The sequence below is a fragment of the Hyperolius riggenbachi genome, chromosome 12 (assembly GCF_040937935.1).
Source record: "Hyperolius riggenbachi isolate aHypRig1 chromosome 12, aHypRig1.pri, whole genome shotgun sequence".
Classification (NCBI taxonomy): Eukaryota; Metazoa; Chordata; class Amphibia; order Anura; family Hyperoliidae; genus Hyperolius; species Hyperolius riggenbachi.
The window spans coordinates 101,862,607-101,923,554 of NC_090657.1; the positions used below are offsets into that span (position 1 = coordinate 101,862,607).

General features: G+C 42.7%; 1 protein-coding gene across 2 annotated transcripts; it reads right to left on the bottom strand.

Annotated features, from left to right (window-relative positions):
* Window positions 1-4,177: 4,177 nt before the first annotated feature.
* Window positions 4,178-59,052, bottom strand: PNMT (phenylethanolamine N-methyltransferase). Of its 2 annotated transcripts, none has more exons than XM_068262239.1 (3): window positions 58,513-59,052; window positions 13,084-13,291; window positions 4,178-5,275 (listed from the first exon to the last, which is right to left on the bottom strand). In XM_068262239.1, exons 1-3 carry the CDS (start codon window positions 58,847-58,849, stop codon window positions 4,840-4,842), a joined length of 981 nt encoding a protein of 326 aa, XP_068118340.1. In that variant the 5' UTR covers window positions 58,850-59,052; the 3' UTR covers window positions 4,178-4,839. The 2 variants fall into 2 exon arrangements, with proteins under 2 accessions (XP_068118340.1, XP_068118341.1); XM_068262240.1 differs by lacking the exon at window positions 58,513-59,052 and adding an exon at window positions 28,376-28,633.
* Window positions 59,053-60,948: the final 1,896 nt, after the last annotated feature.

The following is a 60,948-nucleotide window of genomic DNA, read 5'->3' on the forward strand; positions in this document are numbered from 1 at the left end:
TCTTTAAAAGGTGAATCTAATATCTGAAATTGGAACCCTTTGCAGTTGTTTTGGATTAATTATCTGATTAGAGTCTGACACTTTGAGCCCAGAATATTGAACATTTTCACAATATTCTAGTGGTCTGAGATTTTGATTTTGGGGTTCTCATAAGCTGTTAGCCATAATCATCAAAATGATAAAAAATAAAGCCTTGAAATATCTCACTTTGCATGTAATGGGTCTATTTCGTATATTAGTTTTCTTTTAAGTTGTAGTATTGAACTATACTATTAGTTTACCTTTAACTCTAACCTCCAAGGGACACCGAGGAGTGCCCGAATTTAAAAGAATTACCGGTGTCACCCAGCGACACCCGGGCAGGCTCTTCCTGGTTAATGACACATTGCGTCATCATGCCGGCCGCTTCGTGTCATCACGGCTCCCGGCGTGACAGGTCTGAGCATGCGCGGGTTTTCGACGCAAGGCGGTCGGCGTGATGAAGAAGAGCCGGCCTAGAAGCTGAAGGAGAGGAGCCAGGAGGACGTCGGGGGACCTCACCGCCTACGGTGAGCTGGAAGAAGTCCCAGGTAAGTGTATTCTTTTAAATTCGGGCACTCCTCCGTGTCCCTTTAAGTTGTACTACTGAAATAAATGTACTTTTGCATGATATTCTAATTTTTCGAGTTTCACCTTTACAGTAATTATTTAACTAGTTTTGTACTCACTAGTCCATCTTGTCATATGAGTTCACACTTATGTCCACAGAAAATGCCCATGGTTTTCCACAGGCAATTTTCCAGTTTGAATGTGCGTTTCCATCAGCAGCTAACTGTTTGATATGGGAATTGCAGGCAATGTGCTAAATTATGCTGTAGGCAGCAAGTTATCCCTGCATGCGGGAACCGTATCAGAGGTGAAGAAACCCACTGATTATTATTAACAGATGTGACAACATCTGGTGGGCGACTGCATGCAGGAAAACCACATGCGATACCCTCAAGTGTGAACACTGCCTCGAAAGGTACTTGCCCTATAAGGAGATAAACTTGTCAAAAAAAAGTCAATATCGTTGCTGAAGAAATTCATTTCTCAGTGTTCTATTTGTTTATGCAGATTAACTTGTACTTAGTTTTAACTAATTCGTTTTTATTAGCAACTGTGAATAAACTACTACAGTATATGGAGAGCTGCCTAGGCAGAGCTCTCCTGCAAACACTGAGGCTTAACCCTTTCAGTGCCTTCTGCAAACCCGAAACCAATTAAAACTTCAAGGTTTTTTAGAATTTCCATAATTTGTAATGAAGAATTTTCCCCCCAATAAAAAGTTATCAAGCTGTTATGTCCTAAAAGCTCTACGCAAGCAGGGTAGCAAACTTCACTGTGGGACGTACAACCAGCTTTAGCAAGCGGAATCCTGCAGCCTCCGTGCTCACACAGACAAGGTGACCATCACCGGGGATAATAGCACTGGTGAGTATGCAGGTAAGTACTCCACAAACCTTTACTGTAATAACACAAATATGCTGTGGCTAATCTTTTTGAGCAGAGAGGAAGTTCTGAGTTTAGTTACACTCAAAGCATTCTTGTGCTGAGGGTCATTGATACTGTAGTGAAAGTGTGAAAAATACAGCATGTCCCTCCATACTGAAAAAGACACCTACAGGCACATTGGCCTACTATCTGTAGGAGACAGCACAGCATAGAGGGAGAATGGTAGCCTATATCCCTAAAGCAACTACTGGCTCACTGGGGAGTCAGTACATATGGTAGTGTTATGTCCCATATGGTGGTGTTATGCCCAGAGGGCTGACGTGCGGTGATCACTTGGTGAAAGACAACAGAACCCTGAATTGTGTGAACTGTTCTCTGCAATTGTTGCAGAATCCATCCCCACTAATTGATATCCAGAGACCCTATACTTGTAAGGCATCTTTCACAGTAAGACGTTAAAGTCGCATGTTATAAAAAATTATAACGCAGACTAATGCACAGCAATACAAAGTCTGTGCGAAATTCACAGTGCACACGTTGCGTTGTGTGTAACGTGTAGCAATATTTAGAGTATAAGTGCTGCATGCTGTGCGTTTAGCAATACATTTGCTGAGTTATGTGTGTTGCACATGCTCAGTAATGTTTTGGGGTTTTTTTGTAACGCATGCGCCGTTTAGTTCCATCAGTATGCAATAAAAATGGCGCACCAAGAGACACATAACGCACTGCAAAATAATGTCCAATTTCATAACCTACGTGTGCTGCATTAGGGGCACGTTGTGCGACTTTCAAACGCAACGTCCCACTGTGAAAGAGGCTTAAAGAGACACTGAAGCGAAAAAAAAAATGATGATATTATGATTTGTATGTGTAGCACAGCTAAGAAATAAAACATTAAGATCAGATACATCAGTGTAATTGTTTCCAGTACAGGAAGAGTTGAGAAACTCCAGTTGTTATCTCTATGCAAACAAGCCATTAAGCTCTCCGACTAAGTTAGTCGTGGAGAGGGCTGTTATCTGACTTTTATTATCTCAACTGTTCCTGGACTATTTACTTTTTCTCTGCTAGAGGAGAGGTCATTACTTCACAGACTGCTCTGAAAGACTCATTTTGAATGCTGAGTGTTGTGTAATGTGCACATATTATAGATAGATGCAATGTTAGAAAAAACACTATATACCTGAAAATAAAAGTATGAGAATATTTTCTTTGCTGCTAATCTTCTAGTAATTATTCATAGTACACAACCAATTCACTATATCATATTTTTTTTTCCGCTTCAGTGTCTCTTTAAGGTTTCTTTTCCAAGGACTATTGATAGGCAGTGAAATGCCTCTCAAACTCTTACAACTGCTCACTGCTGCCTGGTAACTGCTTTTGCTGCCTGGTAGTTGCTCACTGCTGCCTGGTAACTGCTTGCTGAGCACACAGCTCAACAGTCTGTGGAAAAGAGGCTTAAGTGTGAATATTGTAGATTGGACTTTATTCTGGTAGAGGGTCAATAGCATAACTAAGGTGCCAGGGATCCCAGTGCAAGTTTTAGATGGGGCTCCAAGCAATTTATTGGTATGAAGCCTCAAAACTATCCAAATACATTTTCAGTGTCAGAGGTGCAATCAGAGGATGGAAACCATTTGTTAATGATACCACTATTCAATGTACATATAGAGGTGATTATTAACAGCATAGAACCAATGAAAAGCTAATAAGATGGATGAAGGAGGGCTCCTAGTGGGCCCCTCTGGCTCAGGGGCCCTGGTGCAGTTGCAGCCTCTGTATCACCTATTGCTACGCCACTGTGGAGGGTACTTCACTTAATTTAGAGAATACAGAGGATTTATGGTGTAGTGAATGTTTAGTGTAAGCACAACCCCGCTCTAACAAACTTTAATCACAGTGTAGCAACCCACACAGGGATTTGCTGCATACAGCACTCCTAATTATTAGTTTACTTATCACAGATGCCACTTAGTATTTTTGCACAACCATCCGGCAGCTGTATTGCCATTCGGCATAAGCCTAAAACAAGGTATTTCATTCACAGTGAGTGCAGGTTTCTTCACTTTTATATTCATCATTTTATGCAGTGTTCAATGTAAGTAACCCTTGATTATGTATTATATTATGTTATCAGTTTATAGACCTCCTCCGGTTTAAAGGATTGTACGTATTACGGTCGTTTTGTTATGCTTTGTCCTTTGGTTACTACCATTTTATTTTTGTAAAGTTTTATACTTGATTTTATTTTTTTTCAAGCTTTACAGAAGATTGCAAAGAAAGAAACTTTTTATTGTAGTTTATCAACCAGATCGTCATTTCCTGGAGGACCAGCGCCAGACTTGCAATGTTTGCCATAAAGGTGAGTGATCCTGAGATGGCAACATAGTGTTAACTGTTTATGTGCAGGAGCGGTCAATGGGATACACATAAATCTGAGTTGGTGCAGGATTATGCAGATTGTATGTAAATCCCTCCTTGGCTTTCTTTGTTTATTTCTTTTCAAGTTGCATATATTTGCATGCAAATTTGCATAATCCTCCAGTTTGGATTTGCATCTCATTGGCCAACAGAAAATTCAGATTCAGAAGATTGATAGCAGTTTTGTATAATGTAGTATTTGTGAACCGACACATGAATAGGGGTTATTCATGTGTTGGTTCACAAATACTACATTATACAAAACTGCTATCAATCTTCTGAATCTGAATTTTCTGTTATGAGATTTTTCAACCAAGCAGATTCTTACTGGATCATGTTTCAAAGATGCCTGATAGGCAGAGGTGTGTGCTGTCTATGGCAACCAAACATTTTTGTACATTTGCTGATCTTCCCGGAAAATGCTTGATGGCTTCTGAATGGTTGCTAGAGGAAGCTCAGATGTATTTGTTACAGATTGTTATGCTACTTTATGCCAAGTATCTTATTTCTTAACTTTTTAGATTGGTTAGAATAAATACCAAACAATCTGGGTTTGTTTGTATAATGGCATTTTATATATACTCTATATATGTACCATTGGGCATTATTGTGTTCTGGGTTCCCCCATACTGTGGAATGGGCACCAATGGTAGTGACTGCCACTGTGGCAAATACAAACGTGAGCATAATGAAGTTGTTCTGTGGACTATTCTGGGCTCCAGAGGGTAGCCTGGAAGAGACAACTTCTTGTCTGTAGGTTGGTAGTATAGCTTTCTAATAGCCTAGGCAGCACGTAGCCACAGCCAAGATTGTTGGTGGCACAATATTGACCAAGGTTTGGGAGACTCTTCTCTTAGGCGATAGAGCAGAATATAGAAAAGAATCACAGGTAAAGGGGCTAGAATCTTTAAGGGTCATATCCTCGGGGCGCTAGCACTGGTATTATTAGCACGCTTCTTTCTGAGCCCAGACAAAGAAAATGCCACTGACGTCATCCACTCCAACTTTCATAGAAGGAGACATTGAGTAGGTACGGAATTCCCTAATAATGCACTTAGCCATGCCCAAAGCCTTTCTCACCATCTCTTCTGTGACTGGCACTACAGTCAATCGAGCTTCTCCTGCCAAGTAATAAGACTCTTCTAAAGCTCCGATCCATAGAAAATGCCCATGTGGTTTAAGGAGCCCAACAACATGCTCAAGGGCCTTCTGAAAGGCTTCGAGGTGTGGGCTGCATGCCTCAAGGCAGAATGAAGACACCAGACAGTCCACCGAGCCATTGGAGAGTTCCTGTCCTAGAGGGCATGGCTGATGCACATCCACGGGTATCACTCGAGCTACCCGCTCCCGCAAACGTTTTTCTTTGTTTTGCCATGGCTCCCTGTGGATGAAAAAGTACAATTATTTTCAATGTTCTTGTTGAATATTTGATTTGTTATTTTTAGTATTTATAAAGCACCAACATCTTCTGCAGCGCTGTAGAGTATATTGTCTTGTCACTTAACTATCCCTCAGAGGGGCTTGTAATCGAATCCCTACCTTAGTCATTTGTCATTAGAGAAGGCTCGAACAGTTCGCCGGCGGGCAGTATTCTGCGGACATCAACCGTTCGCATTCACAGCGAACATTTGGCGTGTTCTATTCGCCCCTTATACATCATCATTGAGCTAAACTTTGACCCCCTACCTCACACACATGGCAGCCAATCAGCTAACACCTCTTCTTGTACCCCCCACCCCCCTATCAAAAAGCAGTTGCAGTGGCCATATTGGATCAATTCTCTGCTGGCTGCTGACTGTTAGTGAGAGCAGGGTCAGACTTGCTGCAGATAGGTAGGGAAAGTATTAGCTAGGCCTGTGTTCTTGTTCCTTAACCGTTGTAAAAGCAATTCAAACAGCACTTTTGAGGGCTAGCACATCATTTTTTTAGTGTGTGACACTCCACAGCCTACAACTGACACCCAGAGCTGTGTGCACACTACTGCTGTTGCCTTATTAACCTCCCTGGTGGTCGATTAAATCCGCCAGGGAGGCAGCGCTGCACTATTTTTTAAAAAAAATGTTTTTAGCCTAGCACTAGCTACATGATAGCCGCAGAGCAGCGACATCAGCCCATCAGGAATTCCCGTTCTGAACGTGATTTCCATGAGGGCTTCTCCCGTCGCCATGGCGCCGGGCGCGATGACATCACCGACGTCATCGACCTCGTGACGTCAGAGGGAGTCCCGATCCACCCCTCAGCGCTGCCTGGCACTGATTTGCCAGGCAGCGCACGGGGTCTCGGGGGGGGGGCACCCTCTGATGCGGCGGGTAGCGGTGAATCGGCGGAGAGAACAGCGGCGATCGAAGGTAACACACAGCTAGCAAAGTGCTAGCTGCGTGTATATAAGGAAAAAATTATTCAGATCGGCCCAGTGGGGCCAGAGCAATCGGCTTACCCTGTGTCCAGAACAGGGTTACCGCTAAGGAGGTTAAAGTGGACCCAAATTAAAAAATACAAGACTTCAGAAATAAAATCTATTTTCTAAATTATAATAATAAATAGCAGCCTTTTTTCAGCTGCATGATGACAAATATAAAATATTTTACATTTATTGGAGGAACCCCTCCCTTCCTTTCATATTAAACAGAATCCGGCAAACTGGTGGAGTAGGTGGTGTCCAGCAAAGGAGGAATTGCTAATGGCTGCCACCTGTATAACCCTAGTTATGAAAAGAAAAGGGTGAAAAGCATGCACTGAAATGCTCATAGGCTTGAAGGAGTGTTTATTTATCTTTATATGTGTCAGAGTGGTTCAACTAAATATTTTGAATTAAAATAATGTTTGGTTTGGGTCCGCTTTAAGTTGCAAGCACAGAACCACTCCAATGCATTATTATTTCACTGTATTCTGTACTATTATATCTCTCTGTGTGAGCCCGCTGGCATCTAGAACTGTGCATAATGTGATTTCTGCCCATTCGGGTTTAAAATCCGACTTTGCGTCAACTCTGTAATTTTTGGTGGGACTATTGGCATGGATCTTCCTCCCGCATGCCCCTATCCTGGTGTTAGACCCCTTGAAACAACGTTTTCATCACTTTTGTAGCCAGAAACTGTCTTTGTAGGTTTTAAAATTCGCCTCCCCATTGAAGTCTATGGCGGTTCGCCAGATTCGCCTGTTCGCGAAGATTTTGTGGAAGTTTGCGTTCGCCGTTCACAAAGGGAAAATTCTATGTTCACGACATCTCAATTTGTCATATGCATATATCATGTAGTATATGTATCGTAGTCTAGGGCTAATTTGGGGAAAGCCAATTAACTTATCTGTATGATGTGGCAGGATACCTACGCAGGCATAGGGAGTACATACAGACTCCATGCAGATAGTGCCCTGGCTGGGTTTCGGGCTGCAAGGAAAGAGTGTTAAACATTACGCCACCATGTCTGCCCATATTTTTCCTATTCCTCCAAGATTTAGGGTGCTTTCACATCAACACATTGTAACCACACTTGCTGGGGGCTGAGAAGTGCTCAGTACATGCAGTTGGGAAGCGTTTGTCTCACGGAGTCACATCTGAGCATGGCTGCAGCCACATTCAAACATCTTTTCTGCTGTGTAACCACTGAGATGCATGGGGTTAATAACGCTGCCATTTGGCAGCATTTAAGTTGACTTTACATGATGGGTGCGAATGAGAATTCAAGCGGACGTGGTACTTTGCGTGGAGTCGTCAGGGATCTTAAATATCCAATCCGCCTTGAAGGTCATTGTGACGCTCACACTGTTCCCAATTAAACAGTGTGTGCGCCATTCACATGGCAAACGCAAATTCCATTGCAAAATAGTAGAAATGTAATTTTCTGTTTTAAATCCACTTTTTTTTCTCTCCCTCCTGGCTCTGCTGGCAAGCACTGGCAGTTTTGTGTGAAATTTGTCTCTAGCATTTCTGGGATGTTATATAGCTCATCCATCAGATGAAGATTAGATATCAGCTTGACAGAGCCAATTTAAAGCATCCTTCTCCAGACTGATCGGCCCTGATCTCAGCAGGGAATCTGACACTTATGCTGGGAATACACGTTTCATTTTTGCCTTCGTTTTAGCCTTCGATTCGTTTGGTAAACGAATCGAGTGTTGAAAACGTATGTGAAAATAGTCATAATCTCATTATAGTTTCGATTAATAGACCCCAAAAACGAACGACTAGTGATCGAACATGTTTGATATTATCTCTCTTTATCCATCTAATCGAACCATTGGTAGGCTTGATGGCTGTTCAGATCGACTATATATTCGTTTATGCCGTCCGTCCCTGTACTACGTTTAGTTTCTTTGCAGCCTTCGATCATTGGAAAAACAAAACAATCAGAATCGAGAAAAAAAAACGAAACCGTGGGTGGTGATATTAACCGTACGATCGATTATTTCGGGATCGAAAAGGACAAAAGGCACAATCGAAACGAAGGCTAAAACGAAGGCAAAAACGAAACGTGTATTCCCAGCATTAGCCCTGCTGTCCGAGCTTCAAAGACTTCCAGCTGAGTTTGTCTACTCTCCCTGGAAGTAGTTGACCTACTTGTGACCCAGGAATCCCCAATATCCATATTTCTCTCACATTTTCTTCATAATTCATGGCATAGAAAGTTACTAGGCCACTGAAAAGTGCACAAGTTCTGAGGTTCAACTTGGTACCGGTGCTGAGAGAGTTTGGACAAGCTAGATGCTTCTGAACCCAGGCTACAAATGGAAGAAGTAAAAAACTGTGTTATGAGTCATATCTGATCCTCGTGTTTGGTATTAGCAGATTCACACAATTACGCTGATTATGAATATTCATTTGGATTCTTGATGTGACCTACGGGCACGGAGAGAGCGGACAAAACATGAATTGGGCCAAAATCTCTTATGGGGGCACTGCCTTATTCAAATTGCACAAGGCTGGACTTTGATGTGTCATGATCCCTCCCATCTACAGTGAGGTTAAAACTCCAATGACACAAAGGTCCAGCGTCCTGCAGCCATCTGAGCATGGCTGCAGCCACATTCAAACATCTTTTCTGCTGTGTAACCACTGAGATGCATGGGGTTAATAACGCTGCCATTTGGCAGCATTTAAGTTGACTTTACATGATGGGTGCGAATGAGAATTCAAGCGGATGTGGTACTTTGCATGGAGTCGTCAGGGATCTTAAATATCCAATCCGCCTTGAAGGTCATTGTGACGCTCACACTGTTCCCAATTAAACAGTGTGTGCGCCATTCAAATGGCAAACGCAAATTCCATTGCAAAATAGTAGAAATGTAATTTTCTGTTTTAAATCCACTTTTTTTTCTCTCCCTCCTGGCTCTGCTGGCAAGCACTGGCAGTTTTGTGTGTAATCTGTCTCTAGCATTTCTGGGATGTTATATAGCTCATCCATCAGATGAAGATTAGATATCAGCTTGACAGAGCCAATTTAAAGCATCCTTCTCCAGACTGATCGGCCCTGATCTCAGCAGGGAATCTGACACTTATGCTGGGAATACACGTTTCATTTTTGCCTTCGTTTTAGCCTTCGATTTGTTTGGTAAACGAATCGAGTGTTGAAAACGTATGTGAAAATAGTCATAATCTCATTATAGTTTCGATTAATAGACCCCAAAAACGAACGACTAGTGATCGAACATGTTTGATATTATCTCTCTTTATCCATCTAATCGAACCATTGGTAGGCTTGATGGCTGTTTAGATCGATTATATATTCGTTTATGCCGTCCGTCCCTGTACTACGTTTCGTTTCTTTGCAGCCTTCGATCGTTGGAAAAACGAAACAATCAGAATCGAAAAAAAAACCGAAACCGTGGGTGGTGATATTAACCGTACGATCGATTATTTCGGGATCGAAAAGGACAAAAGGCACAATCGAAACGAAGGCTAAAACGAAGGCAAAAACGAAGCGTGTATTCCCAGCATTAGCCCTGCTGTCCGAGCTTCAAAGACTTCCAGCTGAGTTTGTCTACTCTCCCTGGAAGTAGTTGACCTACTTGTGACCCAGGAATCCCCAATATCCATATTTCTCTCACATTTTCTTCATAATTCATGGCATAGAAAGTTACTAGGCCACTGAAAAGTGCACAAGTTCTGAGGTTCAACTTGGTACCGGTGCTGAGAGAGTTTGGACAAGCTAGATGCTTCTGAACCCAGGCTACAAATGGAAGAAGTAAAAAACTGTGTTATGAGTCATATCTGATCCTCGTGTTTGGTATTAGGAGATTCACACAATTACGCTGATTATGAATATTCATTTGGATTCTTGATGTGACCTACGGGCACGGAGAGAGCGGACAAAACATGAATTGGGCCAAAATCTCTTATGGGGGCACTGCCTTATTCAAATTGCACAAAGCTGGACTTTGATGTGTCATGATCCCTCCCATCTACAGTGAGGTTAAAACTCCAATGACACAAAGGTCCAGCGTCCTTCACCTTTAGTCTGACGTCGAATTAACATCAATCGACCAGCCCGCAAGGACACGGGCCAAATCCTCCATCTTGGATTATTTCTCACAAAGGCCTCAGGCCGCATGGCAATCGGACATTCTGGACGTTTTTATCGTTCAGTCTTGTGCCTGTTCTAGTTATCTGATTGTTGCTACAACAAATCTGCCCTCTGAAGAGTCAGTCATACTACCGCATTGTTTTATTATTTTCTTATAAATGGTTGATAACTTTAGTTTCTCGATTGGACATACAATCCAGATTGCATCATATATGGACCCAGTAACCTTTCTTTATACGTCACATTGCTCACAGTCTTTAACCCTTCGGAATTGACTATTCCCCGAACGGTGACTGGAGCATGTCGAGCGTGATTGGGCTGGCTACCATATTATGATAGCTGGATCCTCTTCCCTCCTTACCGAACTGGAAGAGTGGTGGCAGTGAATTTACCCGATTTCCAGCACGAAATCGATATTTTTAGTTTACCGATTGTAAGTACAATCGGGATTGTACATGTATGGGCACCTCCAACCAATCTTAACCGTTTACTACGCACACAATGAATTTGCCTCCAGAAGTCTCTAGTGCATGAGACCTGCATGGCAACAGTGGCCTAGTAATATGGGATTGGTGAGTGATTGTCACATTACATATTGTCGGCAGCTGCGCGATCAATCTTTATTGTCAGTCTGCTCACCGTACTACTTGCGTATGCTAACGGGAGCAGATTAGATGGGATCGCGGGGCTGGATTGTCACAGTCATTAATAAGCGCGTCGTTAAATGTTGTTAGCGTGCCTGTACTCACGTCACGAGATCGGGGATACTGTCACTCCAAAAATCGCTGCTTATCGGGAAAATGGTGTGTATGGGCTTTTTAAGTGTCAAAACACAAAGTGCAGCACAACTTCCTGAATGTGCAGCTGTGTAGCAGCAAATCAGAGTGTCCAGCTTTACCCCGGGACACAAATCTTTTTTTCAGCACTGTCACTACAGACAGGTTCACCCTACCAACGTTTTTCAAGTGCCAGTGATTTGAAAAGCGTTTACAAATGTAATGCTGTGTGTGATTTTTAAAAAATGACATCACTCAAGTGAGAACATTTAGGCTGGGTGCACACATAGCAAAAACGCTAGTGTTGCGTAAAACGCTGCTTTTTTGTCACCAATGGAAGTCTATGGGCCGCAGGAAAAATCGCATGTTAAAAAAACGCATATGCGTTTTAAATGCGTTTTCAAACTTGCGTTTCTAAAAACGCCGATTTTGTTGCATAATATTGATAGATGCATCAAAAATGCACATAATGAAAGTCAATGGAAACGCAATGGTATGGCTTTTTTTATGCTTTTTCCATGCATTTTTATATGCGTTTTTTTCCCCAATTTTTTTTATGCTGTATTTCCGCTTCCTGTTGTCTTCCTAGTGATTTGCATAAATGGAAATTTAAAAACACATACAAAATGCATATGCGTTTTGTATATGCGAACCACAAACGCATGAAAACACACCAGTAACGCAGTAAAAATGCTATAAAAAACGCACACATTAACATAAAACATGACATAATACGCAGCCTTTTACATTTTGTTATGTTTGCACCCAGCCTCATGGCATTACTTTGGCAAGAGCTTAACAAATCACGAATGCTTAGAAAACAGTAGTGTGAACCAGTCCTACTAGTGGTCAAGGGAGTAAATTATTTTCTCTTTCCCACTTTTTTATTTTAAGGATTTGCCCAGAATGTTAATCTTAATGGCTACATAAACTAACAAATGACTGTGTATGTTTTACCGTGTATGTAAAACATGTATGTAGAGTCCCAAACCTGCATAAAACTAGGCGGTGTTCCTCACTGTAAGAGTTAGAGGAGAACTGTAGTGAGAGACATATGGAGGCTGCATGCTTGCTCAGGGTCTATGGCTGAAAGTATAAGATGCAAAGAATCAGCAGGAAAGCCAAGCAACTGGTATTGCTTAAAAAGGAAATACATATGGTAGCCTCCATAAACCTCTCACTAAAGTTCTCCTTATGATTTCAGGTTTGTATATGACACTTTTAAAAGACTGCTTCATTTAGCTGAGACAGTAAAAAACATTAAACATACACTCTTAGCTTTAAACACAATAACACTGTGGGATTCTACAAAAGTCCTGTTTAGGAGTAGGACTGTAGATACAATTGCTTATCTCAACAATTCATTTTTAGTTTGGGTATGCTTTAAAGCGGATCCGAGATGAAAAACGAAGTAGAACAAGTAAATTGTCTATATATCTTATGTAAAGTTTAGATGGTTTACACAGCAAATCTAGCTGCAAACAGTTTTAATAGAATATGATTATTTATTCCTGTGATACAATGACAGCCGCCATGTTGTTTGTAAACATTACCCAGAGGCAGGCTTATCTGTATCTTGAGCCATCAGCCTAATCCACTCTCCTCCTCCCCTCTGCCTCTGAAATCAATGGCTAGTAACACCTCCCCCTCCTCCTGCCCAGACTGAGCTCCCATGAGCCCTTGCTACTGCCAAGGCTCTCTGAAACCCTGTGGGCGTGGCTTTTTTAGTTTATAGGGAATTAGAGTATTAAAACAAAAACAAAAAAGTATTTGGCTTGAGGATTGCCCTATAAACAATAGGAAAGGAACACAATTATGCAATGTGTAAAAGTTCACCTCGGATCCACTTTAAGAAGTAGCCAGTACATAGTGTTGATTATGAATGAACTTACCCTTTTCCCTCCAGTTTACAGACATGTTCAAAGTATGGGCTCCAGTCAAATTTACCAGGTTCATTCTTCAGCCATTTCTGCAGTTCCTCCCTATTCACCTCCAGATAATCAGTCATTATTACTTCCTTGAAGTGCTCAAAAGCGCTCAGTAGCTGGTAAATTGTGGGGCCTGAGCCAATGTCCACTAGGATTTTCCCCTTTATTTCACCTGAGTACAAAGAATGGAGTTATTGAGTGTCAATGACAATCATCATAAAATTATGTAATTAGTGTGTTCAAGGAATATAACTAGATACATTCATTTGGGTTTGAGTCCTGCTGAATGTACCACTCTCCAGATGCAGCATAATACTACGTACACACTTGTGATAACGATCGTTTACAAGGAACGATAGATACCAGACAAACAATATTGGAACGATTGGAATGCAACGATGGCATGCAGCAATCATCATACACATTTTAACGATCGTTCTCACAGAAAAGAACGATCAGAGGGAAATGTTGCGTACATATTTATATAAAAAAAAACAAAAAAAAACACAAACATGAGGTTACAATAGATACAAATATATGATAGTTAACTTGCAAACAAAGTTTATTTGAAATTTATAATGTACCGGTAACAATCTTTACAGGCCGCACTACACAGGAAGTACAGAAGCTGGCCAAAATCCAACACAGGCGCATTGGCCCTTGTAACCAGTGGCGGCTCCAGGAAATTTTTTTAGGGGGTGCTATGCAGGTGCTGGACCAATTTCTGGGGGAGCTGACGACCTGCGGCGCGTGAAGCGCGCCGCGGCAAAAAATGGGTGTGGCTACAACCTGCAGCGAAAAAATGGGCGTGGTCATGACCGGATGAGGGCGGGGCTAACTGTAATTTAAAGTGAACCCAGGGTAAGAGTGATATGGTGGCTGCCATATTTATTTCCTTTTAAACAATACTAGTTGCCTGGCAGCCCTGCTGATCTATTTGGCTGTAGTAGTGAACTGAATTACACCAGAAACAAGCCATGCAGCTAATCTTGTCAGTTCTGACAATATTGTCAGAAACCCCTGACCTGCTGCATGCTTGTTCAGGGTCTATGGTTGAAAGAATAAGAGGCAGAGGACCAGCACGGCAGCCAGGCAACTGGTATTGCTTAAAGGGAGATAAATATGGCAGCCTCAATATTATTCTCACCTCGGGTTCCCTTTAAAAGTGCAACGCAAAGACAGAGGGCCCAAGTTTTGGTGACCCTTTTCCCAGAAAATTCACATAATTGTGCAGGTTTTCTCAAGAAAATACACGTAATGTGAGCAGATTTTAACAAAAAACACGTCCAATGACCCCAATATGCACAATCGGTAGCAGATATGACCCCAATATGCACAATCGGTAGCAGATATGACCCCAATATGCACAATCGGTAGCAGATATGACCCCAATATGCACAATCGGTAGCAGATATGGCCCCAATATGCACAATCGGTAGCAGATATGGCCCCAATATGCACAATCGGTAGCAGATATGGCCCCAATATGCACAATCGGTAGCAGATATGGCCCCAATATGCACAATCGGTAGCAGATATGGCCCCAATATGCACAATCGGTAGCAGATATGGCCCCAATATGCACAATCGGTGGCAGATATGGCCCCAATATGCACAATCGGTGGCAGATATGGTCCCAATATGCACAATCGGTGGCAGATATGGTCCCAATATGCACAATCGGTGGCAGATATGGTCCCAATATGCACAATCGGTGGCAGATATGGTCCCAATATGCACAATCGGTGGCAGATATGGTCCCAATATGCACAATCGGTGGCAGATATGGTCCCAATATGCACAATCGGTGGCAGATATGGTCCCAATATGCACAATCGGTGGCAGATATGGTCCCAATATGCACAATCGGTGGCAGATATGGTCCCAATATGCACAATCGGTGGCAGATATGGTCCCAATATGCACAATCGGTGGCAGATATGGTCCCAATATGCACAATCGGTGGCAGATATGGTCCCAATATGCACAATCGGTGGCAGATATGGTCCCAATATGCACAATCGGTGGCAGATATGGTCCCAATATGCACAATCGGTGGCAGATATGGTCCCAATATGCACAATCGGTGGCAGATATGGTCCCAATATGCACAATCGGTGGCAGATATGGTCCCAATATGCACAATCGGTGGCAGATATGGTCCCAATATGCACAATCGGTGGCAGATATGGTCCCAATATGCACAATCGGTGGCAGATATGGTCCCAATATGCACAATCGGTAGCAGATATGGTCCCAATATGCACAATCGGTGGCAGATATGGTCCCAATATGCACAATCGGTGGCAGATATGGTCCCAATATGCACAATCGGTGGCAGATATGGTCCCAATATGCACAATCGGTGGCAGATATGGTCCCAATATGCACAATCGGTGGCAGATATGGTCCCAATATGCACAATCGGTGGCAGATATGGTCCCAATATGCACAATCGGTGGCAGATATGGTCCCAATATGCACAATCGGTGGCAGATATGGTCCCAATATGCACAATCGGTAGCAGATATGGTCCCAATATGCACAATCGGTAGCAGATATGGTCCCAATATGCACAATCGGTGGCAGATATGGTCCCAATATTCACAATCGGTGGCAGATATGGTCCCAATATGCACAATCGGTGGCAGATATGGTCCCAATATGCACAATCGGTGGCAGATATGGTCCCAATATGCACAATCGGTGGCAGATATGGTCCCAATATGCACAATCGTTATCAGATATGGCCCCAATATGCACAATCGTTATCAGATATGGCCCCAATATGCACAATCGGTAGCAGATATGACCCCAATATGCACAATCGGTAGCAGATATGACCCCAATATGCACAATCGGTAGCAGATATGACCCCAATATGCACAATCGGTAGCAGATATGACTCCAATATGCACAATCCGTAGCAGATATCACCCCAATATGCACAATCGGTAGCAGAAATGACCCCAATATGCACAATCGGTAGCAGATATGACTCCAATATGCACAATCGGTAGCAGAAATGACCCCAATATGCACAATCGGTAGCAGATATGACCCCAATATGCACAATCCGTAGCAGATATGACCCCAATATGCACAATCGGTAGCAGAAATGACCCCAATATGCACAATCGGTAGCAGAAATGACCCCAATATGCACAATCGGTAGCAGAAATGACCCCAATATGCACAATCGGTAGCAGAAATGACCCCAATATGCACAATCGGTAGGAGAAATGACCCCAATATGCACAATCGGTAGCAGAAATGACCCCAATATGCACAATCGGTAGCAGAAATGACCCCAATATGCACAATCCGTAGCAGATATGACCCCAATATGCACAATCCGTAGCAGATCTGACCCCAATATGCACAATCCGTAGCAGATATGACCCCAATATGCACAATCCGTAGCAGATATGACCCCAATATGCACAATCAGCATCACCTGAAAAAGAAAAGAAAAACCCATTTACTCACCTACAGCCAGAAGACCTTCTTTCCCGACCTCCTGTCCCGAGTCCCGACCTCATTGTGGCGCGCAGCGCCCGCGCACCCACGATCCTCTTCCTTCCCGACGTCACGACGAGACTTCCTGCCTGCATGCAGAGAGCAGGGCTACGGGAAAATGGCCGCCCGAAGCCATGCACTGCAGACTCGAAGTCTGCAGAACAGGGCTCCGGGCGGCCATCTTACCGTAGCCCTGCCTGCTGCTCCGTGCTGCCGCTGTGTGAACTGACTTGGCGTCTTTTAGACGCCTGAAGTCAGTTCACTCCAGGGGGTGCTTTGGGGGTGCTTGGACAATTCTAGGGGGTGCTCGAGCACCCCCTTGCACCCCCCTGGCGCCGCCCCTGCTTGTAACGATCGTTCTCGGCAGATAACGGTACACACTATAGTTTTGTAACGATTGTCGTTCAATATGATCGGTCCTGTTGGATTTTCTCATCGTGCCGATATCGTTCGTTCGTCGTTGTACTTAATGATCGTTTGGTAAAGTTCTTTACCTGATTGTCGGCAGACCGATCATTAAGCTGCTGTTTCAAACGACCATAGTCGCAAGTTTGTATGTACCATAAAAGGAAGCAACAATCCTACCCACAGTTGCAGATTTGTAGATCAGTGCAGTCTTGGGTGCATACACACATCCAATTTTGATTGACCAATCTTTGGCCAATTTTACCACCTCCATGTAGTATACGAACTTACAGATTCTGAATAGATTGTGTCGGTAGGATCTAATACTATAATCCTAACATTTGTATAGTGCTTTTCTCCTGTGTGACTCAAAGTGCTTTAAGAGCTGCAGCCACTGGGACGCACTCAGGAGGCTACCCTGCAGTGTTAGGGAGTCTTGCCTTGAACTCCTTACTGAATAGGTACTGACCCTAGCCAGGATTCAAATCCCAGTCTCCCATGACAGAGCCCATAACCAGTACACTATCCAGCCACGTTTACTAAATGTAAATGGTAAAATTGGCCAATGATTAAACAGCAGCAGACACAGTGTTCAAGGCAGTTAGGGCCAGTTCACAGGGGGCGTTAAATATTCTCAGTTGCAGAAAAGCATCGGCTAAACAAGATGCTGGCAGAAGCCTGTGTGAACCAGCCATGGCCAAAGGTGGCACAACCAAATTGTCAATTTTATTGATGTATTCATTGAAGTTATTGATTGTGTAGAACATCAAATTAAAAACTTTTCATCGATCAACTGATCTTGTATGGTTTTATACAGACATTCAATAAATTCTTAACCAGTCAGACTAAGAAAAAAATACAAACAAACAAAAGTAAAAAAATCCAAACAATCAAAAGATGGATGGCCACTTTTGCAAATACACATAAGCAACGTTTGTCAGTGGGATGCAAATGTCAACTTGCATTCAGATTTCATGTAAAATTGTGTGCAACTGGTAAAGCTGGACCAGTCAAAATAACTCAATTTCAAGCTGCATAAAATGTAGGCGACGTTTGCAAGAATGTCTAAATTTACATCTCATCGACCATCTATTGCACATAAATCATTCCGCATTTTCTTTACATGTTTAAGCCCTTTATTTCCTATTTTACCCCCTTTCCCAGTTCATTTCCTCCACTTTAGTTTTTTATATAGTTTTGTTCTCTATATTTGCAAATTTTTACAAACCTGGATCTCATTTTAAATTTTGGACAATTTTTTTATTCAACAGATATCAGTCAATACTTATCTATGTTCACACTGGGGCGTTCCATCGGAGAATATTGCATTGCTAACACACTGAATTTATAATGGTACATTCCTGTTGTGGCACATTACTGTGTGGTAGAATCCAGAATGTGAGGCATGCTGCGTGGTATCGGACATTGTGCATGTTTACAGGTGCTGGGAAGCATACTCTTCCATTGACTGTATCAGTTGCAGCGCATGCAATTTTCCCTCTCCGTTGCGATCTTGTTCTTACAGGAAAGGAAATGCCCCTGTGTGAACCTAGCCTCAGCCTCATAATTCTGCATGTTAACTCACTGCCCATAAAATTCCATGGACCTGTTCACTGTACTGCTTTGTAACGGATTGCATTATTCTAACTTGCTGCATGCAGCCTTTGTATTAAAGTCTATGTCCAGTCTCCATTGTAGTTCACACTCCTTATAACATGTGCAACATGTAACTTATCACTGTGAACCTAGCCTGCAAAAGAGCCATAACACAACCACTTAAGGACCACGGGCTTAAACCCCCCTAATGACCAGGCCATTTTTTTTACTAATTAGGCCACTGCAGCTTTAAGGCCTCACTGCAGGGCCGCACAACTCGGCACACGTTTCCCCCCCCCCTTTCTGCCCACCAACACAGCTTTCTGTTGGTGAGCTTTGATTGCACCCTCAATGTTTATTTTTATATAAATATTTATTTCTTTATTTTTTAACCAGTTTGCATTCAGTCGTTTTTCACTTTATGCATCCGAGCTATGTTCACCTCCCATTCATTAGCCTATAACTTTATTACTACTTATCACAATGAACTGATCTATATCTTGTTTTTTCCGCCACCAATTAGGCTTTCTTTGGGGGGTACATTTTACTAAGAGCCACTTTACTGTAAATGCATTTTAAAAGGAAGAATAAGAAAAAAACGGAAAAAAATCATTATTTCTCACATTTCGGCAATTATAGTTTTAAAATGATACATGCCTCCATAATTAAAACCCACGTATTGTATATGCCCATTTGTCCCGGTTATTACACCATTTAAATTATGTCCCTATCACAATGTATGGCCACAATACTTTATTTGGAGATAAAAGTGCATCTTTTCCGTTTTGCATTCATCACTATTTACAAGCTTATAATAAAAAAAAAAATAGAAATATTTCATCTTTACATAGATATTTAAAAAGTTTAGACCCTTAGGTAAATATTTGTGTTTTTTTTTTTTTATTGTAATGTTTTTTTTTTTGTTTTTTTTTTAATTAAACATTTTATGTGGGTATTTTTGGGAGGGTGGGATTGAAATTGTATTTTTTTTGTAAATATATGTGTATTTTTATTTTTATTTAACATTTAGATGTAGTTTGCTTTTTGGCCACAAGATGGCAGCCATGAGTTTGTATACAGTGTCACTCTAAGCGTAACACGTACGCTTAGAGCGACGTAGGGGAACGTAGGAAGCAGAAAAAGCATAGCTCCGAGAGAAGCTGTCGCTTTTTCTGCGGGGGAAAGGGATCAGTGATCGGGCACAGTTGCGATCGCCGCTGGGAGACTGATGACGCATAGACGCACGTAATCTCCTGAAAAACATGCCCCCAGGATCGGCGTTAGGCGGTCCTAGGGCTGGCGCCGTGTCCGCTCCAATTGGCGTGGAGTGGTCTTTAAGTAGTTAAAGACTTGGATCTGAAGTATATGCTGTCACACTATAATAAAATATGTAGCACACCAGGCAATTTAGTATGGCAAGTGTGTCCAGTAAAGTGTGCTGGCAGCTGCATTGCAAGTATCTGCATACTTGTTTGGATTGAGAGTGTGGGGAGGCGGCTGAATGGAGTCAGTGTGAGGGCTCAAACCCACTAGCAGCCTTTCCTAACCACTAGTGATTTGAAAAAGCTCTTGCTTATGCAATGCTTGCTATGGGGGATTCTTATAAAATCACATCACTCTAGTGGGATCACACCCTTAGCATTACATTAGCAAGAGCTTTTCAAATCACAAAGCGCTCAGAAAAGCGCTCCTAGTGGGTTCCAGGCCTATAGAGACTTTGAAAAAACACAAAATCCAGGCTCCTTACCTCGAGCTAGGACATTTAAACACTTGTAGATTTAATGGGGAAATGCTGGAAGGGGTGTGGCAAGCAAAACAGCAAAACATCAAACTTCTGCACACTGCAAATCCTCATTGGAATCCACTTACAGAAATCATGCAGCAATCAATGCTGTCCCTACAGCTAAGTTAAAAGCTGGGATCTTCATTACAAGAATAAAGTCTTTTGCGTAGTCACATACACCGCGTAGAGGTAGCCCAGTATCGTATGTGTCCTACCTCTGACCCTGTAACATGCATAGCCCAAACATGCATGCATTCAGCGCATCAAAACCTATCTAAGTATTAGGAGCACATATCCTTAAGTCCTTCCAGGGACAGAGAGTGCATCTAACTAACAGGATTAGTTAGATGTCCCAGGGAGGACGTTAAAGGGGTTCTGTGGGGGTTTCTGAGGCGAAAAACTGCCACTTACCTGGGGCTTTTATCAGCCCCTGCAGCGGTAATGTCCCACGCCGTCCTGCTCCCATCCGCCGTTCCCCGCAGCCGGCACCGGGCTATTATTCGGCTGTCACACAGACGAATAATGCGCGTTGCCGCGCCTCCGCTCGCGTCATCTGAGGCTTACTGCGCAGGCGCAGTACGACGGGTTCTTGTACTGCGCTTGCGCAGTAAGCTTCCGATGACGCAGGCGGAAGCGAGCGGGTGCGCGGCCACTCTAGCGCAGCCGCAGTTGGATCCCATGCCACTTAGACCGGGGCCGGCGGCGGAGAACGGCAGATGGGAGGAGGACGGCGTGGGACATTACTGCTGCACGGGGCTGATAGAAGCCCAAGGTAAGTGTCTGTTTTTCTCCTCCACAACCCCCCACAGAACCCCTTTAAGGATATGTGCTCCTATTCCTTAGATAGGTTTTGATGCGCTGAATGCATGCATTTTTGGGCTATGCATGTTACAGGGCCAGAGTTAGGACACATACGACACTGGACTACCTCTACGCGGTGTATGTGACTACGCAAGAGACTTTATCCTTGTAACGAAGATCCCAGCTTTTAACTTAGCTGTAGGGACAGCACTGATTGCTGCATGATTTTTGTAAGTGGATTCCTATGAGGATTTGCATGAGTGTGCGGAAGTTCCTTTTGATGTTTTGCTAAACAGACTTTGCTAGGAATGGGCATTGATAAGAATCTAAAGCAAAAAGAAAAAAAGTGTAACCACACACAACTACTTCCTGTTAAATATATTGCCACAGGAAGTAGTTTTGGCAAATTCCATATCTGTGTTTAAGAGGGGTTTAGATGCTTTTCTTGCATTGAAAGACATCCATGGCTATTATTACTAGGTCATTTTTGGTGGTGTTGATCCAGGGATTTTTTTCTGATTTGCATCTGGAGTCGGGGAGGATTTTTTCCCCTTTTGGGGCTAATTGGACCATGCCTTGTAAGGGGTTTTCACCTTCCTCTGGATCAACAGGGATATGTGAGGGTGCAGGCTGGTGTTGTACTTTATTACCTGGTTGAACTCAATGAACGTATCTTTTTTTCTACCCAAATAAGTATGTAACATAGCCAAAAGTTATATCAGAGAAACACATGGTGTGGGAGTCTGCTCCTTTTACCCACTGGAAGTCTGCCTTACTACTGAGATAGTGGTTGCAGCCTATACCCATCAGGGACGTTTGAAAAATTATCTCTGGATGTCCCAACATGGGCATACAGATTTGAATTACATAAAATACAAATATACTGGCGATCTCACAGGCACAAGCTAATAGTGACAATATACAGTAATTGACAACGTAAGCAAAACAATGCACTGAAACCCGATAGACTTGTGAATAATGTACGCTCTCTTGAGGGTCCTTTCACACTGCATCCTTTGTGTTTTGTTGTAATAGACAATATAATTGCCTCCCAACACGATGCCATTATATTTCTGCGGTGTGCTTACATCGGGTGTGGTGGGTAAACACATGCTATGTGTTTACCAAACATGTGAGTTTACAATGACAGTGAAGCATACTTTCAATGTATTATTGGCTGGAAAGTGTAATGGTTAAGGGCTCTGCCTCTGACACAGGAGACCTGGGTTAAAATCTTGGCTCTGCCTGTTCAGTAAGCCAGCACCTATTTCAGTAAGGAGTTTCTTGGGCAAGTCTCTTTAAAGAGAATCTGTATTGTTAAAATCGCACAAAAGTAAACATACCAGTGCGTTAGGGGACATCTCCTATTACCCTCTGTCACAATTTCGCCGCTCCCCACCGCATTTAAAAGTGGTTAAAAACAGTTTTAAAAAGTTTGTTTATAAACAAACAAAATGGCCACCAAAACAGGAAGTAGGTTGATGTACAGTATGTCCACACATAGAAAATACATCCATACACAAGCAGGCTGTATACAGCCTTCCTTTTTAATCTCAAGAGATCATTTGTGTGTTTCTTTCCCCCTGCAGCTATCTTCCACTGAAGTGTCAGGCTGTTTCTTCCTGCAGAGTGCAGACAGCTGTGCCTGTATGTAATTCCTCAGTATGTGAAAGCCCAGCCAGCTCAGAGGAGGATTTATCCAGCTTGTAAAAGATAATAGAGCAGAGAGAAGCTGCACTAATCTAAATAACACACAGGCAGTGTGCAGAGAGGGGCCTGGAGGGGAGAGATGCATCACAGAACCACAACACTGAAGAACTTGGCAGCCTTCCAGACACAGGCTGACAAGTCTGACAAGAGAGAGATAAGTTGATTTATTACAGAGATGGTGATAGTAGAACGTGCTGCAGTAAGCCAAAACACATTAGAATAGCTTTTGGAACGTGTAGGATGGAAGAAAACCGGATGAAATTTTTGTTACGGAGTCTCTTTAACACTGCTACTGCCTACTGAGTGCGCTCTAGTGGCTGCCCCGCAAGCGCTTTGAGTCCGACAGGAGAAAGGCGCTATACAAATACTGCAATTATTATTATTATTTATTTATAAAGCGCCAACATATTCCGTGGCGCTGTACTATGTAAGAAAACAGACAAGGGTTACATAATTATACAGACAATGATATACATCAAATATGAACACTGGTACAAAATACAGAACAGAACAGGTGATTGCAATAGCAAATTTAACATGATGACTAAAATGTATAAATCTATAACAGAGTGCAAGCAATTAAAGTAACATTCCATGACACAAAAGGGTGAAAGCCCTGCCCTTGCGAGCTTACAATCTGAAGGAATGGGGTGGATGCAAGAGGTGGGGGAGTGTATTGTAGGCATCGCATTTCTAATGTGCAATGCAACTTTTCACCACTGCTGTGTTATCGCAATGTGTATAGTGTGAAAGGACCCTAAGGCTAATTCACAGTACTCAGTTGCTCTGCAGAATAATTCTAGATGTCAACCCACTGCCCATACAATTCCATAGGCCTGTTCACAGTACTGCATTGTAACTGATTGCATTATTCTAATTTACCTCATGCAGGCTTTGTATATGTTCAGTCACCAGTGCAGTTCAGACTCGTATTGCGTGCGTTATGCAACTTACCAGTCTATAGGTTCAATTATTAACAATTTTTTTAAACAAAACTGCAATTTCAAAACATTATTATCAAATTATACAGTACGTGGGCTTTTTAATCTGACAATAGACATTAGATGTCAGTAAGATGTCAATGTCAAGTATGTCAAGTGTACACATAGAACACAGATGAAGGCAGTTTTGTTTTTTTGGAATACTGAGATAGGTGATCTCATGTGTATGGCAGGTTTGCCAAATCATCCCTTCAAATATGGACACATCTAAGTTATGCAGGTTCTGGGGCGCTAGTCTAGTTTAGGAGACCCATCAAACTTTAATTGTACAATCATCAGTGTCTGTAAAGTATTATTATTTTTATTTATTTATATAGCGCCAACATATTCCGCAGAGCTTTACAAAGCACAATAAGATGACAAGGGGAACATAGATACAACCAAAAAATGTACAGCAGAGTCTCAAGCAGCACAAATATTGTGACAAAAACAGTAAACATTAGGAGGAGGAAAGTACTGTGGAAGTACTGTGTTAGAGCCCATAGTCCTGTCGCTGAATTTCTCAGAGGAGGTCACAAAATAATATTTGTCATATTTAGAAAGAAAAATGCGCCATAGACCTCTTGAATTTTTAAGATATTGTTAATCTCACTAAAATTATAAATGCGAAAGTTTGGATGTTTGGTATTCAATCACGCAACAATGGCTGAATGGATTTGAATGAAATTTGACACAAACATAGTACATTACCTGGAATAACATATAGGGTACCGTACTTTTTATCCCCATAACCAAAACAAATACAAATTTCACTGGGAAAATGTAAACTGCAGCCATTCTTACACTGTTAATGGCAGAGTTCTCAAACTTTACACAGTTGGTCACTGTGTGACTGGGATTAATATTCAGAAAAGTGGGTGGAGCCTACAAAATTCACCTATTGATTTTCAAGGGGAATATTTAATTGCTGCCATTCTTGCACTGCTAATGGCACAAGCCTCAAACCTGGTTCAGATGGTCATTTGTTCACTGGGGTTCACTTTCAGAAAAGGGGGTGGAGCCACAGCCAATCAGATTTGTTTCATTTCAATGAAAATTATTGATGCCAAAGACCGCAAAGCTCACAAACTAGGTCATTGAGTAATTGTGTGTTAGGGTTAGAAAAAGTGGGTGCAGCCAACAACAGCCAAATACATACCCGGGCAACGCCGGGCCATCAGCTAGTAATTTATAGAGATAGGTCCAATCCAGTAAAATCAAATACAAAGGAAAATACATGCGGTATAACAGACCTTCTAGAGAAATATACTTATTTCAAATTTCTAATATTAACCACTTTACCCCCCGCGGTACGAATTTCTCCGTCCCTTTTTCCCCCCTAAAAAAACCAAGGGACAGAGAAATCCGTACCTCCTGCGCTACCGCCGCTGTCCGTGCTTCCGCCGCTCGTGCGCGCGCTCCTGCCGCTCGTGCACGCCGTCGCCCGGAGATCAATGAACGGGAAAATCCATTCCCGTTCGTTGATCTAAGCCCCCGCAATGATCTGCTGCTTCTATGAGAAACAGCGCAATCATTGTGATTTTCCCAGCCTCGTAGTCCTTCCGGACGCTTACAGGTCGCATGAACACAAACTCACTGTGGCCATCTTGTGCCCAAATAGTAAAACTACACCCTAAAGCATTTTACATATACAAATACATTAGTTTTACGCAATAAATTAACTCATTACCTCCCACACTCCCCAATTATTTTTTTTTGTAATTTAAAAAAAAAAAATACAATAAACAAAAACATAAATAGTTACCTTAGGGACTGAACTTTTTAAATATTTATGTCAAGAGGGTATAACACTGTTACTTTTTAAACTACGGGCTTGTAATTAGGGATGGATGCAAAACTGAAAAAAATGCACCTTTATTTCCAAAATAAAATATTGTCGCCAAACATTGTGATAGGGGCATAATTTAAACGGTTTTATAACTGGGACAAATGGGTAAATACATTTCATGGGTTTTAATTACTGTAGCATGCATTATTTAAAAACTATAATGGGCGAAAACTGAAAAATAATAATTTTTTCCCACATTTTTTCCTATTTTCCCATTAAAACACATTTAGAATAAAATAATTCTTGGCATAATGTCCCACCTAAAGAAAGCCTAATTGGTGGCGAAAAAAACAAGATATAGTTCATTTCATTGCGATAAGTAATAATAAAGTTATAGACGAATGAATGGAAGGAGTGCTGAAAGGTGAAAATTGCTCTGGTGTTCAAGGGGTAAAACCCCTCAGTGGTGAAGTGGTTAAGTACAGGGTTAAAAAAAACCAAACAAACAAAAAAACAGAAACAAATCACAAACAAAAAACACCCAGAGCAATATAAAACCCACCAAGTTGGTACCCAGAAAGCCACTGTTTGGTGTTCTCTAGGGATGCCCTATGTAAGTTGACGTACCATTATACAAGTGTAGGCAGCTTGAAAATGGGCCAGTGAAATCTCGCTAAGGTGGAATCTGATTTGTCATTTTTCAAGCTGCATAAGATAAGCAGATAATAAAGCGAATCTTGGCTGCACAAGGAGTTATGTTATTCATCTGCTTATCAATGCATAACATACTGTATTAGCAAATAATTAGCTGGATACTGTGGCTGGATTTTTCAGTTCTACAAGCATGGTTAGCTAAAAAGTACCGTATGTGTATATGAACTATGCAGTGATTGCAATTACATATTGTTGGGTGTACAAGGAGCTTGATTATTGCACATAGCATTTGTATGTATTGAAATGGATACTGTGGCTGGCTTTTTGAGCTCTACAAGCATGGTCTTGTATGCTTATAGTAATGATGCAATGGTTGCACTAGCATCCTCTTGACTGCATTAGGAGCTTGTGTCTATCATGAACTTTGTGACCATTTTTACACTAAAGATCGATACGCAAGAAACTGAATTAGCAAGTTCCCTACAACCAAGTGTCATGATTTAATTTGGAGATGATTGAACAAGATCAGTAAGGCTAGGTTCACAGGGGCTATTGCATTCCCTGTAGCAGCAGGAAAGCAACACAACAGAAAATCGGCGCCGCACGTTATCTGCACGTCGCATACACAAGCATACTGACATTATCACTGTAACTGTTAATGCGCTTTATTTTTCAGTAATGCACTGCATGCAATGTTTTACAATGCTGCACAGCGTTATACCGCAAAACACCTGCCGCACTGTGAACATTGCTTTAGGTGGTGCATTACAGTGTGACAAGCTGCATTACCAAGCGGCCATTGTGAATGTAGCTTTAGGCCCCTTCCACACTTGCAACATTCCATCATTCTACAATTGCACCGCAACAGTCCAGAAACATTGCACCCTCTTTTTGCCACTGTATACAGTGAGGCGCAGGGCCGGGCCGAGGCATAGGCTGGATAGGCTCCAGCCTCAGGGCGCAGTGTAGGAGGGGGCACAGAATTCATTCAGCTGTCATTCCTAATTGTGTTTGAAGCAGAAAGAAATAAGAAAAGAGGATACATGGCAGTGACTGCAAGCCAAATAACTAGATATTAAGGTGTTGGGGAGGTTGTGGGCCCTGTGGCGCCTCTTAGTCTAATAGCAATCAGTGTGTGATGGCTGGGGTGGGTGGGATGGAGGGGCGCACTTTGGTGTCTCAGCCTTGGGTGCTGGAGGACCTTGTCCCGGCTCTGGTGAGGCGTATTATTATTATTATTTATTGTACAGTACAATGAACGTATGCCTCAGTGACATTGTAAATGTGCTCATCATACTGTGCATATACTGCTTTACTCCATCGGTACCCACCCCACCGCAATCAATGTGCTAGCCCCATAAGGCTAACACTGCGCCTGCGAAGGGATGCAGCGCTTTTGTACGACGCAGCGCGGCAAATGTGAAAGGAAACGGTCACTGCATGCATAAGCTCATAATGCTTAACATGGTTGCTTTATGTTAATTGAGGGATATACAGCATATTTCCACCTTGCCCTTAAACCAGAAATGGATTAAGATGCAATGGGGCCCTAGGCAAGATAGCAGTTTTTTCCCACCGCTGATGGTCACCTAGCTTTTTTCCCCGTAAGATTTAGGGGGGGTTAGCATCCCCAGGCCCCTAGATTCTCTCCAGGCCATAGGCAACAGCCTAGAATTGCCTTGTGGATGATCCAGCTCTGCCTTAAAGGACACATCCAAGCTCTATGAAAATAAAACAATCCACTTACCTCGGGCTTCCTCCAGCCCCTGCAATTGGAATTGGATTACGAAAGCGTATTGGAATCGTATGAACAATGGCAATCCAATGACCAGGAGTACCTTTAGATAACATAGTAGAATCTCTCTTTCTACCATCCCAAAGAACTCACATTAAGCACCCTATCCTTAAACATCAAAATGCATCGTTTTGTACCAACACAGGCTAACCTGCTGGCAAAGAGACCTGCTGCTATGCACAATTTAAACCTCCATAAACTATCATCGTTGCGGCTTAGCTTACCCTTGGCACAGGTTTCATGAAGGCAGCGTAGCTTCCAGCACATGACACTGTCTTCAGATGAGAAGTCCGCCCGCGGTGGCACATAGTTATTCTGGAGATAGGCTCTGGGGTTGAATAACTGGTAAGATTTTGCAACGGCTTGGATGCTGTTCATTTTGGATGGGAGTATGCAGGACATGCTTATCTCTCCTCAACTTTATAAGCTGAAGGTACCACTCCCAGCTTGTCATCCTTCTGCATTATAGGTACACCACCCATTAGTCTCCATCACAGCTGCCTGCCCCCTCCATCCTCAGCTGGTGTGATAGCATCTATTGATCCTCTGTGTGTTTTGCCCACAGGGATGCAGAGCAGGATGAGGGTATCTAGAAATGTCATTACTTTATCTGCCAGATACCAGCTGTCCCCAAGTGGGAATACGTGTTTCTCTCCATTTAGAAATTACTGCGTGTGTGATGGTGTCAAATGCATATTGTATTGTGTACTGTAAGCATTCATCCCCCGATCCTGCTTACATTTACAGTTGAAGATGGTCAGGGTGCATACATGAAAAAAGGCACCTGGAAACAGGGCGCAGGGGATTGCCGCTAGTAGAATACTGCTGGATTCCGATAGTAAAATATCAGTGATCTTTACCAATATTTTACTATGGCTAAACCTAACCCTACTCTCACAGCACCGTCCCTCTTCCGATGCCTATTCCTAACCTCCCCCCAATTGGTGCCTAACCTTGGACCCCCCCTGGAGGTTCCTAACGCAAAAACCCCCCCGGTGGTGCTTGGCTATAACCCCTCCTGGCACCTAACCTTAAACCACCACCCTCACCTAAACCTTAAGCCACCCTCTGCCAGTGAGCCGTGATTTGTAGCAAGAAAGACAATTAAAAGCAACACGCCTGCTACACAATGCTGCAATTTGCATATCCGCAAGCACCCGCGATTCTATCGGGCACCTCCAGGTGCCGAAATTTAGCTTGTTTGCCGCTAATCGGGCACCAAAATGTACTCTCTTTACCGCATACCACGGCCATTATAAAACCTGCCAAAGAAGGTAAATTTTGGTGCCTGATAGCAGTCGCTACCCATGCCCAAATTTCCGTTCTTTGCCACAAATCATGGCTTTTATAATAGACGCCCTTTTTTCCTGATTTGGGTCATGGTGGCCTGTTCTCACTTTCATGAAATTAGAGAAGCGGGATTCAATAAGTTGTAAACAATTCTGAGGTGATGCAGGATTAGGCAAGTTTTGTATGCACGTTTAGGCAGCTTGAAAATGTACCCTCCAGGGGCATTGCTTGTATCCCAAGAGGTCCTGGGCACTTTTGGGCACTCCAGACAGAAAATGGGTGTGGCTATGCACCAGAATGTGGGTGGAGCCAAATTTACATGAACTTAAAGCGGATCCGAGATGAAAAACTAACTATAACAAGTAACTTGTCTATATATCTTGTGTACAGTTTAGATGGTTTAAACAGCAAATCTGTCTGCATACAGCTTTAATAGAATATGATTATTTCTTCCTGTGCTACAATGACAGCAGCCATGTTGTTTGTAAACATTAAACATAGCCAAGCTTATCTGCACCATCAGCACTCAGACAGTGAAAAAAACCTAATCCTCCCTCCTCCCCTCTGCCTCTGAAATCTCTGGCTAGTAATACCTCCCCCTCCTCCTGCCCAGACTGAGCTCCCATGAGCCCTTGCTACTGCCAAGGCTCTCTGACAATTGTGGGCGGGGCTGGTTTAGTTTATAGAGAATTAGAGTATTAAAACAAAAACAAAAAAGTATTTGGCTTGAGGAATGCCCTATAAACAATAGGAAAGGAACACAATTATGCAATGAGTAAAAGTTCATCTCGGATCCACTTTAACAGTGGTCTTAACAGCGGTCTAAGTAGGCCTGCCGAGCAAAATGTTGTATGAAGCCTCCTCTACATTAATACAAAAATGCAGCATATCACATACGGTAAATAGGCAGTGTAACTTATACATAACTAGGCAGAGTTACCTGGCTTCTGTGCTGGCTAGTCTGGCTTTCTGCTGGGCGGGCTAGCCTGCTGCCACGTTATCTGGCAGAGCATTCCCTGACCATAGCATTCCCTGACCTTTTAGTGGACGCCCTCCCATGCTAGCACAGGCCTCCCACTTAGGCTCCACAACTCCCAGCATGATACCATAGAACTACAGCTCCCTGCACGCCCCATAAAGGCATCACAGTGCCCAGCATGGCACCACAGCACCCAGTATGCCCACATAAGAGCACCACAGCACCCAGCCTACTCGTGATTGATGCACCACAGCTCCCAGCATGCCCACCATTGAGGCACCACAGCTGACTCTGCCAGGGGGGACATCCAGGGCACCCCAGAATAGATCCGGGGCACGTGCCACTAATCTTTGGGGATAGCAACGCCCCTGGTACCCACTGAGGCACTAGTCTAGTTTAGGGGACCCAGTTGGAAACCTCATAGGGAAATTCCACTAACGTGATTGGGTGGACAGCTCCCTCTTGACTTTGTAGGTTTTAGATTGTAGTATACTATGCCCACGCTTTTCAGCCAATCAAAACACTTCATGCTGTAGAGGGTGCAGTGATTGGAGAACTGTTCCCTATGAGGATTCCTGCTGGATCCCCTAAACTAAACTAGCTCCCCAATGGAATCCTGCCACGGTGGAATGATTCATTGATTTATCCATTTTCAAGCTGCATAAATTTCCATACAGAATTATTTACATCTCAATGGCACACCCTAGAAGAGAATAGAGCTAGTCACAAGGCATGGGGGGCTGTCTGTCCACCGCCTGTGCTGAGCACCAGCAAGTGACCAGCCGATGGACAGGAGCAGCTGACATGATATATTTTTTTTGCTGCCGGGTAATGCCACCTCATGTCAAATAGGACACACACGGTGTTACCACACACTGGCATTCAGCTGCATATAATTGCAGCCGAATGGTGCTTGTGGCCGACAGCCAGACAGTTCAGCGGTCCATCTACTAGAGCCCTTGAGCTTGGTACACACATCCATTTTTGATTGGCCAACCATCAGACAATTTCACCAACTTCATGTATGAGGTCCAACAGATTTTGAATACTATGATGCGGTAAGCTCTCATACCATATTGCATTGGTAAAATTGGCTAATGATTGGCCAATCAAAATTGGATGCTTATATCAGGCTTTATATTTATACTGAAGCATGTTGCTGGTGGAACATGGCTGATATAGCAATACAGCTGCAATAAAAACTGAAGCAAACATGGTACAATTGCTCAAAACAGCCAATCAGAATCCTTGCTTCATTTACCCACCACAACCTGATTAGTTGCTGTAGGCAACTTCCACTTTTGCTTCAGCCCTCCTGACTGTAATCTGCGGTCCAGAGATTTATTGCAGGTGACGGTCCGTTTTTCTTTTTCATTGTAGGGCTTGGGGGGAATAAGACTGATCTGTGATTAGTGGTCTGTCTGAGACAGAGTGCAGGCCGAAGCCCAATGCCTCAGGACAGCACCTTCCCGAAATGGACAATATGTCAGTGAACCTCATTATACAAGAATTATAGTGCCATCTTGTCTCCTTCCTCTCCTCTGTCATCCCTTATCTCTGTGTTACTTCATCCTTAACCACTTCATGGCCCCCTCTTCTGTTCTGTGTAACACTGGCTTATTCATTCATTGTCTGTATTCCCTAAGAGGCTCATCTCTTATCTCTCTACATTATTATTGGATTGTCATTCATTATGTGGTACAAGAGTACCTGTATGCTCTATATACATCCCACTTTCACTGAGAAAGAATCCATGCCTTCTAGCTTAGCTATATACTTATCAAGATGCTGAATGTTTATTGAGGATCCATAAGCCTGGTACACACATCTAGTGGATGTTGATGTTGATTGGCCAATAATTGGCCATTTTCACCTCTTCCATGTGGTACGAGAGCTTAACTACACAATTTGTTCATAGCTTTCAAACCCTGTGGGTCCTCATACTACATAGAGGTGGAAAAATTGGCCAGTGATTGGCCAATCAAAATTGGATGTGTGTATGCACCCTCACTGTCTTTTCTAGGATCCCAGATGTTTTCTGTAGTAACAAGCTACCTGTACACTCCTCTGTGGCAGAAACAATCATTCACTTTCAGGACAGGATCACTAGAGATGATCAATGAAATTCAAATTATTCTGGCTTGCATGCAAATATTATGCAAATTGCATATAGCTTGGAACTGTGGCAACTAAAATTGATAGGAAGTGCTTTTCTATGGTGTAAAAGTGGCTATGCCCTAGTTTTGAGTGTGGAAGCAGCTAACCTATCTGCCATCATGCCTCCTCTTGTTTCCATTGCCTGTAGTCCGTAACCCCTCTACCCCTCTCGTGTACTGATATCATGTAAATGAGAGAGGGTACAGGCAACCTGGCGATAGAGAGGAGGCGTATGGTGAATAGATGAGCTGCTTCCACACACACCACAGGTCCAGGGGGGGGGGTCGTCCTCTCTTCCATGCGGCACCTGCCTACTCCTAAGCCTCTCCTGACACCTGGGGACTCCACACCTCCTCCCGGCCAATTTTACAATCTGGACACAGTAAGAGCCCCGCGGGCAACCTACACATTCATTTACTATTGACAACCTTGGAATCTGCATAACATTATGGACGTGGTGGACTGTCTTGTCTTATGCCACACATGATGTTTAGAAACAAGAGTCTTGTGGGCCAACCACGCACAGGCTACACTCTGGCAACTTTTAATAACTGTGAAAGCTGGGTGCTCATTAAGGACTTATTGATGTGGCTGCTTGTTTCATCATGCTATGCTTGCTACTAATTATTACTGGATATTAATTTGACATGCTGAAAGCTGCTGTGTACGCCTCAATAGACGTTGTCTGTCTGCTTCGCAATACTGCTTTCATGCTGAAGTGTATTCTGATAAATCTGGCTCTCTACTGAAGACGCCTTGTTGTGAGTGGTTGCATAGCTTCTGTTTCTCAAAACGCTACTGTTTGGCTGGGAGTACAGGTTCATCAATGAGGGTGTCCCCTACATCACCCCTATGAATACACACAGACTATAATTGTGGAGGAATTAAGCTTGATCTGCAACTATTGGAAACTTTGCAAGAAATTTTCTAAAGTAATTTATCTCACTATGGGGTCGATTCACTATGCGGCGGTAAGTGAATTTGGACATCTTAAAGGTTAAGACGTCCAAACTACAGCGCTAAGGAGTCGCACTGTGCGCGGTACCTTGGTGCGCCGAAATGTCACGCAGTGTTATGGGGGGGGGGGGGGGCGTGGCTGGTGGGTCAGCTGGTGGGTCAGTCTGCCCACATGTGATTTTATGTATTTTTATTACCGGTAGTTTTTTTTAATAGAGTTTTGTATTTTTTCACAGTTAATGGTATTTGTATTCAATCCTCTTTCCATCTGTCTCACAAGTTTTTAATATTATTATACGTTAGTACGTGTTGGTACGTGTTTTTCCCATAGCAGTGCATTGTGAAAAAGCTTTCAGTTAAAACACGTTTAGTGGGAACTGTGCCATAGGAAAACATGGGCATTACTTTGAAAATAAGCTTTCTTTCAATTATAACTGAGAGCAACTGATTAAGTGTAAGGCTCCCTGTACACTGCATGCGATTCCGATTCCGATTTTTAATCAGTTTTTATATCTGATTCCGATTTTTAGGCTCCCTGCACACTGCATGCGATTCCAATTCCGATTTTTAATTGGTTTTTACATCCGATTCCGATTTTTAATCGTTACTGCATGCTGCGGTTTTTTCTCCATTTTCTGTTGGTTGTATTCAGGGAAAATCGGAATTGCAAATCGGAAACAGAATCGGAATTGCAAAACGGATTTGCAGTGTGCAGGGAGCCTAAAAGGGGCCTTACACTCACAGCTAAGGCAATGCGTGTCCCACAGCTGGCTGTTGTAGAATGTACACTGTTCCTGTGTTCTATGGTAGTGATAGCCAAGTTGGGGACAGTTTAAGCATCATTATATACTGTATATATATACCAGGCATTAAGCCCACCTGTTTAAAATGGGCACTAGGGCTCAGCCGCGACCCCCCTAACCACCACCTTGCCCATGCTGCACACGCCTTGAGCGCGTATGGCCGTGCTCCCCCTGCACCCAACCTGCTGCTCTCCACGTCTGCCCGCGTGCCACATATGCGCAGTAGTGCAAACGCACGGACACACAGGGACAGGAGGGGAAGCAGGGACACAGGGCTTTTATTAAAGAGGATATATATATATATGAGGATATATATATATATATATATATATATATATATATATATATATATATATATATATATATATATATACACCATTCCAGTGTCCATTATTGCTCCACTCCACGTCTTATGTCAACTCTTAGCGCTGATTCACTCTACCGGCTCCTTTTCCAAGCGCTAGTGGTTTCAAAATCTTTGCTCAAGTGAGAACCCACACATACAGTGGCGTAGCTAAGGAGCTGTGGGCCCCGATGCAAGTTTTACAATGGGGCCCCCCCAAGCATTCTATACATAACAATTGATACAGCACACAAAAACCTGCCAATGGCAACTACAGTGTCAGAGGTGCAAGAAGGGGGTGGGGAACCGTTTGTTAATGATTACCACTATTCAAAGTATCTATAGAAGTGATTATTACCAGCACAGGACCAATACAGAGCTAATACTGTAGTTGAGGGAGAGCCCTTCAAGGGCCCCTCTGGCCAAAGGCAGGGACGGATCTAGGGGGGGGCAAGCGGGTCTCTTGCCCCAGGCGCAGTTTGTTAAATTCTTAAAAAGGCGGCAAAATTTGGATGGGGAATGGGAGTTTAGGCGCCAAAACCTGACCTTGCCCCAGGCGCAACTTGGGGCAACTTGGTCTAGATCCGTCCCTGGCCAAAGGACCCCGATGCGGTCGCAACCTTTGCTACCCCTTTTGCTACGCCCCTGCACACATAGCATTACATTAGCAAGAGCTTTTCAAATCACTGGCACTTAGAAAAGCAAATGTGAAAATGTTAAGCTTTGCCTGCTGACAGCCTCCACGTCTTGTAACCAAAAGTCAGATGGTTTAGAGCCCTTATGGGAGAAAGTCAAGTCACGTCGTGCTGGTAATAGGCACAGAGAAAGAGAAACTTTCATGGAAAGGCAATCAGACCCAGGATGAGACCCCAGTCCGTATCTTTCTGGATTACCAGCAATTTTTACAGAGCCAAGTATTAATTTTTCTTGGTTCAGGTTCCCTTTAAAGGACATTGGAAGGTGTCAGACTCACTGTAGTATGTATTCTGTAGCATACTTGTTATCACATTTACTACAGGTTATAATAGATCAACATAGTGAAGGCACCTTATTGTTGTGCGGAGACACTAACGCGGTCATGAATGAAACATTAAGGAAACATTAGGATGCCCATTAACGGTACAATTTTTTCACTAAATGCGATCTTTCGACGCGATTCTAATGATCGAATCGTAGAGAGAATTTGCGATTTATAAAGGTAATTGATAAGGAATGATTCTTTGGTCAATTGCTATATAGGATGAAGTCGATCCGAAAGTTGGATTTTATGATTGAATTTGAAGAAAGAATCGTTCAGTAAATGTGAACAATCAATAATTACCTTCCAATTATTTTTGATCGTAAAAATTGCATAGAAAGATCGCATTTGGTGAAAAGATTGTTCCGTTAATGAGCACCTTTAGACACATCACGATCTAAACAATTTGCCACTTCCAGTACCACCGCTAGCAGTACTTGACCTGAGGGGATCCCTGCATTGTTGTGTACCAGAGGCCTATGACATGTATGGAGGGAGCTGAATTCAGCAACTAGAGACTTTTCTATCTGTTCTAACCCACGTGCCCGCTTCAGCAGGACAGATCATTTTTTTATTAATTGTACTTTCCGCCCTAACTTTACCAAATCCAAGATATTGTCAAAGTCCTGGTCGGACCACAGTTCTCTCTCTGTCCCCCTCGCATCAGTGATGTCTCGCTGGTCTGATACAGATGGAAATTGAATGATTCCTTGTTGTCTTACTTAGTCACATATGATTAAATATTTTCTACAGTGTCTGAGTTTATTGAAAACAACAAAGATTCAGTTGCATCTCCAATTACACTGTAGGAAGCATGAAAGGTAACGCTTAGAGTGATGATAATGGGCTTATCACCTCATAAAAATAAACAGCAGAAAAAAGAAATCCCAGAACTGTCTGAGAAGCTGGCAGTGGCAGAGGCAGACTGGAAGGCAGACCCTACTACTCCATTAAGGCAAGTTACACACCAGGACGTTGCGTTTACTGGACGTTATAGGGCACATAACGTGCCCCTAACGCAACGCCTGGTGCTCTCTGGTGTGGACGTCGGAGTGAGCCGCGTTGTGCAGCTCACTCTGGCGCCCGTGATGCCGTGATGCGTACTCTTGGACGCATGCGGCATCACGTGGTCCCGCCCGGCCAATCGCCGCACAGAGCGGCCGCTCCAGGAAGTAAACACTGCACATCACTGAGTGCAGTGAATATTAATTAGCCATGTGCCCGGCCGCTCTCCCCTCCTCCCCAACATGACTGAGCATGTGCAAACAGTCTAACGCGGCTTAGCCGCGTAGAACGCACAGCATGCAGCACTTTGCTGCGTTACAATGTAACGCAACGTGGGCAGTGTGAACAGCCCACTTGTGTTACATTGCTGTGCGTTGGAGGAGCGTTACAGGCTGCACTAACATGCGCCTGTAACGTCCCTGTGTGCAAGAAGCCTCTATCAAGAGATTATTTGGGGGCAAAATTAGAAATATTGGTATCCACAGAGGTAGAGAAACTCATATGCTGGCAAAATAACAAATACTATCAGTGAGCCAATAAACCACATTATATGTTGGCAAACAAGTCAAGAAATAGGACGTATAAACCCCCCGTCCTATGAGCACATACTGCACACAATTCTATCACATCAGACCCAGCTAACTACCATATTTTTTGGACTATAAGACGTTTCTGACCATAAGACACACCTAAGTCCAGAGGACAAAACCAGGGGAAAAAGTATATATAATAAACCTGGTGCATCCATGGTGAAGGGGCATCTCGTGTATTATGCCTCCTTTGTACCTTATGCTCCCTTGTACCTCTTGTGTCTCCCTGTGTCCTCCTCTGTCCCCCTTGTGTCCTCCTATGTCCCCCATGTGTCCATCTCAGTCCGTCTTGTGTCTGTCTCAGTCCTCCTTGTGTCCTCCTCTATGCCCCTTTGTGTCCTCCTCGTGTCCTCCTTTGTGTCCCCGTGTCCTCCATTTGTCCCTCTGTGTCTTCCTCTGCATGGGCACAGTACAGGGAATTCCCGACATTGTGGCGGGTTGAAGGTTCATATTGGCAGGCGTTCACATAGCAGGAACTCCTTGCATTTGGACTATAAGACGCAGTGACTTTTTCCCCTCACTTTTGGGGGGGAAAAAGTGAGCCTTATAGTCCCAAAAATACAGTAAATGTTTTCAGGATTTTTTTCTTAGTTTAGGGCTTATTTACACTGGAAGCCACGCCTGTTTCTGATTCGGCTGAGTCTCCTGTTCTGCTGCGTAGCCATACCTTGCCTTCACGGCTATGGTGATTCGGCTGTGTGCTTCAGAAATCTGCAGCATGTCACCTAAATTTGCTTCGCAGTGCAATCTGGATGGCAAGCCAATGAAAAGATTGGCAGCATTTTCCTGTGCAGCTCGTAAGTGGGGAAATGCAGTAAATCTGTTTATGGTAGAAATGGGCTTGTATACAGTAAATCTGCAGAGGTCTCAATGGGCCTAATTGATGCTTTCTTAGACAAAGCTTCTCTCCCTCTCCTTTCTTCGGACCTGTCTAAAGCCTTAGGGGAAGGTAACTTTGGCATAACTAATTCTTGCCATCAAGTCATTGAAAACATCCACTCCAGAACCAGATTGCTTTTCTGACCTTTTCTACCAAACATTTGCTGAAGAACTCACCTCATTACTTATTATTTTCAGCCTTTAATAAATATAAATTTTACCACCTACCAGATAAAATCTCCCTTAAGGCAGATATAGCCATGCTCTCTAAGTTTGAGGATGAGCCTAATGATCCCCAAAAATTCAGACCCATATTGTTGTTAAATATCGATATCAAAGTTTTGAAGAAAATTCTTGTCACAAGGGTAAATACACTTTTGACAAAACATATAAGTGATCCACGGGTCTCAGAAGCACACTCTTCTGTGAGGGGAGTCACAGACACCGGTTAGAGGTCCATCAAACCTCTGGAACACTGTGAAGCATGTATAACAAATCCAGTCTGGAACCTACTCTTGAAGTGGGAGAAACTCTCCAAATTGCATCTTTTATGTAGTTGCAATGATACACAACGTTTCGGGCCACACTCTCTTTGTCAAGTGCTTGACCAGCTGGTAAACAATATTCAATTATACAGACTATTACAAAAGATCACACCCACACCAGTTATTGGGGGTGGGCACAAACTTAGCTATCTGATTAACCCTTTCAGAAATAAAGGACAGCAACGATGACCTACAAGAAGCATTCGAGACTAAAGACCTTGTTAAGGCCGCCAGGTGACTGCATCCCCAGCCTGTCCATCCAGCAGTTCTCTCGCCTAAGGGGGATTTCTATGGTCTCTACCCTCTGGAAACTGCACTACTTCTAATACTTGTCATCTTACCTGACTGATGCTATGGCCACACTCAATGAAGTGTCCCGCCAGTCGCCAGGGTATATTCCCTCTTTTTTCTCCCCCCTCTTTCTTAATGATTCTGGATTGCATATAATTATTTTAGGCTCCTTGAGTCTAGTCTTGTACTCCCTTGTGGTCTGGTCCACAGAGGACAGGCCATAAGGACATTTGATCAAATATATAAACGCCCCTAGAATCACATGTAGCGTAATCTCTTAAACCTGTGGAGATAACATATCTGGGATAATACACATTGGGGCCCTTTATGATGCCAGTGCAATGCTGGCAGCTCAGGCAGGGGAAAGTACCCTTCTTGGGTTCACCCAAGAATAATTGTCTATGTGGTTTCAATCTACCTGTGTCAGCTCTCACCAATTTAATCCACTTACCCTTTCTTTAGACAAACTTCGACATGGATCTGCAGACAAGGCAAGCTGGGGATTTTCCTCCACCAATGGCCAGGACTTCAGGACTATTTTAATAGAGGACTCCCAACAAAATGTGGTAATAAAATTGACATCAGTGTCATTTTCCTGCTCATGCAATTTGTATGTCCTCAAAGCCTCTCTATCCATTTCTTCCACCTCCATTACCAATTCCTCACATCTTCTGTGACAATAACCCCTCTTTACAAAATCTTGAGTGAAGAACTGTGCCTGCTCCCGATAAAGTACTTTGCTCGATGCAATGTGTCTCAATCGCATGTACTGGCTCTTTGGAAGCCCATTGATGAGGGGTTTCGGATGGCAACTGTATCCCATCAGACTAAAGCTTGCATGCTGCGCATTTACCAGACAGCACGCATGTATACAGTGACTGTGAAGTGTTCATTGTGGTGACAGAACACAAAGTCCCCTCCTGCACAACTTTTCCAGACACTGCACAAAAGTCGGACATGTCATAAATGCTGTCTATAATTTGTCTCACAACAGAGTGGTGAGAACTCAGGGGATGGTCATGCATCAGATCCAATGTGAAATGTCCACAACACGACCCTGTTGTATGTGAACCTAGCCTTACACTCACTCCTTCTACCATCATTACATTTTGTGTCTGTGATTGCTCATTTTTTTTTCTTCTTTTAGTTTTTTTTTGCATTTCTGCTTTTGCCTTAAAGCCAATGTAAATCGAAAAAAAACCAAACAAACACTTACCTAAGAGGACAAGCTCTGGGTCCTATAGAGCAGTGTTCTCCAACCCTGTCCTCAAGGCCCACCAACAGTGCACGTTTTGTGGAAATCCACACAGGTAGGTAATCAGCCATGCTGAGATACTAATTACCTCATCTGGCCCTTGAGTACAGATTTGGGAAACTCTGCTATAGAGACTTCCCGTTCCTCTCACGGTTCCCTGGTTTTACTGCCGTTCCAATCTGCTGCCGTGAGAGGCTTCTGATGTCTTCGGGACCCAGAGTGTTCCTGAAGACTGGCAGCCCTGGATTGCGCATGCATGCGTGTGCGCTAGCATAGGCGCAGTACAGAGTTGCCTGTCTTCGGGAGCACTCGGACTCTTGAAGACTTCCAAAGTCTCCCATGGCCGCAAAGAGCATTGTTTGTCCGAACAGTCGGATACTGCCCTTGGGGGTGACAGCGCTTGAACCAGGGGACTGTGAGAGGAGCGGGAAAGCTAGGACCCAGAGCCTTCACTCTCCATAGGTACTGTATGTTTCTGTTTGTTTTGTTTTTTTCAGTTTACATTTACTTTAACAACCACTTATTCTGATCATTTACTGTACTGGTGCTTGAGAAAGGGTTCTTTGAGAACTGAAAAATTCTAGTGCCATTGCACCTATAGTTGTATTCTGGAACATTAGGGCTTATCTTTGACTTTTTACTAGATTGAAGGATAAGCCACAGATGCTTTAATTATGATTATGAAAATTTGGATCAATAAAATGGCCATTTACAAACTACTCCAAGATGAGGTCCAGCTACCCTATGACAGTTGTTTTGTTTGTGTTCAGTATTACTTTCTAAGAAGCTCCAGTTTATGGCATTTGGAAGAAGACTGAAGGGATCTGAATCCTTTCATCAGCTGTCCATGGTAAGGTCAGCAGTTTCTCAGTGGGAAAACAAGAACCAGACACAGATCGTCCTAATGACAGATTTTAATTATGAAGAAGTTTGTCAGCTTAGCAGAGAGCACCTGCTGAATGAGGAGGCAAGCTGGGCGAAGGATGGATTTATGCAATGCTTTCTTTAGCTGCCAGCCAGTAACCAGTAGCTGCGTGACAGTGATGTAGAAATAAACATGCTGTTCATACAGATGTTTAATCCTACTAGCGCTTCACTAGGGATTCTGCTTTACGTTACAGGCATAATTAAAATATCGTTTGAGATTGGTATAAACATGAATTACTAATTGATCTTGTACTTTAATGTTATAAAAAAAACTTCCAGACAGGTATGGCATTCCTAAATGGAACATAAACTCAAATTATATCCTTGGCAGCCATGACAACAGTTTTCTATTTGGAGTACAGACGGCCCAGGTAATAGGGGCTCTTTATTCGCTTTACCTAGATGAACTGAGTAATTGGCAACAGGCTGTGACACTACCTTCTGAAAGTCACTTCCTAGGTACACTTTGGAATGTCTATTTTATAAGAAAATAATAAATACTGGTAGAAAGATTGATCTATTTTCAAGCTATTTCTCGCTATTGAGAGAGGTGAACTGAAGGGAGTGCATGAAATAGAAGCGCTGGTAAATGTGGGCACCCAATTTCGGCCAGTTCAATATTTGTAAATTTATCTATATTCTACATTTTTAAATTGGCAATTACAACAGAAAAATAGTATTTAACACTGATATTTTACTATAAGTAAACCTGACCCTGTCCTTACACAGAACCCTCCCTCTACCTATGCCCTAACCGTAACTTCCCCCCTGGTGATGCCTAATCCTAAATCTCTCCCTCCCCCCTCACTAGCCACGCCCGCTATTTGTAGCCGCAACTTTCATTGCGGGTGGCCGGGCCCGGATTTACATCCCAGGAGCCTATAGGCACAAATGTCCTGGCAGGCTGGCACCTTAGACTTTGCCCTCCATTAACCTACAGACACCCTCCAAACCGCACCGTAATTGTGCTAGCTGTCCCAGCTGTCACTTCTCCATTACTTTCCCATAGCATTAGGTAGCCAGGAGTACCCTCAAAATTAAGTAGTTACAGGTGTCCGCTAGTATAAGATAGCCAGAGGTGCCCTCAATATTAAGTGGCTAGAGGTGCCCTTGACTGAAGGGAGATGGAATGCCAGAATGCTGAAATGCAGAAAGTTAGATGAGCAACCTCTCATTTACACTTTGCTCAGGACTCTTCTTAGGTAAGGAGGGAGGACTGCACTTGGGGAGTAAGCCGCCTTTTCATCATCAGGCGCCTGTAGCCACGTGCCTTATGGTAAATCCGGCAGTGCTCATTATTTATAGGGCATTGCAGGCACCCAAATTTCATATTTCCACCAATATTTTCTATGGGCGTCTCACAGGCACCCAAACTTCTGCTGCTAACGGGCGCTCAAATTTCCAGCTTCTAACTGATTTGATTCCTTTTATTCATCAAAAGTGGAATGTCCCTCTATCACTAGGGATGGTCAGTGAGGTGCAAATAATTCAGAAGTAAAATACAGGATTATGCTAATGTATGAATTTATGTAGCTTAAAAATGGAGCAACCAAATTTCACCGGCGGTGGATTTGATTGGTTTATTTTCAAGCTACATTTACTTTCACTTCAAGCACTTTTATTCATGGTTACATGCAGCATACAACGATGTGTCAAGGAATTATCCTTTTTCTAACATGTTGTTAGAGAGCACATGCAACTTGAAAAAGAGGATAATTCCTCGAAACGTTGTCAAAAATTTTGGAGACAGAGCCTTCTGTCATGCTGCCCCTACACTTTGGAACTCTCTGCAGCACCCAATCAGGACATCACCATCCCTGGAAGTATTTAACCACCCTGGCGTTCTGATTAAATCGCCAGGGTGGCTGCGGGAGGGTTTTTTTTAAATTAAAAAAAAACTATTTCATGCAGCCAACTGAAAGTTGGCTGCATGAAGGCCCACTAGAGGGCGCTCCGGAGGCGATCTTCCGATCGCCTCCGGCGGCAAGGAATAACACGGAAGGCCGCAATGAGCGGCCCTCCGTGTTTCGCTTCCCTCGTCGCCATGGCGACGAGCGGAGTGACGTCATGGACGTCAGCCGACGTCCTGACGTCAGCCGCCTCCGATCCAGCCCTTAGCGCTGGCCGGAACTGTTTGTTCCGGCTACGCTGGGCTCGGGCGGCTGGGGGGACCCTCTTTCGCCGCTGCACGCGGCGGATCGCCGCGCTGCAGCGGCGATCAGGCAGCACACGCAGCTGGCAAAGTGCCGGCTGCGTGTGCTGCTTTTTATTTGGTGGAAATCGGCCCAGCAGGGCCTGAGCGGCAGCCTCTGGCGGTGTTGGACGAGCTGAGCTCGTCCAGACCGCTCAGCAGGTTAAAGTGGATCCGAGGTGAACTTTTACTCATTGCATAATTGTGTTCCTTTCCTATTGTTTATAGGGCATTCCTCAAGCCAAATACTTTTTTGTTTTTGTTTTAATACTCTAATTCCCTATAAACTACATAAACCACGCCCACAGGTTTTCAGAGAGCCTTGGCAGTAGCAAGGGCTCATGGGAGCTCAGTCTGGGCAGGAGGAGGAGGAGGTGTTACTAGCCATTGATTTCAGAGGCAGAGGGGAGGAGGGAGGAGGGGGGGATTCGTTTTTTTCACAGGCTGAGTGATCAAGATACAGATAAGCCTGCCTCTGTGTAATGTTTACAAACAACATGGCTGACAGGAAGAAATAATAATTTTCTATTAAAGCTGTTTGCAGCTAGATTTGCTGTGTAAACTATCTAAACTTTAGATAAGATATATAAACAAGTTACTTGTTATAGTTAGTTTTTCATCTCGAATCCGCTTTAAGTCCAAACTGAGAAGCCACCTGTTTAGTCTGGTATTTATGAACACCTGACTACTTCCTTTGTGACACAGTCCCGCCTGCAACCCTGCATTGATCTGCGACATACTGTATATATGTGTTTTAAGTCCTATGGAAGAAAATCGCTTTACAAATGTTATTGTATTGTATGCTGCATGTAACAATGCATAAAAGAGCCTGTGGTAGCAATTTGAAGAACCCTCCCTTCTTCAAGTCCATTATAATGTTTTTGTTTTTAAAATGTTTTTATTCTGGAAAATAATCAGATATACCAGCATAATAAAATATCAGATTATATCCATCCACATTTTTTATACTAATATAAATAATAGATAGAAGAAAGGAAAATGGCACTAAATCAGAACATTTGTAACTTTATATACTGTATCTTGCAACAGACATTATGATAGTTATATGTACTATAAAAACAATAAAATTAGAAAATCAAATTCCAGAATAACAGCCCTCAAATAGCCCTTAAACTGGAACCAATAAAATTAGAAATAGTAGCCATATGGGTTTTCTATTTCAGAGTCTACAACACCGATTTTGCCCAAATGGCACCATGACAAGGCAGGAAGTTACACAATCGTATTTGTACTCTCCTACTGTATGCAAAAGATATATATTCTAAGATCCAAGATATCTTGTATTGTCTCTTGATCTAGGCCACATACCCCTAATTCCAGACCCCAAGTTCACACAAATTTTGTAGTTTGTTGTGTTGATTTGGCAAAGGTTACCTCATATTTGAAATTCAAGGTAACGATCGACAATATTTCAGACATAGTAGGGTAGAATGGATCTTTTCAATGTCTAGCTATGGCCACTTTTGTGACTAGTAATATGCATTCTATAAGCATTAATTTATGAGGAGGGATCTTTTCTAGGCCAAGATTAAATAAAGCTAGGGCCGGATCCAATCCTATTTCTTACACCGGTAATAGTATACATCATTTGGAAATGTTTAGCCTATACTCTTTTGATTGACGGACAATACCACCAGATGTGTAACATGTTGCCCATTTCCAAACAGTTCCTCCAACATCTGTCTGAGTGGGATGAATGAATTAGGCGTACTTTATTTTTCAGACCATAAGATGCACTGGACCATAAGACACACCTAGGTTTTAAAGAGAACCCGAGGTGGGTTTGAAGAATATTATCTGCATACAGAGGCTGGATCTGCCTATACAGCCCAGCCTCTGTTGCTATCCCAAACCCCCCTAAGGTCCCCCTGCACTCTGCAATCCCTCATAAATCACAGCCACGCTGCTGACAAACAGCTTGTCAGCTTGAAAGTGGGTCTCGGGTCCCTCCGGCGTGCAGCCGGCGTGGCTCTTTGGACGGGGGGAATAAAGGGGAGGGACCCGAGACCCACTTTCAATGGCGGCTCCGTTGTCAACATACAGGGAGCGTTTCTTATATATGGCGCTTTACATCTGAAGAGGCTGATAGATGGATCAGCGAAACATGTCATGCACTGAGCGCCGTGTGGACTATCTGACATGACACTTACTCCTTCTCTCCAACCACCCTGGTGATGTTTGGGTCTGGTAATTATAATATGATCCGTGATGTGGCTATATGAACTCACTAAACAAAAGAACAAAGCTCCTCCTCAAATAACATGTAATTAACACTATAGAGCAAATGGTCAATCAATGGCCTGAGACAAAAGTATCAAATATGAAAAATCTTTATTCCATAGCCAACTCAAAATTAAAAACAATTAAAACCAAGCAGCCCGCCTAGGTCACAGGCCCCTGAATAATAAATATTATAAATAGCTGAGTCATATGTCAACCTGGTATACACTAAATAACTCGATTGCTTGCCTGGGGGATCATGTGGAAAAATAAAGGTGGTGTCCCCTATGTAAAATAACAATAATTATGATTGGAGACATCCACCCCACATCTTGACCCACAGGGAAACAAGACAATAAAACAAATAATAACTCTCCTCACGGATACTCACTAATAAGGTGCTAGTGCTAAACTGTGATCACCAATAAGTACTGATAATAAACATCATAACTGACAAAAATAGCCAATAACATTAATACAAACAATGTGCAAATATGCAAATGAGGTAGATAACCATATATCGTGAAAATGCAGATAAGGTGAAGAAAATAACACACAAATAACCAAACAGGTAAATCAGGCATGTGCTGCAGCTTAGGGAAGATGGCGACATGAGAAACGCCAATGAGAAATATGAGTAAAGTTCAGGGTGAAAACCTGGAGTCAGAGAGGAGAGGACATGGAGACTCACCCAGTGAAAGAAAGATGAAGGACCTAGGAAGGCTGCAGTAGCGCTGCCCGCGCTATCCCACTAGTTCCGCCGAAGCTGCCAAGGGACAAATGAATAACAGAGCTGGCGCAGTTTAAATAACCCCCCGGAGACGCGGCCGCGTCATTGGCTCAACCCTGCGTGCCGTCTGAAACGTCAGCACGCACGGCCGGCCAAGCGTCTGTTGAGACGCATAAGTCTCATTGAGACGCATAGAAAGTCACGTAACTATGACCTATACGTACAAATGGTCGCGTCACCGCCATCTAGTGGACAGTTGCCAAAATGCATCAAAGACAAGAATAAACCAAAACAAATAGGTATTTCATAGCCATCTAGTGGAGAAAAAGGGAACTTCAGTATAAAACAGAAAATATAGAAAAAGATTCCTCAGAAAGATCCAAATATCACAGGCCTACACGTACATCTAGAGCACAAGCAACATGATCATAGCAATTATATACATACAATCATATCAACTCCAGTATAATTATATCAATACAGTCATAACAATTATGGTACATAATTCTAAAGATCATTACAACAACAGTTAAACATAGATCCCTGCAATCAACACAATAATATAAAAACAATCCAATCATGTTCTTATTGGAAATATCAAACAAAGATGTTCTTGATCCCAATGCGGTGATTTCTTCACCCCCATAGGGTCCCAAAAGCCCAGATTTCCCATCACGGTCCAAGAATAAGATTCAAAGGTAGTCCTAAATTCAAACATAGAAAAACCATGTATGAATATATATCAATCTGACATGTAAAAAACATATATGGGGAAATAGCTATCTCACACATAACCTTCGCAGCAAGATATACTCAAGCATACTAGAGAGAATAAAAAAGAGAAGACCAGTCCCCTTACCAAGGACCGTGGAAATCAATCTAAGGCCATCAATTACTCACCAAAAATGGTGGCCAAGTAAGTGGAACAATATCAGTAAGAGTCTGTCCAACCAGAATTCTATAAGAACACCCCAAGGTGTAGACTAAGAGTAGAAAAAAGTCTGACCTCCTCACCTTAAGGTCATAGAATCACTATACATAGGAAATTCTAATACAGAAGGAAGATCCTGAAATACGGAAAAACAAGATTTGCACCCTGGAAGCAAGGTGAGCCAGGCATACATGTTTCATTGTGGTAAATAACAACCCAGATTAAAATCTTCATTAAGGCCATTGGGAACCCGCGTACCCAGTTTATGTATCCACCGTAGCTCCCATTGTAACATCTTAGTGATATGATTTCCACCTCTAATATTTGGTTGTAACTTTTGGAGCCCATAAACCTTCCAATTCTCTATCCTGCTCAAAGAACACGTTAGGGAATGTGCTGCTACGGTAGTTAACATCTTATTGTCTTGATAATCTCTATATGCCAATTTTAAATTTGAACGATGTTTTTGTACTCTGAACTTAAGAGGATTCTTCGTCTGGCCAACATATCTCTTTGAACATCCACATTCGAGAAGGTAAATCACCCATGGTGTCTGACAATTAATAAAGTCATAAAAAACAATTGAGAAGTTGTCCACAAAATTGACAATATTCTTAGTGGGCGGCATCATTGAGCAAATGGAACAGTTCCCACATGGATAACTTCCCTTGATACTTAAAGAGAACCCGAGGTGGGTTTGAAGAATATTATCTGCATACAGAGGCTGGATCTGCCTATACAGCCCAGCCTCTGTTGCTATCCCTAACCCCCCTACGGTCCCCCTTCACTCTGCAATCCCTCATAAATCACAGCCACGCTGCTGACAAACAGCTTGTCAGAGCTGGCTGTGTTTATCTCTATAGTTTCAGTCTGCTGTTCTCCCCGCCTCCTGCAGAACTCCAGTCCCCGCCTGCATCCCTTCCCTCCCTGCTGATTGGAGGGAAGAGACGGAGGCAGGGACTGGAGCTATGCAGGAGGCGGGGGAGCAGCTGAGACTGACACTACAGATGTAAACACAGCCTCACAACACGGCTGTGATTTATGAGGGATTGCAGAGTGCAGGGGGACCTTAGTGGGGTTTGGGATAGCAACAGAGGCTGGGCTGTATAGGCAGATCCAGCCTCTGTATGCAGATAACATTCTTTAAACACACCTCGGGTTCTCTTTAAGGATCTTTGAGGATAGGAATAATGGCTGTGACACAACTTATCCTTCAATGTAGGTGCCCTCTTAGCAGTTATTGAAGGCTTTGACGTAATAAATTTCTTAATAATCGGATCACTCTGTAAGATCCTCCAGTGAGTCTTGAGTATCCCATAGATTTCATTCCAACCTTCATTATAAGTCGTAATTAATCTCACCATATTGTCAGCCTTAATCCGATTACTTCTTGTCTGCAACAATTGCTCTCTTGGAGTAAACCTGGCTCTCCGCCATGCTTTTCGTATATATTTATTGGGGTATCCTCTATTTTTAAACCTTTCCGCCAATTGCACTGCCTCTCTCTCAAACTCCTCACTGGTAGTACAGTTACGTCTGATCCTTAAAAATTGTCCCGTTGGGATTCCACGTTTTGTAGCCGTAGTGTGGAAAGAAGAATAGTGCAAAAGACTGTTAACGGCCGTCGCTTTTCGAAACAGAGTGGTATTCAGTTGCCCTTCGATCCCCTTAAAAATCTTGATATCCAGGAAGCAAATTTCTTTCTGAGAAACATCAAAAGTGAGAAAAATATTGAGATCATTGCTATTGAGGACCATCATAAATTCTTTTAGCAAATCCAAGTTACCTTGCCACAGGATAAAGACGTCATCGATGAAACGATGCCACCCCGCAATGGCGGGGTGGAATCGTTCCAGCGGCGACGTCCATAGATACTCTCTCACCCACCACCCAGGGCACTAGCGCACGGAAGGGGTGGTTCCGAGTGTCTGGAACCCTCCCCCGAGCCAGGGGCGTAGCTTGGTGGGGGCATTGTTTTGTTATCTCCTCTCTCTGCCTGAGAGTCTGGTGTCAGCGAGCGCACGTCATTACATGCTGCACGCAGCTTACATGCAGCAGGGATGAGGTCACAGGAGCCCCGGGAAGTCTGAGTCAGGCCTGGCTGGAATAGATCACGCTGAGTGCTGATGATCGGACTGGCACGAATATACAGGTGCCTGATTGGTGGAGAGCCGACTCCCATGTCTCCCCGAGTGTCTCTCTCTTTCCTGTTCCGCCCCCCTATACACATGCTGCCTCTTCTCTCATTGCCCTAGCATGGAGTAGCTGTCACATGCTGCCTGGCTAGCGCGGGTGGCTTGAATACAGCAGCATATGAAGCAGCCAGCCAGAACGGGACAGACACTCTGCTCACATGCCAGGCATTCCTTAGTGTGAGCCGCTCTGTTGTGTCGTTTCCTCCTCCGGAGATTCATTCACCTCTCTTCAGCTCAGCTTTCTTCATTAACTCCTTCACTGCTGGTAAGGAGTTAAGATATTTGCACTGACTCACTTTGTGTTTATGGTGGGGCCGGGCAGGAGTGTTACTGGGGGGGGGGGGGGGGGGGGGGGGAAGTTAGGGGATTACTGTTACTGGGAGCATTACTGTTGTTGGGTGGGGGGGAGATTACTGGGGGGGGGGGGTGGAATTACTGTAGCTTAGAGGGTCTCATGGTCCCTAACATACTGTACTTGTACTTGTGTGATAAAATGCTAAATGCTGGAAGAAGCCTGCAGGGACAGGGGTCAGACAGTCAGGAATGGAATCACAGAATGTATGTATGTCATATACACATACTGTACATACATTCCCTTATGCTTACTGACCCTGTCTCTGATCCTTCAGGCTTAAAGCTTTTAGCATTTTATCACACATTCAGCAAGTCATTATCCCAGTATCTGGGGGGGGGGGGGGGGGGGGGGAGGAAGCTCTATACAGTGGCTGGATAGAGTACTGGTTGAGGACTCTGCCTCTAACATAGGAGACCTGGGGACATATACCTATCTAAGCTATACTGGGGCATATACCTATCTAAGCTATACTGGGGCATATACCTATCTAAACTATACTGGGGCATATACCTATCTAAGCTATACTGGGGGCATATACCTATCTAACCTATACTGGGGCCATATTCCTATCTAAGCTATACTGGGGGACATATACCTATCTGATCTATACTGGGGACATAGACCTATCTAATCTATACTGGGGACATAGACCTATCTGATCTATACTGGGGACATAGACCTATCTGATCTATACTGGGGACATAGACCTATCTGATCTATACTGGGGACATAGACTATCTGATCTATACTGGGGACATAGACCTATCTGATCTATACTGGGGACATAGACCTATCTGATCTATACTGGGGACATAGACCTATCTGATCTATACTGGGGACATAGACCTATCTGATCTATACTGGGGACATAGACCTATCTGATCTATACTGGGGACATAGACCTATCTGATCTATACTGGGGACATAGACCTATCTAATCTATACTGGGGACATAGACCTATCTAATGTATACTGGGGACATAGACCTATCTAATGTATACTGGGGACATAGACCTATCTAATGTATACTGGGGACATAGACCTATCTAATGTATACTGGGGACATAGACCTATCTAATGTATACTGGGGACATAGACCTATCTAATGTATACTGGGGACATAGACCTATCTAAGCTATACTGGGGGCATAGACCTATCTAACCTATACTGGGGCATATACCTATCTAACCTATACTGGGGGCATATACCTATCTAACCTATACTGGGGGCATATACCTATCTAACCTATACTGGGGGACATATACCTATCTAATCTATACTGGGGGGAGTGCAATTTAGCTTAGAAACTGCTCGTATTTGGCTCCACCCACACCATGTTTTGGCCACGCCCACACGCCGCTATCAGGAACCCCCCCCCTGGAAATCCTGGATTTGCCCCTGCAGGAGGTCAGACTTTTTTCTACTCTTAGTCTACACCTTGGGGTGTTCTTATAGAATTCTGGTTGGACAGACTCTTACTGATATTGTTCCACTTACTTGGCCACCATTTTTGGTGAGTAATTGATGGCCTTAGATTGATTTCCACGGTCCTTGGTAAGGGGACTGGTCTTCTCTTTTTTATTCTCTCTAGTATGCTTGAGTATATCTTGCTGCGAAGGTTATGTGTGAGATAGCTATTTCCCCATATATGTTTTTTACATGTCAGATTGATATATATTCATACATGGTTTTTCTATGTTTGAATTTAGGACTACCTTTGAATCTTATTCTTGGACCGTGATGGGAAATCTGGGCTTTTGGGACCCTATGGGGGTGAAGAAATCACCGCATTGGGATCAAGAACAAGAACATCTTTGTTTGATATTTCCAATAAGAACATGATTGGATTGTTTTTATATTATTGTGTTGATTGCAGGGATCTATGTTTAACTGTTGTTGTAATGATCTTTAGAATTATGTACCATAATTGTTATGACTGTATTGATATAATTATACTGGAGTTGATATGATTGTATGTATATAATTGCTATGATCATGTTGCTTGTGCTCTAGATGTACGTGTAGGCCTGTGATATTTGGATCTTTCTGAGGAATCTTTTTCTATATTTTCTGTTTTATACTGAAGTTCCCTTTTTCTCCACTAGATGGCTATGAAATACCTATTTGTTTTGGTTTATTCTTGTCTTTGATGCATTTTGACAACTGTCCACTAGATGGCGGTGACGCGACCATTTGTACGTAAAGGTCATAGTTACGTGACTTTCTATGCGTCTCAATGAGACTTATGCGTCTCAACAGACGCTTGGCCGGCCGTGCGTGCTGACGTTTCAGACGGCACGCAGGGTTGAGCCAATGACGCGGCCGCGTCTCCGGGGGGTTATTTAAACTGCGCCAGCTCTGTTATTCATTTGTCCCTTGGCAGCTTCGGCGGAACTAGTGGGATAGCGCGGGCAGCGCTACTGCAGCCTTCCTAGGTCCTTCATCTTTCTTTCACTGGGTGAGTCTCCATGTCCTCTCCTCTCTGACTCCAGGTTTTCACCCTGAACTTCACTCATATTTCTCATTGGCGTTTCTCATGTCGCCATCTTCCCTAAGCTGCAGCACATGCCTGATTTACCTGTTTGGTTATTTGTGTGTTATTTTCTTCACCTTATCTGCATTTTCACGATATATGGTTATCTACCTCATTTGCATATTTGCACATTGTTTGTATTAATGTTATTGGCTATTTTTGTCAGTTATGATGTTTATTATCAGTACTTATTGGTGATCACAGTTTAGCACTAGCACCTTATTAGTGAGTATCCGTGAGGAGAGTTATTATTTGTTTTATTGTCTTGTTTCCCTGTGGGTCAAGATGTGGGGTGGATGTCTCCAATCATAATTATTGTTATTTTACATAGGGGACACCACCTTTATTTTTCCACATGATCCCCCAGGCAAGCAATCGAGTTATTTAGTGTATACCAGGTTGACATATGACTCAGCTATTTATAATATTTATTATTCAGGGGCCTGTGACCTAGGCGGGCTGCTTGGTTTTAATTGTTTTTAATTTTGAGTTGGCTATGGAATAAAGATTTTTCATATTTGATACTTTTGTCTCAGGCCATTGATTGACCATTTGCTCTATAGTGTTAATTACATGTTATTTGAGGAGGAGCTTTGTTCTTTTGTTTAGTGAGTGTTATAGTTGGAGGTCGACGACCTCTTTCCTCCTAGTTATTTAACCTATTTTAGGTATTAATAAGGCTACTATACACATTTTTGCCTGAAATATGTCTGCTCGTTCGTTGTGGTGTCAATAGTGGCTATATGAACTGGCATCCTTTTGATGGTGGTATGAGACTTTAAAGCTATTTTACAGCAGAAGGCATTATTTGGGACTGTGAGTGAGTCCCTTTTGCATGTTGTTTCATATCTCCACATAAGCAATTGTGTCTCCTATGATATCGGCTTCGCTTGCAAGACAATTGTGCTTTCCATTTTACTTGCTGCAATCTGCGACTGGGATTGAACTGTATATGGACACAAATTGCCATTTATTTTGCCCTCACGATATCTGCTCTGCTTGCAAAGAAATTGTGCTTTCTATCATGCCTGCTCTGGTTGCTGCAATTTGCGACTGGGATTATACTGTATATGGAATGGAGACTTCAAGTGCTATGAGAGAGATATATATGGAGTAAAACCTATGCCTTACTAATCAACTTTGAAGCTTCAATAACGCTTGTGCATGTCTATGCTTGCCTTTTTCATCTTCTGCTTATTAACAATCATCAGATGATTTCCAATACCTGTCAGGATCAATAGAAGTGCACTATAATACCAGTACTCGGTCTCAGGGGGAGGACTGCAGCCTCCATAGGGTGTTTTGGTTTTTTTTTCTAAGGGGGGTCTCATAGTCAGATAGTCCTTTTAATGGGTGTGTATTATATATTTGATATTTGGTGTTTGTTGTAATTGTGCAATATATATGTATTTTTGAATCCCTTTTGATATAATAATAAGAATAAAGTTTAAAGTTTTTTTTGCATGCACCCAAGAGCCAATTGTTTTCCCTGTGCATCTATATATAGTAATTTGTTGGCATGGTGCATGCATAAAACATTGTTTAGCATCTGATTCATGTATGGTTTATCCAGGTGTTCGGCTTTTCTGCATGGTCATCCTTTCTCTTGTAATTTATACTATGACCCCCGGGATGACCAACAGTTAGTCTTGTGGGCTGGGTGGTTCGGTCGACTGTTCAGCTGTGGCCCCGCTTGCTCCACAGCTTGTTAGGACTTTAAGGAATTTAAGTGGCTGACCGCAGGCGTGTTGTTACATAATACTGCATGTATTTCCTATGGGAGTCCTTTGCATTCACAACCAGCTAGCAAATGGTAATCAAGCCAGCTCAGGATTGAATGATTACCATTCAGCTGTGTGGAGATTTGCATGCGCACATCCATTGGTCGATGCCGGCATAAAAGTCTGTCTCCCCTTTTAGACCTCACCCATCATAGCGACCACTATGCTGGTCTGCTGGGCACTGTGATACTCTGTATAGTTCTGTTATTGTAGTTCAATGCGACCTTATTACTTGTGCTTTAGCTAGTTCTTGATAAATATGTATGCAGACTTGCTAATATATATATTTATCCATTAGTTGAGCCATTTATTATTTTTCTGTATTATTGTTTATTGTCTAGTTTCCATGCCTGATGGACGTTCATTGCATCCGCGGTGGATCAGTGAAGTCCATTATCCTGATAGCTTGGATTCTCTCATCACCACGTTGGTGACTGGTATTCCTGCTACTCTAGTTCTGGGAACATAACTATAGGCTGCGGTTGCTATTAGTTATGTTCTTTCCTGTAGTTTTGTCTATGTGGATGCGTGCTGGTGATTGTTGTTAGCCTGCTTGCTCTGCTTCTGTGGACGTGACTGTGAGCTGTGGTTGCTACTAGTTACGCTCCAATCTAGTCTTGTCTTGTACCTGTCTGAATGCTTGCTATCATGCTTGCAACATCGCACTGCGCTGCCATTGTGTCTTATTTGTAGCGATATCGGAAGCCCAGAGCTGCAGATGCTCTGGGCAGCCTGTGTAGCCTCTTCCATTAATCAGCTACCAGTCTTGTTGCTCTGGGTGGTCAAAGTTTAACCCCCAAGCATTACATTTGTGGTTTATAAACATACAGTATTGCTTATGCACACAAGCATTACACTACCACTTTGCACCATTAGAAATTAGACCTAATTTAACCAGAAATGTTGCCAAAGCCTGATGCAGTACAAAGCAATGCTGAATTATTTTTGTAACTATTTAAACAGTAGATTTCATAATTTCAGTATTGATTGTCAATAGTTCAAAAGTTTATTTTGACTTTTAAAGAGGAACTCCAGTGAAAATAATGCAATAAAAACATGCATTTTGCATTTTTACAATAATTATGTTTAAATGATTTAGTCAGTGTTTTCCCATTGTAAAATCTTTCCTCTCCCTGATTTACATTCTGACATTGACCACATGGTGACATTTTTAATGCTGGCAGGTGATGTAAGTGGAAGGAGATGCTGCTTGCTATTTTGGCAATTGAAAACAGCTGTAAACAGCTGTATTTTCCCACAATGCAATGAGGTTCACAGACAGGAAACTGTCACAATCATGGTCCTGACATCCCGCTGTGGGAGGGATTTAACCACAATATCAGACATACAGAGCCACCTGAGGATCCATTTGTGAGATTTCTCATGGGAAAGGGGGTATCAGCTACTAATGAAGTTCAATTCTTGGTCACGGTTTCTCTTTAATTTTCAGTTCAGGTTTGCTTTAAAGGTGTTGTCCCTCTCGTCCATCTCAAAAACTTGAAAGGTACTTTTATCAGGCTAAGAGTCGTATTATAAATACAGCCTGTTATTGGGTATGACTCACCTCTGCTCTGTGAACTTGAGCCCTGTTATATTTATAGGAGGCTTCTGGCTGAAGGCCACCCGAATCCTGTGAAGGTCATGTCAAAAGAGTCACGACTTCCTTCTCATTTTCCAACCTTCCATCCATGCCAATGTACTTTTCCACTTAAGAACGGATGATCTCTGAATATTGTTTCAATTATCTTCCCCCTCTTGTTTTTCCCAGATCCTATCTGGTCTTCTATCACTCTTTTTAGACTGTTAGCAGTTTTTGACAGCTGGTTGGAGAAGAGACAGAATCTCATGTACCTCTGCAGGAAGAGGCACTGCAGTCGTACACAAGGGCTTCCCTGCGATGAAGGGGGCACAGATAAAGTGGGGAAACATAATGTACCCTCTGTAAATCCGTACTAGCGAAATGAGGACATCTGTCTGCAAAGATTTGCTGTGGTCAATAAAGTCTGCTCCCACTTGTGTATAACCAGTACAGTTAATACAGGCATTTAGCCATTATTGCACACCTTTATGGATTTTGGTCATGCCCTTTTTCATCTAAAAAGCAGTTTATTACTCGTTGGAATTTTGACTGTTCTTATGGAATGAACCACACACACAGAGGCGGACATAGGTCTGTGCAGGGCCATGCAGCTGCACCACAGTCAAGGCTAGAGTAGGCTCTTCTTTTTATGTTTCCTTCTGTGTCACCCCCCCATGCATCTATTTCTTCCTCCTTGTATCACTCTCATCCTGTGTCACTACCCACAATGTGGCTGTCTCTCTCTCTGTCACCGACAGCCCCCCTTCCCCTCTCATGGCTGTCAGTCTCTTCCTCTCTCAGTATCTCCATTTGGCTCTTTCTCCCTCTGTGTCACTATCCCCTACTACCCCATGTGGCTGCCTCTTGCTCCCTGCATCATTGCCCTTAATGTGACTGTCTGTCCCTACCCTCCTTGTAGCTGTCTTTGCCTGCCGGTGTCATTTTACCCATTGGCTATCTGTTGCCATTTTACTTTAAAGGGGCACTATGGCGAAAAATTGTAAAATTTTAAATATGTGCAAACAAACAAATAAGAAGTATGTTTTTTCCAGAGTAAAATGAGCCATAAATTACTTTTCTCCTATGTGGCTGTCACTTACAGTAGGTAGTAGAAATCTGACAGAAATTACAGGTTTAGGACTAGTCCATCTCTTCATGGGGGGATTCTCAGGGATTTAGTTATTTTCAAAAGCACTTAGTGAATGGCAGTTGCTCTGTCCAACTGCCAAAAAACTGTGTAGCGAGCAGGGAAGCTGGCCAGCATCAATGTTTTAATCCATTTTAGGGAATATCTTTATAAATAATAAAAGCCTTGCTGAGAATCCCCTATGAAGAGATTGACTAGTTGAAAACCTGACGCTTCTGTCAGATTTCTACTACCTATTGTAAGCGACAGCAACATAGGAGAAAAGTAATTTATGGCTCACTTTTCTCTGGAAAAAACGTACTTCTTATTTGTCTATGTTTGCACATATTTTAAATTTTACAATTTTTTGCCATCGTGCCCCTTTAAGAGGTGGGTCATCATCGTTGTCCTCTGTAATCTCGGCTAAAGAAGCTGAGGTCTCTTTTGTCTTTGGACTTGATATGGCAGATACAATCCTTTCTCCATAAACATTATCACCGCTGCTCAACAGATCAGTCTGAGTTTGTTTCTCGATCATGCCATTTTTAACGAACTAGTTTGTGTTAGAAGACTTTGTCAGTGCCTGGTTAATACACCAGGCATCAGGGACTATTTTTGTCATATCCTACAAAAAAATCCCTTTTTGAACTTTGAATCCAGATTTTTCCTATCATGCTTGTTTGCAAAACATTCTGGTGGAAAAAATGTCATTTTTGACAGATTGGGCTTCTTCCCTGTCATTATGCTGCATGGCATTTGCCTCAAATGACTGTTAAAGCATCAATTTTGAATCATAGCTGCTGTCATTAATGCATATGTCCATAACTATTTTGGTACTTTAATGTTAATCAGCATACATCTTGCTATTTCAATCAGTGTTCTCCAGTTTTTTTTTCTGCAGTTCCGTTTTGATGAGGGGGGTAAGGTGCTGAAGTCTCATATCATATGCTCCTCTTTCTGTGGAGTGACTGGAAATCATTTGATGTAAATTCAGTACCATTGTCTGACCATATTCTCTTGATGAGGACAATATCAGTGATAAATCTCTATGTGGCTAGCACTGTGTTACTCTTGTTTTTCAGAAACTACACAAACACTGCACCAGAATAATCACCAGTGAATACTATGACTATGATGTATTTAAATCCATCTTTTGAAACTGTCTCTAAAGAACCTTCTAAATCTGTGTGGACTAGTTGGCTCTAATGCTAGGTACACACAATGGGATTTTCAGACAGATTTATTGCCAGATCGATTATTTCCAACATGTCTGATCTGATTTCCAATCGATTTTCAGATCGATGTTCCATTCACTTCCATGGACAATTGATCGGAAAATCGATTGGAAATCAAATCAAACGTGTTGGAAATAATCGATCTGGCAGGAAATCTGCCTGAAAATCTCACTGTGTGTACTAGGCATAAAGGACCTGCTAAAGCTGTGTGTATTAGTTCAAGTGGGTGTTTTGCACGGTTGTCAGGTGCTCTGTTTCTACTCTACAAATCTCGCAAATTCAGGTTGGACTTATCAACCTTACCTTTGATCTTCATTCCATGGACTAGATTCTGTAGTTTCAAGATATCATCCTAATTACAATGACCAAGGATTTCATGCCATATTTGAATATCATAGCAACTGTAACAACTGTTGTCACTTACCTTGGAGGTGTTCAAGTAGTAAAGCCTGTTTTGTACCATTCTTATGAACCAGATCACTGTTATCTTGTCGGAATTCAACAGATCTTCCATTTCTTGTTGCCGTCTCAACAGAGAAAATGTCCTGTGGATATGTGGGGATATATAATGCATTCTGTAGCGTTGTCCTCGCTTGTTTTCCCTTACTGCCCATCAGGTACACTTTTGCATCACCTCTCTTGAGTGCTACATTAGTCCTTTTTCCATCCGCCAACCTCATGTAGTGCTTCTCTAGCTTAAATGAGTAGTCAAATATTTTAAATCTATTCATGTCTGTAATAATTCCTCCAATATCTACCATATCAAAACATTCCTCCAATATCTACCATTAGTCCTTTTTCTTACTGAATTTCTCAACTGGTCTACACTGTCTCCTCTCCTCTGTATGCCCACTCTGAGTAGAGCCGATGCCTCAGCCACCCCACACAGCTCTGCTCTGCACTGTAATAAAGGGTGTGTGTGGGGAGGGGGGGGAGGGGGGTTGAGAGAGGGGGGCCCAGATCTGCCACATTGCTTAGGGCCCCATTTGGCCTTAATCCGGCTCTGGATGGAACCACCACCATATTTTACTGTAGGTAGCAGGTGTTTTTCTTGGAATGCTGTGTTGTTTTTCCTCCATGCATAATGCCCCTTGTTATACCCAAACAACTCAATTTTAGTTTCATCAGTCCACAGCACCTTATTCCAAAATGAAGCTGGCTTGTCCAAATGTGCTTTAGCATACTTTAAGTGGCTCTGTTTGTGATGAGGGCTGAGAAAAGGCTTCCTCTGAATCACTCTCACATACAGCATCTCCTTGTGTAAAGTGCGCCGAATGGTTGAACGATGCAAAGTGACTCCATCTGCAGCAAGATGATGTTGTAGGTCTTTGCTGCTGGTCTGTGGTTGACTCTGACTGTTCTCACCATTTGTCGCTTCTGTTTATCCGATATTTTTTTTGGTCTGCCACTTCAAGCCTTAACTTGAACTGAGCCGGTGGTCTTCCATTTCCTCAGTATGTTCCTAATTGTGGAAACAGACAGCTGAAGACCGCTTTCTGTATCCTTCCCCTGAAACCATGATCGTAAACAATCTTTATCTTCAGGTCATTTGAGAGTTGTTTTGAGACCCCCATGTTGCTACTCTTCAGAGAAACTTAAAAGAGGAGGGAAACTTGCAATTGATCCCCTTAAATACTCTTTCACATAATTGGATTCACCTGTGTATGCAGGTCAGGGGTCACTGAGCTTACCAAGCCAATTTGAGTTCCAATAATTAGTTCTAAAGGTTTTGGAAACAATAAAATTACAACAGTGCCCACATTTATGCACCTGCCTAATTTTAATAAAACAATTATTGCGCACTTTCTGTAAATCCAATAAACTTAATTTCACTTCTCAAATATCAGTGTATGTGTGTGTCTCCTATATGATATATTTATCTGACATTTTTTCATGATAACAACCAACATTTTATACAGGAAAATCATGAAAATTAACAAGGTTGCCCAAACTGTCGCATCCCACTGTACATGGCCCAGCCAGCCAAGCTTTTAAATATATTGCAAAAAGTACAGACGTCCAATGCGTCAAACTTTGTGCATTGTCAATTCATCAAAATGTATTATGTGCATTATAAAATGGATGCAGGCTTTTATGCAGACAATATGGCATCCTAATTGATTTTCTAGAATATATTTAGATGGCTGTTTTTCATGCATGCTTTTGATTCCTTTCCTGCTCCTTTCTCAGTATTTTTCCTTCGTTACTTCTCCCTCTATGGAGCTTCACAGTGTTTAGACTAGAGTGATATAACATTACATGTTTTTTGATTCTCAAATCTGAGGCTGACAGCTGTCCCCTGCGACCTGGTGTGTAATGGGACAGGCTGTTCTGTCTGGCCTGGCTTATTCCCATGTGAATAAATAACACATGACCTCATGTTCAGGGATGCTACAGTATCTGCAAAGAATCTCTTTTAACCCAGTCCCGCTTCCACTATTACTTCAGTAGCAGCCAGGATGGGGGATGGGGGGGGGGGGACGCTGTTGATATACACTATGCTGTATCCAGAATGGCCTCCTGAGTCCACATTAATGGAAATTAAGGCAACACTATGTACAATAAATAACTTAAACTTTAAGTAAATAGATAAATAAAACACATGACACCCCAGTTGGCATTTTACGGCCGTGGCCATCTTTATTGATTAACTAGTTGAGGTCCATAAAATTGATAAGAAATAACTTTATTAAAACCAAACATAACGAGAAAAATCAACATAAGATCCACCATTACAGTTCAGATCACTCAAAACTAAAAACATATCCAAAAAAGGACCCCAACACGAAACTTCGTCCACGCCTTCCGGGCGTGACCTTATCAATAAAGATTTGACCACAACAATCTTCTTTATGTAGAG

What these genes read in the sequence shown, in the direction of transcription:
- PNMT (XM_068262239.1), bottom strand. Translation starts at nt 58,849, where the DNA reads ATGGTAGATATTGGAGGAATTATTACAGACATGAATAGATTTAAAATA. An exon ending in ACTACTTGAACACCTCCAAG is followed by an intron (nt 13,292 to 58,512) that starts GTAAGTGACAAC and finishes CTTTGTACTCAG; the next exon opens with GTGAAATAAAGGGGAAAATC. An exon ending in TGTAAACTGGAGGGAAAAGG is followed by an intron (nt 5,276 to 13,083) that starts GTAAGTTCATTC and finishes TTTCATCCACAG; the next exon opens with GGAGCCATGGCAAAACAAAG.